At 43.2% G+C, this 60,948-nt stretch overlaps 2 protein-coding genes across 4 annotated transcripts in view; both read right to left on the bottom strand.

Annotated features, from left to right (window-relative positions):
- Nucleotides 1–1,588: 1,588 nt before the first annotated feature.
- On the bottom strand, nucleotides 1,589–35,019 carry msrab (methionine sulfoxide reductase Ab). Of its 3 annotated transcripts, none has more exons than XM_030392202.1 (6): nucleotides 34,814–35,019; nucleotides 28,408–28,476; nucleotides 27,796–27,915; nucleotides 23,389–23,493; nucleotides 12,617–12,723; nucleotides 1,589–2,317 (listed from the first exon to the last, which is right to left on the bottom strand). In XM_030392202.1, exons 1-6 carry the CDS (start codon nucleotides 34,995–34,997, stop codon nucleotides 2,144–2,146), a joined length of 759 nt encoding a protein of 252 aa, XP_030248062.1. In that variant the 5' UTR covers nucleotides 34,998–35,019; the 3' UTR covers nucleotides 1,589–2,143. The 3 variants fall into 3 exon arrangements, with proteins under 3 accessions (XP_030248062.1, XP_030248065.1, XP_030248064.1); XM_030392205.1 differs by lacking the exon at nucleotides 34,814–35,019 and adding an exon at nucleotides 34,746–34,764; XM_030392204.1 differs by lacking the exon at nucleotides 34,814–35,019 and adding an exon at nucleotides 31,095–31,335.
- A 20,447-nt stretch (nucleotides 35,020–55,466) lies between these two features.
- The window catches only part of ythdf2 (YTH N6-methyladenosine RNA binding protein F2), an 8,749-nt gene continuing 3,267 nt past the window's right edge, over nucleotides 55,467–60,948 (bottom strand). The window contains exons 4-6 of the mRNA XM_030391454.1: nucleotides 59,875–60,948; nucleotides 57,847–57,912; nucleotides 55,467–56,875 (exon numbers count right to left, since the gene is read on the bottom strand). The exon at nucleotides 59,875–60,948 is cut by the window's right edge and continues 618 nt beyond it. Coding sequence (XP_030247314.1) covers nucleotides 56,852–56,875; nucleotides 57,847–57,912; nucleotides 59,875–60,948 — 1,164 coding nt within the window. The 3' untranslated portion in view covers nucleotides 55,467–56,851. The remainder of the gene's footprint in view (nucleotides 56,876–57,846; nucleotides 57,913–59,874) is intronic.

Here is a 60,948-nt window from a genome sequence, read left to right as displayed (position 1 = left end):
GTTTCAGCCCACTCTTCCACGCGTTTTTTCGCAAACCTATTCTTCAGAAGACTGGGCGAGGATTTCTCTTCGTGAACTGTAGACAATTTGACGAAACGGGAAGGAAGCGACGCACGAAACAAGCTTTTAAGAGCATAATAGAATAACGCATCAAATGTATACACACACACACACACGGCGGTGTTGGTGTGCCTGTGGGCTGCCCCCTCTCTTCAGGGTGACTGAGTATAGGACAGTGAGAGGCATAGCAGCGAGCTGGAGCGGTATGCTCTTTGTGGCCAGCTGTGGGGCCATTAAAGGCCCATCTGCAGACAATAGGCTCTGTCTGAAGGGCACACACAGCCTGGTTCCTGTCCTGCCTCACTGTGTTTGTGTATGGATGCGTATATCAGAGTACCATGCATTTCCATGCCCCATTTTAATCTATTACAAAGGAATACACAGAAAACATACACTCACTCACGCAGCTTCTCCTAAATGTCACCCACATTAATGTGTCTGCATTAAACATGGTCATTTTCAGCAGCACATCTGAAGCTGTCCCTACATTAATATGGACTCGTACTCCTCACTTTACTTTTGCGTCTCCATAATGTGAGGGAAATAAACAGATAAAAGACGCGGATCACTGAGACAACTCGTGTTACAGTCAGACGTCATTTGCAGGCAGCAGAAAAACTGATTTCACCGTGCGATTAAAGCTATCGTGCCACACTCTCTTCAAAACCGAGGAAATGAAGATCACTATTAAAAGGTTATCTCCTATCACGCACTCGACAACACACAACAGCATGCAAAAAAAAAAAAAAAAAGATAGGCAGGCACTGGAAAACAGCTAGCTGGCCCAACCACATACCACTCAGCGCGGTTCGATCAAGCAAGCCACAGCTTCACATGCCCCGGCACAGACACACACACACACACACAATGCACATGCACACGCGCACGGCTGCTGCATGCAGACACATGCAAAAAATATCTGTCCCAATACTAAAATAGGCCCTGAGAGGTTGCACCTGCACCTGTGCCCTGGTCCACACCTACACACAGGTGTCAGGATGTGACACACACACACAGACAGAGAAAGAGAGATAGCAGAGAGGGAGGGGGAAAAACGAGAGTGGGGTGAATCACACAACTGCGGTCGACCAAAAAGCTTTTTCTAGATATCATCTCTCTGTTTTGGAGAGCAACGATGAGTGTGATTTTCATTTTTAAATAACATTCAGGTAAATCTGTTGGTGGTGAAACAAAAAGAAAAAAAAAGACAAGTACAGCACACAATGCTCATTCAGTAATAGCTCAGTTCTCTATGTTATGTGATTACATGTTGTATAATAAGACTATTACACATAATTATGTGTTGGCGGGGAGAGGAGTGAGTGTTTAAGCAAAGTGTGTATCATATTGCATACATGAGTGCCTCAAGTGTCACACTCTGTGATAAATGACTGTCACAGTGACTCACGCAGTTCTCCCTCGTTGGTATGTCCCCTCTCAAATGAGACAGGAAAGGGGCAAATAATCTAAACAGTGGTTTATCTTTTAAGATATATATAGCAGGCTGACACACAGACACGTACAAAAAAACAGATTGCAGGCGATATGTTTTATTATTTCCAGAGTGAAACGTTAAGAAAATAAAAGGCAGAGTTCAGCCTGTTTGACTGAGTAAATACATTCATATCAGTTATTTTAAGTAATGTGATTACATTAAAGTTGCTGGTATATTGTGTTATAAAGGGAAGACAAAGTTTTAAAGCTTTCATATGGTTTCTTAGCTAAAATATGTCACATCAAAAGGGTAAGCAATAAAAACCTTCTGCGGGAGCCTTTTCTTTTAGAAATACTGCCACCTTATGGAAGCTAACAGTCACTGCAGCCTAATAAACTGCTACAATTATACTACTAATCCAGTTTTATTTCTAATGTTCTCTTCAATTCTTCATTTTGATCTTTTAATGCTTTTTTTCTGCCTTATGTAAAGCACTTCTGAGTTTTTCAGTGAGAGACCAAACGTTCACTTAACTCCCCGAGGCATGAATAAAAGACAATAAAATGTTTAGGACGGAAAATGATAAGACAACAGCCTTCAGAGGTTCTCATCGGTAACCTCATCCATCTCTTTCTCACCACACATCATTCACAGCTCATCCTTCCCTGCTCCAATGGGACAAGAGACGCCGGTGCCTTTGAGGCCACAGTAGCCTTTCGGCACCTTCTTCAGGTACTGCTGGTGGTAGTCCTCAGCGTAGTAAAACTGCTGCCCCTCAAGGATCTCGGTAGTGATGATACCAAGGCCTTTTTTTTCCAGCTCCTAGAGACAAAACCAAACACAACTAACAATAGTTAGTGCACAGATGTGCTTATTCGTAAAGTTAAGACAAGCAGCAAGAAAAATAATCTTATTTCAACATTTTTAAACCTATATTTTCTGTTGATATAACACGCAATGACATTACTAGGTTATTAGTGTAGTTATGATACTGGATTTTCTAACTTCCATACATTTAATGCAGCATCTTCACGTGTTCAGATTGTGTCTCCACAAGAGTCACGTAAAAAAAATAAATAAAAAAAAAAAAATCAGCACTACTTTCTCCCTTTTTCTCCAACTCCCTCAAAAGAACACAACCCTTAAATAGTGATTTTATTCAGTAGTGTATTGGCTGTGAACTCTCAACACCTCTCGCTAATACAGTAAAGAGTTTCTGCTCCTCGATGAGAAAAGGCGGGGTGATTGAATGACAGAAGAAAGGAGCATCTTTCTTCTCTGTGTAGCGCAGCTTGCCTCTGTGGCTCTCTCTGTGGGACAGAGCATCAAAGAGTATCCGCTCTCTTTGAGAACTCCTTAAGACACTTTCATACTTACACTTTTCTAAACACCTTGAGAGACGGCTTCAAACGCACTAAAGAAGCACCCTCGTTCACATAGGCACACATACACACTAAAACACCGCTGACAGATCTATCAAATACCTGCTGTGCTGAGTGGTTTTCTCTATCTAATAATACAAGCACTCAGCCCTCTGTAGATCAGCGCTCCTGAGAGCTGACAAAACAACAAGTTCGAGGTGCGCCGGGCCTGTCTGTGGGCAACAAGTAGCTTTTGCATGTAGCACGCTACACCTCAGAACAGTGTGCAGCAACAAGGTTTGCTTTGCTTTACGGGGGCGTCAATTGGCAGCGTTCAGCAAGCGGCATGAATTTAAAAAAAAAAAAAAAAACAGCCACCGAATGCATGGAATCCTGACTCAAACTGTTCCGATCAGGTTCTTCACATGTCCCCGTCTCTCTGCATGATGCTGTCACGGATACCTGGAGAATTTAAAGGAGATTTCATCCTTCTTCAGGTGATAGAAGTTTAAAATTGTCCGTTTAAATTCATAGCTTGCTCCCTTTATGAAATGTGGTCAGATTGATTCATGGAGGTTATGAAACAAAAGAGGATAAAAATGCAATATTAAACAAAAAGTGGCTGCTTCACCTGCTTCTCCAAAATTGAAATGTAATACTCTTCATGTTCCTGAGACACAGCTATCATTCTAATCCTAGGACATGGCGATGTACATTCCCGAAGACACAAAGCTGCTATGATCAATACTTTTATGTATTCAAGAGCTTCAATTATATGTAATAAATTATCACCCACCACTTCAGGTATTTTCAGCAGGCTTGAGCTCACTGTTTTGGTTTTATGGACTGCATTGATAACATTTTGGTTCAGTCGGCCGGAGACGTGAATCCTTATTAATCCACATGTTCCCTGCTTTAACAAGCCATATACATACTAGAAATATTTTCATTACACTGTTACTAAGTTGAAAAAATAAATAAAAATACAGAAACTATTAGTTTGGCGATGACAGAACAAGTTCCAGTTGGTATTTTTAGGTCAACTGCAATCGTGAGGAGGAAGAAAACTGTTTGTGAAAAGAATCAGCCCCATGCCATCCATGAGAACATTAAACTAATCCTCAATACAGATATCCCATTCTCCCTGAGTTTATTCTTCACCACTTGAAGCCCTCACTGTGCCTCGGGCAGACTGCGTCCTCACATGCGTCCCGCTAAGAAGAAAAACTTGTAGTTAGGGAATGGAAGGCTGCCATTCTTAACACAAGCAGGCGTGTGGTTTACTCGTCTTGGTATGGCGTCAGCAGACGGAGGCCAGCACAGTGGCTCAAATCCCCACAAGTTCTGGAAGATACGTGACAGTAACCTGCCTGTTTGTCACACAGAACCACCTGTTTTTGATATTCATTCTGGTTTTGTTTCATTATGTTTGTCTATATTGGTTCCTGATAGTGATAAAGGTTTTCTAGGTTAACAGTTTTTCGCCAATGTCCATTTGTTGGTTAGTTTGTCAGCAGGATTCCACAAAAACTACAACATAGTTTAACACAAAACTTGGATGGAGAACAGGTCCAGAATAGACCCCACTGACGTTTGGTATGGAAAGGGATAAACAGACCATGTTTGTGTTTTCTCATTTTCCTTATCCTTGAGAAATAGGGCATGTTTTGGGCATTTTTGTTAATTTCTCGAGGAATAATGCATGGATTTTAATTCAGGTATATTTAGGGGGCTAGAATCCAAACATTGGTTGAGTCTTGATGGAATTAAAGGGCACTGTTGGGCCTTGGTGGCAGTATACACTACTGAGTCCCATTCCAGTTTTAATTTTCTATTCAAAATTTTTATATCAATGTTTTAATCCAAGTTCTTGTCCTGTTTATTCCCCTTGTGAGTATCAGCCGTCTTTCTGTTTTTGTCAAAAAAGAAACAAAAATGTCCCAAAAAAATTATTCATAAGAGGGAATAATGTCAGTGAAGAGCAACAGGGTAGTGTTTAACTTTGTCCACATGGAGGCAGTGTGGTACTGGCTGTGTGTGTGTGTGTGTGTGTGTGTGTGTGTGTGTGTGTGTGTGTGTGTTGGTGTGAGTGTGTGCTGGAGGTGATGCAGTGGAGTCAGTAAATCAAAGCTCTGCGCCCCACAGAGAGGCTGAGGCAGCAGCTGACCTCCAAGTCCTCGGTGGCTGCCGCTACAATGTGAGGGCTCCAATCTCCCTGCAGGAAGGACCCAACATCCACAAACCAACACTACGGCGCAACAGAACGCCAACCTCTTAAGCATGGGACAAATTTACCTTTTTAATGCACAGTGTGTGCTTGTCTGACACGGGAGAACCCATTCTTCCTATCCAACAGCATTGTAAATCAGCCGACACAAGCATGGAGCTTTGTACACCATGGCCTAATTAATCAGTCATCATCACGAACCACTGTAGTAGCAAAGCCTCCGGGGCAGAGGACGCTTCATGTGAGGAGAACACAATGTCCAAGAAAAGGTCTGCTATTCTGGGCAAACATACACCCCCGCCCTGACATCCCTGCATGACTACCTCGCTCTCCATCCAGCCCTCTACAGCAGTCACAACACGGCGGCCATTTTAGATCTATAAATCAGAATGCATGGCGTCACGCCACTGTGTATAACCTTACGTGGCTTCACTCTCTCTTTCTCTCTCTCTCTCTCTTTCTCTATCTCTCTCTCACACACACACACACACACACACACACACACACACACACACACACACACACACACACACACACACTGCAGCAGCAGCGGAGGAATGGAGGGAAGAATGTAGAAGGTAAAAACGCCAAAGATGGAGGAGGGAAAGAGAGAGAGTGAGAGAGAGATGCATTCATATGCTTTTGTGTATGCAAATTTGATGTATGTGTGAGCGTGTGCGGAGGACTGAAACACAGGAAATACATACAAGAGGTGTTTGCCCAGAAATGTGCGTGAGAACTGTATGATGGCGGGGGACGAAAATCAAAGTCACACAGCCACGTTATGGGGGCTCACATCCCATTTGACGAAGTGGGTTTGCAAAAGATAACGCTTTACATTTCAGTATTAGGACTTATTTTTTGGTGAGGGTGGGAAGGTGAGGCATGTCCCGCTTATGGTTAATGTTAGGTTGAATCGCCAGGGGGATGAATGCAAGTCAATGCAATGTCCTCATAAGTGACAAAACCATGGTCTCTGTGTGTGTGTGTCAAGGGCTGAGCTCACTCAGCCCAGTCAGCCCTTCCTTTCTTCACGCCTGTCGGAAAGACTCCCCTGTCAAAGACATGGCTGAACGGGTGCATCTCTCTCTCTCTCTCTCTCTCTCTCTTCTGACTCTCTCCATCTCCCTCCATGGCCGATTCTCTCTCTCTCTCTCTCTCTCTCTCTCTCTCTCTCTCTGTCTCTCTCTCCCATGTGAGCACAGACCACCGCTTCGTGCTACCAAGTCCTCCCTGCTCTCCAGCCAAGCGAGAGAGCCCCTCTCGCCATCACCATCGCCAGAGAGACGGCCCCGGGACACAAATAGGACGTGACACCCCGAGAGAGGGTGGAGGTGGAGGAGGAAAAAAGGGGAGGAGAGGGAGGAGGAAAATGTACTCGTTCCTCTCTTCCTACCCCACTGTCTTGTCTCTCGTTTTTTTTTTTTCCTCCCTCAGAAGGCCTACGGCTGCAGAGTGGTGGGGAAGAGGCGCGCCTTGACATAGAGTTTGTGACACCCGATGACTCATGGTGAAGACATTTGAAGAGGGATATGACCTCAATTCAGTGATTTATGTAACATCCCATAGTCCACTCCTGTTGATGGTGTGTCGTTGCCACTACTGACAATTTCCCTGACTACTCACTTCTATCGTTTTATTCATTTTTCCTCGGTGTCCACATCTCAGTCTTGATCTAAAAGATTTTATTCATTACACAATTAAATACAGCAGTGCCGACGCATGTTTTGGATTTTTTCATGAGTAATTAGCAATGATGCAATAAGTGTAGATTACATTTTATTTGACTTTTTCAAATTGCCTTAATGTAAATTTATTGCACTAGTGTTAAATCCTGCATTCATAATTGTTCTGGTTCAGAAGTACAAAAGTACTCTTCATCTAGAGTAAAAGCACTCGTTGGGCAGCTGAATGATGCCCGTAAAGGTGTTCTGTCACTGGATTATCATTATTCATGTGTAACTGTGTGAAACATCATTTAATGATAATGATAATTTACTATATAGCATAAGATCTAATAAGCTGCTCTCATGTTTTGCATGTAAAATATTGATTTTTAATTGATGACCACAGCTATCAAAAATGTGGTTAAATACAAGATTTCCTGTGAAATGTAGAATTCAAATTAAAAAATATTTACGCAAAGAACAGGTTCTCTTAAAGTTGCACTTAAAATGATCGATTTTCGACTACAGTGTTTCAAAAATTTTAAGGAAAAAGAGGAATATTTTGATGTCATTCACTGAGCTCACAAACCGACGCAACACTGACTGCAGTCATGCACCTCAACGCCGGAGCGCAAAAAAACATCTCAAAAATGTAAATACACTTTGAGGACTGCAGAAAGCAAAGCTGCTCTGCCGTGCCACGCTGGTAACAGATAGACTGCGACTCAGCCTGAAAAACACACAAAGTAGCCCAACATGATGCTTATCGACTAGTCCGCGGCACCACGCTTGCCCTCAATGACCTCAGGGAGAGAGACACCGAGCGGGAGTGAAGGAGAGAGATGGACAGGGACACGGAGACGGCGTGGAGACACGCACGGAGAGGTAGAGTGAAGGAAAGAAAGAGAGCAAGGGAGATTAAAAAAACAATAATGTGAAGGAAGAGTTGTAGGTTATGCTTCCTGTTTCTGTGATGATTTGTAAAATGCCATGTATGTTAAACATTCATGCACATCTCTGCGTCTATGTGTGTCTCCCTGCTGTGCGTGTGAGGATGAAGAGGATTTTTTTTTTTTCCCATCTGCCCTTCCCTGCCCCTGTTCATCTCTCTTTCTCTTCCTCAGTGCGGGTCAGGCATCCATTTTAGCTGGGCTCTAATCTTCAGCGAGCGCTCCTACATTTTGTGAGCGAGGAAGCCAACACTCCTACATTTTGAGAGGGAGAGAGGAGGCATACACTTCAGTCTCGGAGCGAGGCGGTGTGTGCTCCTACGTTGTTGTTGTTTTTTGTTTTTTTTTTTCCAGGGCAGACAACAAGTAGCTCAACATCTGAAGACCGAAAAAACGCACAAGATCATCCCCGCGCCCTTGTGAAAAGCGATCGCCTTTTAAACATTTCAGCTGCATCGCGCTCGACAAATGCCTCACCAAGGGATGTGCATTTACCTCCTGGCAATTAAAAGTTACTTGTGCACAATGAACAATTTTTCAACTGTTATATCTTAGCCAGTATTGTGTTGTGGCGACAGCACAAAACAAAAACACTGTAAGGTTTTCATGTAGAGCACAGTGAAATGTGAGGGCTGGGGGACAGTTGGAAGGGTAAATGTGACTTTTGAAGACTTTCCAAAATGAGAGATGTGAGCTCGTGTGACACGCTTTGCCCCGTTTTAACAACCCTCCAGCTTCTCCTCAAGACTTCTAGCCCCAAACGATCCTCCTCCTTCTTTTTTTTTTTTCCCCAACCATCATGCGAACCCCTGTGCACCCCCCCGCTTCCCCCTTTCAAGCTCATTAAGTTAGGATGCCTTATCAGAGGGCACACTCACCCCTCCAAGGCCCTACACACATGCATGTGCGCGTACACATGCAATATTCGAGCTGGCTTGATAAAACCTATTGTTCATACATGCGTGCACGCACACACACACACACACACACACACACACACACACACTCTCTCTCTCTATCTCTCTCTCTCTCTCACACACACACACACACACACACACACACACACACGTATATATATATAGAACCCTCGTTCTTCCATTTTTCTCTCCAAACCCTAACCCATGTCTAACCCACCCCCATCACCAACCAGCACTCTCCTCCTAATCAACTCTTCCCATCCCTTCTCTCTCTCACCCTCCACTCACCCCCCTCACCCAGCTCTGGGGAGACACATTTTAGCAGAGAGGGAGGGATAGAGAGAAAGAGAGAAGGGGAAAAAGGGAGAGAGAGAGAGACGGGGGGAGACAGAGGGAGAGAAAGAGATGCACTCCTCCTCTCTGCTCTGCTGCCACAGCGGCTTGGCTACAGAAGCCTTTGATGTTCTGCAAATTTCAAATTTCATTATAGAGAACCCCCTTCTCCTCTCCCCTCTGCCTTCCCCCTCCCTCTCCTCCCCCTCTTTGCTCTCGCGCTTAAACAAGCTTTTCTGCCTCACTCTCCTCACCCCCCAACCCACCCACCTCCCTCCCCCCAATGCTGAAGTTAAGAAACTGAAAGCCCTGCAGAAGAGACTCTTCGTATGGGTTAATTATTCATTGGGCTGTGCGTGTATGAGCCAAATGTATGTCTGTGTGTGTGTGTGTGTGTGTGTGTGTGTGCGCGTGTGCGTCTGTACGTACATGCAAGTATGTGTGAGTCATGGGCTGGCAGTGGGGTGGAATCTGGATTTTGTGATGCCTGTCTTATCTCTGATCGTCTTAGATCGCCTCCACCCACTCCCTCTTGTCACTCTACCGTACATGCAGCCACTTCCCCCCGATAGAGAGCGTTGGCCTTTTAGGATAAAACACGTGCTCAAACACAACCTTGCGCGCACGGACGGACACACGCAGCCAGCCCCGTCCTCTGTAGAGATGCCATTTTCAAGCCACGCGTTCTTGAGACTCAGCATCAATGCGGCAAGGCATCCATTTCAGGGGCAGGAAGCTGCCATTTTGGTTCAGAGCATGTCAGCTGCTTTGAGAAGCTGCATGTCCCAGTGGCCCTCAGATGAAACTGGGGTGCCACTGAAGTGGTTGACAGATCGGTAGTGTCAGCAGCGTTGGTGGGGAGAGAGAAGGGGTGAACCAGAAAGCGGCGGAGTGCTGTTTCTCCTCTGAATGTTGGTAAATGGGTGTGTTTTGTGAGTGCCTGCTGTAAACTGGGTTAGGATTTGAGCCTTTCCCCTGTATGAGGTGACAAGAAGGTAATTCTTGATATAATGGCTGTTTCTGCACTGTAATATTAACCCATTGAACCTTTGGCTATGTTTGCTTTGTTTTCCCCCAGTTTATTCACAGGTTTGTGGAAAGTAGTCATCACATGTCTCAGTTAGGCACACCATGACTAGCTCAGTTCTCATTCTCTCAAGAGATGTCTGTCTAATATTACATAATTTAGTTTGTTTTAAGGGTTCTTGGATATCACAATCATTCTTGATATAAAATTATTAAACAGAGCAGGGCCTGCTTTGGTTATTTGATAAAATACAGATTGAATGTTTAATTTTATATTTCAAGTCATACTGCAATCTATTTTACAGGAAACAAAAATATATGATTTAATAGATTTCCAATATCATGGGGCCCTTCCATATTCTGTTATTTTCAGGAAAGGTCTTCTTATAGACGCTACCACTTGGAATGTCAGCTGTAACATGCATATTCTAGGACACTTGTGTTTCAAAACTTCTCACAAAATTGCATTTTCAGGTGGTTTTGCTTGAATGTCCAAATATTTTTAACACAAAGCATACATCTGTGTACCGCAAGAACTGAGAGACAGAAAAAAAAATTGTACCCAAGATTTCAGAACCATGTAGAAAGGACCTTGTTAGCCTTATTATGCCAAAAGAGTTGTTGCAAACACAACAGCAAGCCAATACTCATTGATGGTGTTGCTACTACTGTATTCTTGTTTCATACAAATTTCAGCAGAAAGATCAGAAGTTGGAGTTTCTGCAGCTGTCAGCAATTATAAATGTCATATTGGCTTAAAAGTTGAGTTTCAAAGTTTCATTAAAAGATTGATACTATATCAATATTTAACGATTAACAATAATAACTATTATATATCCGAGCCCAACTGATAAATTGGCCAATAGCGGCCTCTTAAAGATATACTGGTATTGGCATATATATAGTCAGATATGCGCTGATATGAAAACTTATTTTTTACAAAACTTAATGCAGTAAAAGATGCTTGGGGTAATTTATAATTACTCCCAGTGAGGTTTACTGTTTCAGTGCACTCATTTTCTAATTTACATTTGTATAAATATAAATATATACATACAGTATCAACATATCCTGGCCTACATTTTTCATCAAGCTTTGGGTGATGCAAGTTGGAGGTCTGCGTGTTCCTCTCCCTATTTCTTTAATTCGCAAACCTTATATGTTGAACTCCTCATCCCACTTTCCCGTTTAGCTTATAAACCTGTGGTGTGTATGTGTGTGTGTGTGAGTGTGTGTATGTGTGTGTGTGTGTGATTGTGTGGGGTCACTGTCAGTTGATAGCCTGTCACGACCCTGTGATCTGATTGCCTGCCTCTTGTTCTTTTCCTGCCTTCCCTCCACCCCACCCATTCCCCATCTTCCTGGTCCCAGCTGTTACTCCACTCTGACCTCTGACCCCAGCCCAAGGCCAAGGTTGGGAGGTTGTTGCCGTGGCAACAGGGCATCCCCCGTGGCCCTTGACTGCTGACCCCAGGAGCCCCAAGTAACCATGACGATCGTAATTTGCTCCCCTCTGCCCCCTGCCAGCTCGTCCATGAATACCATGAATTTAAGAAAAGGGCCGAACGGATGTAGGGATCGACGGATAGATGGACTAATGGATGGACGGACGGATGGACAGATGGATGGAAGAACAAAAGGGCAACGCGTGTGCCCCTGAAAGGACGGGCTTTAGAAATTAGTTTTGATGACCTATCGACCCCCGAGAGGGTGTCACCGATTGGATGTAGATGAGGATCAACTTAACAGTGGTAGCTTTGCTTAACTAAAGAGCATCAAACTCTTCACGAGAGGTCACCACTCCAGAGACTGGCTTTTAATTGTCAGTCAAATAACTGGGACCACTCCAAGCTACAGCTCAACTCCAACGGCCAAAAACGCTATTTGGAATGAAGACAAAATTGAGATTTATTTTTATTCTCATCATTTTGACATGATACAATGATAAAAAAAAAAAAAAAAAAAAAGAACATATAACTGAAAGTTGCGGCAAAACTGTATTCTTTTACCAGGAATGATGTGTCTGAAGTTGTGGCAATGCGTCATATGTTACGCTTTGACAATGAACAGTACATTTTAAGAAATGGTAATCGTTATTTGCATCATTTAAAATGTTTTCCTCAGATAGGACTGTGACTGTGACTACCTTACCTCACACTAGAAGATGGGAAAAGAGTGACTCCTAGATGCATCACAATCTCTCTGGAAAGATTATCATTTTTATAAAAAAAAAACAATTCTTCACATAATGATCCTGTAACAATTTTGTATGTTCCTTACAGTTGAACCACTTGGATGGTTTAAGAGTGACGGACATAAACATGTGTGTCATGTTTACATTCTAGGCTAGGCTGCATCTTGAATTTAGGTGAGTCTGAGCAAAGACAATCGAAGCAAATTCATTAAATCATCATTTAATGATCATTAAAAATATGCAATGTTTGTGTATAAAAATCTAAATTTTGATGCATCAAGATGCATCGATAATAGTTTTACAATTGCATCATAGCCTTCTGAATCAGAATCAAACTGAATCCTAGTAATTCCCACCCCTACTTCATACATAGTTTGGTTATATATAACGTTATGCTAGATTAAATGACATATTGAAACCTTGTCGTGTGTGTGCTGGTATAATACCTGCTGGTAGACCACTTTGCTCTTCAATGCCACCTCCTGCTGAGTGGGGCTGGATGTGTAAATGGCTGAGCGATACTGAGTACCGTGGTCATTGTGCTGCTTCATACCTGCATAAACACACACAAAAAGGGAAAATAAGACGCCCCACAAACAAGCGCAAGTACCACAATTGCCCCAGACATCATTTACATGTAAAAAGGTTCTCACAATTATGTCATCATCCCGCATCTTGAATCCATGAAGCCAAATGAATTCAAAGATCACAGTAGATTTGGGCTTTCATTAGGGAGGCCTGCGGTGCGTAGGTGTACAGGCTCATGTAGATGGGGGCGTTTTCTTCATCTTTGTCCTCTACGTGGCACTGTCGGAATTTTCATCAGCTTTACATCAGTGTGTTTGGAGGAGGCCCAGAACTACTGTACCTTGATTAGGAGGCTAAACAGCTGCCATCATTTCTATGCTTTTTAGAGGCTACGTATCATGAGCAGCTCTGGCATCCATGGACCACGCCATCGCTGTTTTTTTGTCTTACTCTCTCTCCCACTCAGCTATTGTTTCTTCTTTTTACTGAGGAGAGTCATTCTTCTCATCTATTGTTCAAAATCCTTGTCTTTCTTAATCTTTGCCCTTCTGCTATGGGCTGGGGCGACTGGCATGTGTGCGTTTTTCTCTATGGCTGTCGCAGCTTTGCCTTTAAGCCTGCAGACAGCGACAGTGGCTTAATTCATTTGAACAACAGATTACTCGTCGGCAATGTGCTGATCAAAATGAAGGAGCAAAGGCGATATTGATGGATGAGCTGACTCTGCTTTAAGTACTGTTGGATGCAGAGTCTTGCTCATGTAACAGTTTTGCTTTATTTGTATTTTGTTGCGTCTCCATTTCTTCCCCTTTTTTTGATTAATGCGTTAACAGTTGCCTGTATCACTCACTCTCCCTTTAACTTTTAGCTCTGTGTTGCTCTCCATCTGGGAAATATCTGGCTCTCAATCATCTAAATTCTCCACTTTATCCACCAGGTTGTTGCTTACTTTGTCTGTCTGCTGTTTTCTGCTCAGGTGATCACAACACATGGTTAACTGATCCATTGTGAAAATGAAATGTGGATTAGAGCAGCATGAAATGAGTAAAACAGTGCATACTCTTACTTGCAATGTGTGGTAAAAAGGTAAATGACAATACCCAATGTTTTATATCATGTCAAACATCATTCTATGCTGTGCACCTGTTAATATCTCAAAAACTGCTTTCTATTTATATTGAGGAAGAGAACAGATTTTAACATAAATATGCAGACAGAACCACAAGTTGCGAGCATCTCCCTGACACAGTGATCTGCATAACGTGTTCTCTTTAGATTAAATGTTACCTTACATCATAAAGTGTCACAACCTATCTGCGACACAGTCTGTTTAGACATAATGGCTATAAGTATTCATCTGGTCCTCATTCAAATCAGAGCAGACAAGCAGACGTTGGCTGCTCTCCGACACACACTTGAATGCCTCTGAGCATTTGCTTCACTAAAATTTTCATCAACAACATGAAATGCTTGAGTTGTTCAAATATGAAAAAAAATCAGCCTGTTGTGGACACACTGCTGAACATTAGTCTCTGTTCAGTGCAGAGCTTATGACCTTTAATATCTTTTCTATCAAAACTGCAATACATTTTAATATTAAAATCTTCCACAGCAGCCAAAATTAAAGCCAATGTATATGTCTGTCAACTTAAAGTGACTGGCACATTTAGCCTCAGAGAGAAAACAAAAAGTGTGTCCCTTCTTGTAGATAAATGTAAGTACCTTACACAGTGCAATCTCTGTCAGTCCCTCCATTTTTAGCCTCTCATACAACTTTTCCACCACCATTGGCGGTCCTTCAACAGATCTTAACGTGAATACAAACAAGACTGGATCTACAGCCATGCTAGTGGCTCTGCGAAGCCGCACTTAAACACAGCGGCGCCTGGCGCTAAATGTCAACATGCTCACGAATGAGACAATCACAAGTTGTCACTTGTCCTTTTAGATTTGGTTGCCAGGATTAAAGAAAGCGGATAGTCTTCAATATGAGACCCTCAGAGGTGAGAGTAAAAAAGGCCAGAGGAGAGTGTTGTGCTGCTGATAACCACAACTCATGTTGAGACCTTGATGGGCCCCCTTATCTACACCAAGGAGGTTCTGTTTCCCTGTGTCTGTTTATTTGTTGTTTGCTGGTATGGTTTATGGTAATCCACCCACTAGCTTTTAAAATATTTCAGTATGGACCAAACCATTCCCATTCCTGAAGCCATGTCGCGAGAGTAGCGAAAAACAATGAAGATTTCATATTCGGCTACATCATCAACATTTATTTCCTAATTCCACTTCCAGTTCCATCTATTTTGTCTTTATTGTACCAAACCACAATCAAATCCACTCTCTCATTTGTCTCCCTGTGCCTCTGCATCCACCTCTACCCTCACCCTCTTTCTCTCCATCTCTGCAGTGTTGGATGTCGGCCATCTTGCCCCCAGCGCTGTTGTTCAGTGACGAGGCTAATGGTGGACCCTCCATCAAAGGCCACCAAGCCACTCTGCCATTGGCTGTCCACCAGAGCCTTTACTCTGATTGGCTGGCTGGCAGGGGTCTTGTAGCTTTGCCGTTTCCTCTGACCTTCCCTTCTGACCCCGAGGTCCTGACCAGCCCAACCATACAGACACAGCTATGCTTGCATATACATGACAAGCTCATGTATGGATAAAATATGCACATGAATTATGAAAGGAATTAATAAAACATATATGACATAAAAATAATATAATGTGACTTTTCTGGCGGTAATTTGATTAAAGCCAAGAATCAGTTTTCTTTTATTTATTTTCTACCTTACCACAAAAGGAGATGTTTAATATGTCATATAAAAAAGAAAAGACAAGGACAAAGGCTTTTCATCACAAAGAAACAGTTGATGATAAGGAATATCAGAGAAAAGTCAAGAGACAAAAAACCCTTGAGTGGTACTCGCCGCTTCCAACACAAAGACAATTAAGATTCATCACATCTTCAGAGATCCCTCCACCATCTGAAGAGGAGCTACTCCCCAATCAAAATACTAACGCCATCCAAAACATCGGCCTCGGTTTCAACTATATCGAGTCCAAATCCATCCCCATAAGCATTCAATCCTCAAAGAACTACAACAGCAACAAATACCACCCAAAAAACTTAAATTCCCCCCTCCCGCCTCCACCGTCTCTCTCTTGCTCTCTCCATTTTTAACAGCCCCCTTCGTTATTTTCTCCATCCATCAAAGGCGGCAGTAATTATTAATGAGAGCCTCCCTGTTCTCTCTGCATTATGCATGAGAGCCTTGCCTCTGAAAGCAGAGGGTAATGGGGGGTGGACAGAAGGGGAGGGGCCACGGGTCATACACGTGCACACACACACATACACACACCGCCTTCTCAGAGTCACTGACCTACGCCCACGAAGCCACAAATATCAATTAATTGCTCCCCCCCTGTATCAGTAAATTTAAAAGTAGCCCTTTAAAAACAAATGGGAGACAAAATCAGACAAAGTGGAAGGGTGGTGGGGTTTGTCAGGTCTCAGAGGGAGTAGCTACTTTCTTCTGCACACTTTCTTGCACAAACCTCCGTAAACAAACGTACATGCATACACTTTTCGGGCTTGTTGAGCTGAAACCCGCTGAGATTTCTTGCAAGTCAGTGAAATCTCTTCTAGCATTTACCCTTGCACGAAAATAAAAAAATAAAAAAATGGCACCACTCAGCTTGTCCCTGCTGGCTGTTGGGGATAAAAGCCTGCCATTTCTCCCACTTCCAACTTCACCTTCAGTCCTTCCTTCTGCAAGTTGTGCTCATTCACCTTTTGTCTTTTGCTGTTCCCTTATTCCCCTCACTCACTTGTTTCCTTCCAACTTCCATTGCTTGTTCTCTCTAACCACGTGAGCACATGCTTCATGTATGTGTGCATACGTATGGTTGATGGGTAGTGATGTACAAAGTAAGAGTTAAAGAACTGTACTGATGCATGTTCCACTTTAAACGTGTCCTTTTATTCCTGCTCCTCTACAGAACCTGTGGCCTGACCTGAGCTTATCCCTCCCTGGCATCTTTTTACAAAACAATCCTTCATCCGTTAACATCCATAAGAGCTGAGATTAGACTCACCTCTCCACCTCTTCATGTACTGTCCTTGCTCTATATCAGCTCTCTCACTCCCTCTGCGTTTGAGGAAGGCACTCAGAAATGATGTAAAACTGGGGAAAATTTCAAATGATGCTCTAAAAAACACAACCATTTAATTGCAGAGACGAAAGAACAAACATTTCAGCAGTCAAGCTATTGTCAGTGTCCGCAATCAAGAAATGTTTTTGCATAATTGGTGACTTTTTGCATTCTTCTGAACGCGGAGGAAAAGCAACTGAAGTGAATTCAGAATTATTGCACTTGGCAGTGCGTACCAATTAGACTGCAGCAGAGTGAGCGCTAATGAACAATCTAATGTAGCTTAGTTTTTCTCCTTCTTTCACTTCTTTAGTCATACTCCCTATGTGCATTCCCCCCCCCCCCGCCCCCCCGACACTGCCACACAATGCAATACTTGTTTCACCCACTTTGGGTTTACAGAGAGAACCCTAAATCTCTCCCCGAGCTGAAACCTCAGCTGGGATTATTTGGTGTTTTTCACTCTGATGTAGTCTGACCAACTATCGTTATTTTCTACTATTCTGTCAAAAAGAGTACACTGCAAATAAAAAAAAGAAGTGTAATGCCAGATAACTGCAGTCTTTCCTCTGTGTGTGTGTGTGTGTGTGTGTGAGAGAGAGATAGTACTCAGGGTTGTGCCGTGCCCCGCGGTCCCGTTACGACTGCGTGCGTGCCAGCAGAGCCCTCTCCTCCTCTCCCCTCTCAGCTGCTATTTTTGCCCTGTTCTTATGTAAGCCGCTCCTGACGCGCTGGAGACAGAGGCAGAGTACAGAGTTGGGATGGTGAGAGCATCCCCGGCGGACACACATACACTCGCCTGCACGTGCAAACACACACACACACACACACAGAATATATAGGGGGGTGAATGTGACATATGCAAACATACAGAGCAGAAGAGAAAGTGATGCTCTGCTTGCTGTATGATGGTGACACTACACATACAGAGGCAAACCTTAAACCAACAGCAGAGCTATGGCAACAGCACTGTTGTCAGGGCACATGTGCATGTGTGTATGTATACAGTATATACGCATCTGTGACTCTAAGGTGTACAGGCACATCACGTAGGTTTTCTGCAGTAACTATCATCATCTCTTTTAAAAATCTGTTTTATCTCCCCCCTTAGCTTCTATTTTATCTTCTCGTTTGGAGCAGTGCTCTCTAACATGATCACTTCATGGTTCTGGGCATGCTGTCAGAGCACTGTGATTCTGGCCCTTGCGCTGTTTATTTTTAGCTGCGTCTAAATCTAACAAGTAGAGCTTGTTCTCCTGTTGTACTCAAAAACAGGCCGGATGAGAGCTTAAGTTAAATTCCACGTATTTAAATCAGTGATATCATCTGATGATGTTTGTTCATGGCAGTACAAAAAAGCCACCGCTTCAACTCTATTTCAGTTAGTGTGCAGGTCAGCAGTTTCAACAAACGATGGAAATACATTTTGACAATTTTTAATCATAACCTTCCCCAACTAACACACAGCTTCGGGAACAGAGACATTTCTATCAAATTTACTTGCAACAATCATTTTAATTATAACCTCTTAACTTTAAATCCAGAGTCAGTTCCCAGTAGAAACGTGTATTTACAAGAAAGTATCAATTTATTATATTTTTAGGAATCTTCTAGGATGAAATCATGGCTAAGATCGACCCAATCATGTACTGATCAATCATAAATGCAAACACTTAATCTCATGAACTCTGGTTGTTATTGTTGTGCTGTTTTCATGTTCTGAAATCTTGGTTGCGCCGTTGGGGTTGCTGATGTTGATGTATAAGCGATTATGATTTTTCTTACAAATGTTCTGTGTTCATTTTCTTAACACGGTTCTGTTCTTTCTCGACAGAGATGCTCTCTCTGTCTTCAGACCAGGGACTACAGATGTAAATGAGCTGATAGCCAACTCTGGTACAGAGAAGAAGCTGTGCACTGTCTCTGTGAAATAAACAAATATATAAATAAATACACTTTTCAAAGGTTGCTTCATCTCATTTCAAAGCAAAAATCATTTAATATAGCTCATATGAGTTTGTGTGATGTCAACTCAATATTCTAACACTCAAATGACAATTTGACAACCTCAAATTAACGGCGCAGATATCAAGGCTCTGTGTGCATTTTAGTGTCTGTGTGTGTTATTTGATGTCATTATTATGCAAACACTGATGCTGAGGTGTCTGTCTCTAATCAACAATCAAAGCTCAGACTGGAATCTAATGTTTTTTGTTTTGTTTTTCGTTTGTCTCTTTCCTTCTCACGACCTCTTCCACTCCTCCTTTTCCATTTTATATATCCATTACTGTTTCAATGATGTTTCTGATCCACAGGAGCATATTTGGTGTACTAGTGCACAAAAGTGACAAAAAATGCAGAGAATATTGCAAACAAACCAAAGACTTTTAAGTTATAAAACATATCTTCATCATCTTCAAATGGACAAATAACTCAACCCCCACAGTGTGCACACACGTGCCGCAATCTCCATAAATTAGGACCGTCACTCAGTGTGAGGGTGTAATAACTGACACCTGGTAATGAGAACGCCATTCTCAGCCAACCGGTAGAGAGGGAAGGGGTAGGGTTAGAAGTGTGGGGGTGGCAGAGGTCACAGGTCAGGGGTCAAGGTCACCTCCTGTGGGGTTTGCCTTTAGATGGCTGGGGCATCTCTAAATTGAGGGATGTGGTGACACAGGAGGACATGGGGGTACCCCAACGGGGAATTGGCGTGTGTCGCAGCCAGCTGGGGTGAAGATATTATATAAAAGGAATATTCATGCTCATCTTAATTGTCAGAACGTAACTGCCACCAGCGTGACTTGGCAGATGGAAGACAGCTTGATTTATATCTAGTTTTTGATCTGACCCTATCCATGTGTGTGTGATACGTGATAAGCTGTTTTTATTCTCTATGTGACAACACATTTTGGAGTATATGCAGCAACTACACATTGCAAATTATAAAAATGACAAATTGCATTTACCTATTTATTGGACCTGTAATGTATCCCTTTTCTACCGTGACTCCACCAGTGTCTACCTTGAGGGGTAAGTGTACGTGTACGTGCAGGCGTTATCAAATGAGGACAGCCGCCTCGGCCATCTTAGCTGTGCATTGGTGTTTTTGTGTCTATCGACGTACGCCTGCGATGCGTGTTCATTGACACAGCATCAGCAGCCCACACCATAAATACTGCATGGCCTAAAAAAAAAAAAATAGAATGGAGGGAACAAGGGAAGAGGAAGGAAAGGAGGGGAAAAGAGATGAGGAGGAAACAAAGAGGAGGGGAAAAGCCTCGGTTGTTAAGATGAAGGGCGGCGGAGGGGGGGTGGAGGAGGGGAATGGAGGAAGAGATGGGAGAATGGTGAAGGGGGTGGGGGAGGATGAGGAGCAGGGAGGAGAGAGTGACTAAGAGATAAAAGTGGAGTGAATGGATGCAAGTGTGTTTGTGTGATGAGCGGATGGCCTCGGGGAGCGGTCGACTCACTGCGCTGCTCTGCGGATGTGCTGACGGGCTCCAGGCCGTTTGCTCACTCACTCGCCCCTCCACTCTGTGCGCTGCAAAGAGGACAGGGGCGGGGGTGCAGGTGAGACGAATGAGGTGGGTGAGGGGGGTACAGGCAGAGAGCGGGAAACTGGGAGAAGATGTGGAAAAATGGATTGTGGGAAAGAACTGAAGGGTGGAAGAGAAGGGAGGCATAACAAAGAAAGAGGAAGAAGAGGAACAGACCTGACCTAATGCTTAAAAAGGTTAAGGTGCAAAAAGTGTGGTAATGGTGGCGAGTACGGGAGTAGTGGCAGGGTAAAATGGAGGGATGAGTTTACAGGTCGGCAGGGTGGCCAGAAAAGTTGCTTCGATCCTCAACTGGGAGCTATGGGAACAAGGGGTACAGGGAGTGAAACAGGGCCTATGTTCAGTAACAAGGATGTACCCAATAAACCAACTGCAATGCCATTGGTGCAGCTGTGTGCACAGTACGTTTGTGGTTTGTGTGTATTCGTGTGTACGCACAAATGGAGTAAAGCTGTCTATGAGTAGGCATAATGAGCACTTGTGCATAATGTGAAGTGAACAGTATGCTTGTGTATGGAAATGTGTGCACAATTGATGTGCACTGTGTGAAAGAACAGCGAGATGTGTGTGATCATTCCAAATACATCAAATCATGTTTTCAACCTCGATGATGAAGCAGAACTGCTGTTGCCCCCCGACGTGCGGATATCACTTTGACTGTTGAGCGTTCATGTGTGCTCGAGTGGGTTTCCACGCACACACAAATGTGAAGGTATGTTACAACGCAGACATAAGAAACTTATAATTTGGGTGCATGTTGAATGGGGGGGTCTTTATGCAACATCCCAGGGAAGCCGGCAGATTGAGACTAGTGTTGCTGAATATGGAAAGAGGGCACACAGCAAAGGCTGCTGGGAGTTTCTGATTGGCTGCTAATGTTGCTATCCAGGCTGGGATTGGTGGAGCTGACGCAGCCCGACATCACGTTGTCAGGACTAAACCCTTTTGAACTGAGGCAAAGCAGAGAGGCACAGATCTCAAAACACACACACACACACACACACACACACACACGTGCATACACACTTGCAGATACACACCCACATACACGCATTAAAAGGAAGCATTGCATGCAGCTGAATATGCATCTGCACATGATACTTCCACATGCACTCCAACATAAGAGTGTGTATATAAACCAGGATCCACTCTGTGTTGATCGTGTCAGGAAAAAACGGAATTCATAATGTTCCTGGGCTCGTCTCCATATATGATGATCTCTAGTGAATCTTTGCAGTTGAAAGGGAAAAGAGCGAACTTCCTTAATTTCTCCATTCTCTTTTAAGTTCAGCTCTAAGGTGGACAGAATAAATTGGAGCTTAAGCATGCGTGAAGGCACAGCCAGCGGGCCCCTTTCCACCACTCCACGCCACATTTGTCAAATCAGAGGAATTTCTTCTACACGTGAACCCGGAATCAAGAGAAGAGAGAGAAGCGATAGGGCTTCACTTTTAAGTCATGCACAACGTGCATCACTCCAAGGCAAACAAAATGTATATTGGAGTTTGTGATTATTTTGGAATATGTCGCCTGGTCTTAACTGTGACAAAAAGTAAAAAAACAAATAGCGGAGTGCATAGTCAATAAGCTGCATGCTATTAATAAAACATGAGATGAGACAAGGCAGTGAGTCAGGGGAAATGCATGACTACTCTTTTGGCCTCACTGCCTTCGCCCCGTGGCGTGTCGGCGTGGCTCCGCTTGTGCCTTTGCCCATAGTAAGACGTGTCTCCGCCATTGGCTACGATGAACAGGAGAGGAATCTCATCTGATTGGGATGACGTGGTTCTCAGATGAACCTCTATGCACACAGTTTCTTCCTCCGCTGCCTCTTCTTTGTCAACCCACCTCTAGTCGAGCAGGTGAAGCGGGATGTGAAGAACATGAACACACAGCTGATGTGTCAGCACATGTATGCATTTAGCCGGACAAACATGACTGACACTTGAGTGTATTTAGGTCGCACAGTGTACGGTGAAAACAAACATGATGACAGACGCAACAGAGATGACAGAACTGATATGGGCAATGTCACAGAGTGTGCGGAGCGTGTGTGTGTGCGTTTAAAGCTGAAGGTCGGACCTATGAATCTTTGATCCATCTCTTACCAACTTGTCATGCCCCTCCCTACATTCAATATGAGTGAGCAGAGTACCTCTTTGCCCGTCCTTTCTCTCTCACACACATACAGTACATGCACGCACGCATGCACACACACCCTCCTGGTGCATTAATGTTCTTACATCACCTCCTCCAGTGAGCAGAGAAAACAAGAGAGCAAGAGACTCGAAGAGATGGAGAGATGGGTTTTTGGGGGGATGGTGTTCTTGTCGCAGTTGGGGTGGGGGGCGTTGTGAGGTGGATGGGGAAGAGATGTGTGTCATGAAAAGAGGAGTGTTGAGGAGGCCGGGATTCTAATGCTATGAAGTTAAAATCATGCAACGCGCTGTATAGAGCATTTAGTGTAGGGATACGGATCAGAATCAAGAGTTATTTGGGGGAAATGTTGCACCATTACAGCAAAGTTTCACCAGTTTCCTAAGATAAAGAACTTAACACATACCATGCATAATAAAACAAAACATTCACAGACATTATTCAACCTAGAATGACCAAATTTAGAATCGTCATTGCACCAGTCTGAGGCCCATATGCGAAGTGAATTATAAATTGCTGGTTTACATCCGATAAAGTGGATACCACGTACATGCTCTAACACAGAGAGAGGTTTTTTTTTTATGCAGTTAGGGCTTGAACATGCCCCACACTGGTGTGTCTCTCCATGGATGGCTGGGTCTCAGACACATTAACACTGTCTGGCGTTGACTTACACCCATGAGACCTCCCCCCCTACCACAACGCACACGCAGGCACACGTCTGGGCATCATCCTTCTGCTCTAATACACCCCGTGCCCCTCGGGACGGGTCTTATTTGAGGGCGACTTTTGGGTTTTTTGTGTGTAAGTGCATGTTGCTACCTTGTGTAGGATCGTGGCTCTCCCAGAAGTGTCTGAGCAGATCCTTGAAGCTGATGTCTTTGGGGGAGAAGACCACCCTCACCACCTCAGTGTGACCCGTCAGACCTGAAGGAGAATCACAAAGTTGCAATCATTCAAATCAAGTTGAGTGACATTATCGTCGCATCCTCTTCATCGTGCTCTTTCCCCTTAAATACTGAAATGCAAATGAATAAAAACAAAATCATGATGTCTACATGTCTTTTCTGCCTGTTGAAAATAGCAAAGGGGAGATTATGAATAGCATCCTTGTACATGTCATTGAGTGCATGTGCCATGTGGAGAGGACTCTCAGGTTGAATCCGCACAGAGCTATGTTATTGCTTATGGCACAATGGGAGAGAAGGAGAGAGTGGCAGAGAGAGAAAGACAGATAGAGAGAGAGAGAGTGAGAGAGAGAAGGCACAATAAAGGTTGGAGCTTATGGTGAAAGTTGCCAAAAGCACACAGACTATCTCTCCTGTCTGCAGCTGCCAGGACCCCAAAGCTTCAACAAGCCGCCTGCAGGCATTCTCAAACTGGGGGATACTTTAGGTCTAACATGCAAGTACATGCACACACACGCACACACACACACACACACACACACACACACACACACACACACACACACACACACAGTAGAAAAAGGTATACACACACATACAAACACACATACCTCAAAGCTAACATATAGTGGTGCTAAATGTAAATGTAGAGGTGTTAACTTAGGATTGTATCAATAGTAGCCATTCTCTTCTCTTTTTCACACGTTAAATAGACACATGCACAGGTGTACACACATTCAGTATAGACACACATATAGACACGCACACCACATTCATGCTCACACAGAAAGATGCATCAAGTGCTTCCCAGACAATAGGAGAGGGGCTGCCAAATACATACATCTGGCCTGACACCCAACGGCTCATCTCATGCCAAATGAAGACTTCACCTGTTTAAACAGATGTTACCTAAATCAACAATGTGCACACTTTTCAGAGGATACCAACAGTCTATTATGAGCATCTGACAATGAATTGCCAATTTCGCTTCATAATGAAATAGCAAAATATAATTAGAATACATTATACTCAATTTAAGTTTACTTTTTTTGTTATGTACATGCTGCCACAAATCGGCTCAAAGAATGTGAAAGGAAGAGGGCCCATGCAAGATTAAAGAAAATAGGCAATTTGTTCTAGAAAGTCTGTGATGTCAGCCATGAAAGCAATTCATGGATATGTGGCACGTGTGCTGTGGAGGTGTTGAATGTGCAAAAGCATTAGAGGAGGCTGCAGGGTGGACATCAGCTGTGGCAAGGGAGAGGCAGGAGGAAGCACGTGGGCCAGCTTATATAGCCAAAAGCCCAGGTGAGCTTGATCAGCTGTCGACCCTTCACTGTCAGCCTTTCAGACAGTGGGAAGGGCTTTACACGAAACTCTCACCATATGCATGGCATGCATGCATGGAGTTGGGTTGTAGGTTAGAAGTCATGGTTAGCAGTCATGAAAGTAGAACAAAAATAGGAGAAAGGAGAAACAAGCCAAAATCCTGCAAAACTAACTGTCAAGACTTGTTAAAAAAAAGAAAAAAGAAGGTAAATATGCAATGTGACTTTCCATGCTGAAGGGGGTGAAAGGCTGAGAAGTGATGCAGACCAGCACCACTAGAGCTGCTACAGATTCAATGTTTTGTTCAAGGACACTTCAGCAGGGTGAATAAAATCACCTCCAAAATCATCATGCCATGCTGTTGCCCTTCTTTGTTTAATTGTTCTCCGCTGCTGGATATAGTTAAACTTGACTTCATGAAGAGAACGTCCACCAGATAAACAACAGCACTGGTGTCTTTTTTCAAACATTTAAAATTACCTATAGCCCTTTGCCATACACATGTCCAGGCTTGGCTTGTCATAGTGCACCAGCCCAGAGTGGTACAAGAGTGCTACAGTACCCACTTGAAGGAGTGACTTTAAGTGCTTGTTTTGACATGACAACATTTTAAAGCAGCAGCCATTTTAGGGCTGTTTACTATTTCTCTGTGCAACAGTTTTTGGTATCATGGATTTTAGGGCTGCTGTTTTGATTTGCTTGGCATCCATAACTTGAGACTGACAATGGAATGAGGAAATGGATCTAGAAGGGGAAGCAGAAGCTACCATTCAATCCTAAATAATGTCAAAGCCCATTTTACGTCATCGCAACTCACTTTGAAGCGGAGGGGCATGATTTAACCATACTCTAGAGATGGTCCATCTCGGTCATGACTAGGCACAACTAAGCTTGTACCCGCGAACAGAAGTCACGGTCTGTTTGCGGTCACAGTTTGGTACAACGGGAGAAAAGCAACAAAAAATCCAAAATGCATGAGCTACGTTTCCTTTCATTAACTGTCACAGTTTGTTCCTACTCAGAGTCCCGGAGCTCTGGTGTCTTAGTGTCTTCTTCTTTTGCTTTTGGTTGTTTAATGGAGCTTTTAGGTGCACCCACTACCACTTAACAGATTGAAGTATAGGTCTGACTGGTTTGACATTCGCCTATAGACGTATGGTCTTGCCACTGTGTGACAGTCAGACATATTATTCCTAAAACTGCATGCACTTAACTGGGATGTCTGTACCATGACAGTTAAGGCCAAAATTCATGTACCGTAACACTCCTAGGCAAAACTTGGCACATTGACTTGACGTGATCAAAAATACCAATGGAAGCATCCCGTATGTTTTATGTTTTTCTTGCAAGTTTCTGTAATGGTTGTGAGAGTAATGTTGTAAGTAGGGAAAAAAGAAGCAGCATGGTATTGTTATTCTAATGTCTCAGGGAGGACGTCACAGCGGATGGCTTACCAAACCTTAACATGTAGTTTTAGCTGCCTAAACTTTGGCAGAGCAAAATAAAACACTGATATGACTCCTTGACACTGACAAGCCCAGCAATCAGTTTTGTCAATTAAGTGTGAGGAGTGTTGGATTTAACCCTTGTGCAACTCTGTCATGCAAACATGCTGCAACATGGAATATTGCAGAATTGTAATTAGTCAAGATAAAATATGCTGATTGGTAATAACATCCCCTTCTTTCCGTCTCTCGACTGTCTATATCGTCTGTCTTCCTAAGACAAATTTGATTGCATCTCAACCTCCTATTTCTGTCTGTCAGACCTTCCACCATCCACCTATCTTCCTGTCCTTCCATCCTTCCCTGGCTCTGCTGACAGTTCCATCAGCCCCTTCTTTCTGTCCGTCTGTCTTGTCTGTCCAGCTGTCTGTCCTGCCCCGGCTGTGTTGACAGCTCCTCGGTCTCATGCCGTCGCAGTGTTCTGCTCCGTCATGGCCACTGGAGCGACGCTTGCACTCTCTCAGCCGATGGACAGGCAACTGCTCTTTCTCACACTGTTTTTTCCTCAAATTCTCTCTCCCCTCAAAAGTTTATTTTACCCATTTTCCCTAACTTGTGGCAGCTCTCAATCTCTCTTTTTCTGTCATCTGTCTCCATCTCCACCCCCCTTCCTAGCTGACCATCTTGTTGCTGGGAAGCTGACAGAGAAAGAGAGAGACTGGGAGAGGCAGAAAGATAGGAAACATACAATCCCTTGAAGGGCTGCGCTCAGAAAGTCTGCCAGCCAAGCCCAGAGCATCTTTTCCCCTCCTCTCATGTCCCCCATGCTGCGCCCGCACCTAGACTCCATGCCTGCCTGCAATGATGTGCCCTCTTAAATGCAGAAGCCCCAAACTAGTAGCTCACGACTCCTAAAACACAAGAGAAGCAAGCAGAACAAGACAGAGGTAGACATTTTAATTATGCATCGACGCCCTACATGAATCTATTTGATTCTCACGCAGAGGAAAACAGAAAGAAACCATTTCGGACGTAGAGAGGTAGCCAAACATTTTTAAGGGCTTTGATAGCAAATACACACAATTTAAGCTTGATTCTCTGGCAACATGTTCGCCAAATCATAGTCTCAGTGAAAGGAAGCCCATCTATGGCGCTTTATACACAGTAAACTATGTTGGCAAAAACGCTGCAGTACAGCACAGTACAGAGCCCAATCCTTACAAGTAGGTCATGGGGGGGTGGGGACGGGGGGTACAGCCCATCTGGAGCAGTGCATTCTGAGTAGTTGACTGCAGATGAAGGGAAGGCGGCAAGAGGATGAGAGCGCTGTACTTAAAACACCCTTTCCGACTCCGTATCTTTTTATTTTTCCTTTGCATTTTCTTGGGTCTCTTGAACCCTGAATGATCTCATGGAGAAATGTTCCGCCAATCTCACTCCACCTCCTGACAGGGTAGGGAGCATGATCAGGTATCCTATATCAAAGTGTGGAGGGCATGCATATGTAAAAATGTGCAAATAAACGCATGTGGTGCAGCGTGTATTACCTGTGCAAACTTCTGGGTAATTCGGGTTTGGTGTGAAGCCGCCGGCATAGCCCACCTGTGTGGAGAAAACCCCTGGCAGCTGCCAAAACTTTTTCTCGGCTCCCCAGAAACAGCCCATACCTGAACCAAAGACAGCATTCAAACACACATGAACACAGAAAGAAGGGTTGCATGATAATGTCGGCACATCATCGGTATCCGCTATAAGGCTTTAAAAAGTATCTACATCAGCCCAAATTAACATATCTTCCAATACGACAGACTGATAAGATTTAATTGTGTATGAGTCGAACCACTGACTGAGTAGTTTTCTTATTTTGCCAAGTGAATGTGTTCATTTTCAAAAGGCATAATAATATTTCGATTCCACTATAGGAGAGACTTTATAAGTGAATATATCGGTATTAGCATCCTCAACAGGCCAAAAAGAGGTTGAAAATATCAGTGGGTAGGATATTTACAAAAATCTAATATTATGCATTCCTGTATTACCATATTATCCACTGAGAGGCCACTATTTCACCAAAATGTGTCAATAACCACAGATTGGTCACCAAGGATTCCATATTGGGTTGAGTCTGATTAGAGAAATGTGTGATTGTGCAGTCTCACCAAACATGATGGTCTCCATGCCTTCTGGGAAAGGCTCCACAGTGGGATTCCCATTGACAGCATGCTTGGCTGTGAAGGGAAACAGTGTGAAATCAGATCATAACCCTGTTTCAGCAGTACAAATTACAGTATGCGAGCAAAGAGGCCCATTAGTGAACTCAACTAGGCCTCATAGGTCTGCACTTCGTTACAGGCTGACCCAGGCCAGCGGATCAGAGGCAGAGGCTTCTGTGCTGGAAGACATTTAAGAGATTACACGGCTTTGACCGCCATTCTATCCCCGCCGTCCTCGCCTCAATACCCACAATTAAACACAATCACGCAGTTATTTTCGGATCTCTCTCTTACTCTACTGTATCTTTTGAAATTGGAGTGTATCAAGTGCAAGGCTTTGCACCATTGGGTGTCCAGGAAGCAAACCAATGACAACTCTTGAGGGGCACGCTCTCATTTAACCTAAAGAGCAGGGAAGGGCCTTGCGAGTAGACCCGATGCTGCTCTAATCTTCTGCTATGTTAAAAATACCTCATAAGTAAAACAAACTGGAGTGCTGAGGGGGGTGGTGGAGGGGTGGCACTCTACTGCCAACTGTGCTGCGTGGAATTAGAGCGCTAAAAAGGAAGTGTGTGTGTGTGTATGTGTAGCCCACAGATGTGTGAGGAGGATTAGGGTTTAAGAAGACTGAGGTGATTTAGCGTGCAAATCTCCACTAAGCAAGGCTGGTTTGTACTGCAACCACTAATATTAGTCGACAGATAAACAGGCCACAGGGTACACTAAGAGCTTAGGCACATACCAATAATGGATGCTTGCTCTAAGTTCAATGTGTGATTGCTCTCTGGCCGCTCGGGGATGTGATGTGTGACATTGACCTGAATATAAAGAATCTTTAATCTGATAGAGACATAATGGGTCATTTCCTTCGTAGGACTGAGATGATCGCTTACTGTCACAAAGGGCCAAAGACCAGTTAGTTAATTTCAGACTGTAAAGCCAGAAGCAATGACGAAAAAGAACACCGTGCCTGGACTTGAAAGATTAACAAGTAGTCTTTGAAGAATATAAGATGCAAAAGAGGCACCGCAGCACTTGTGCTGATACCACCTGTCTTGGCATGTCACCTTAAGGGCACTTTTTGAGATCAGACAAACTTGTTTGGTTTTTCTGTGCAGTAACAGATTGCAGTAGCATGAAGGACTCCGGAAATGTCATGTCACAGAGGCCTGACTGCCTTCAGGCAGTCCCTTCCTGCCCTCCTATTGCGCGACAGTTCTGTCTTTTAGCAGCAGGTTGTTTGGCACTGCCAGGTCATGTTCACGGGCACAGTCAGCTGCAATCAAAGTATATCTTTGTCAGTGACTCTACCAGCTAAATACTCTCAGTCCATGGAGGTGACTTAAGGTGGTGGGAGGACAGGAAAAATCTTCATCCTCCTCCTGGGAATTTGTTTTGTCTCCATCCTCTGCTCCCTCTCACCATCCTGTCCGGCTTTTCTGGCCACAAAGATAAAAAGTACTGAAGTTGCCAAATGACAGCGAGAGAAAAAGAGAGTGAGAGGGAGACAAGTGTGCGATAGAGGAGGAGGAGTGGGAGGAGGAGAGTTCAGCCTGCCAAAACAATAAAAGGAGTAAATAGCCAGTGAGAAGCAACAGATGAGGGTAGCAGAAAGGCAGTGAAGGATTCTTTTGGCTTTCAGACCACCATGCCTTTGGGCGCTATATAAAAAGACCAAGCACTTCATCCAAGAGAGAACACAGGGAAAACAAACAAGCAAACAAATAAACAAACAAAAAAAGAGAGGTAGAAATGAAGACAGCCAAGAACACGCCGACACAGCTCTGTCCAGAGAAGCCAAAATCGGAGCCAAGCCTCCCCGCCCTCTCGTCTCTCTCAGCTGCTCTCCATCTTTACTTCACACTCTCTTCCTCACACCACCTTCCCATCATCCCTCACTCTCCTCTTACAAACACGTGCACACATGCCTGCACGCACGCAATCAGCCGCACAATCACTCGCACACCAACCTCTGCTGCGGGTATTTCTCCCATGGCGCGAGCTGGCAGAGGTCCAGGTGGTGCCAGGCTGGCTCCTTTCACTGAGCCTAGCCCAGCATTCCCCCCTGCCAGCCCCAGCGCCCACACCCCATTCTGCCAGAATTACCCCACCTTAACACACACAGGCACAGAGAAAGAACTGGCTGAATACCCTCACTACGCTGCCTCACTACGCCAGCAAAAGAAAGAACAGAGGACGACAAAAAACAAGCGGGGAGGGTGACTGACTGAGCTTACAAAAGAAGAAAAACAGGCTGAATATGGGGGAAGGACTCATGAAAAGGATTTTTTGCCCAACTTGAATGAGATATGGGCGTAATTTCTTTTGTGCGCCTTTGTTTTTGAGGATATCTGAAAAAGCGCAGTGCAGGCTATACAGTACAACTGGACTAAAGCGGAATACTTTGGTCACCTTTTGTTGCTTTTAGCTTGGTGGCGGTAGGCGGCTGGACAAGAACCAAAACATCGGACCCGATACGCCCCGCCACTTTTGCCGGTATCATGGTTACCATCATTCAAGGGCAGGACGATCTATCTGTTGCTTAGTGGATAATAACGTCCAGTTCGACTTATTTCGGTGGGTATTTAGTCTTTGTTACCCTTGGATTCAACCCATGGTCCCGTGTTTCTCACCCGTTAAACTGGAGTCCAAGCGCTGCTGCCCCCTCATGCAGAGAAACGGGCGAGGTACTATCCCGGGATGCCAAAAGTGGGAACGGAAAGGTCGATTTCCAGGCTGCTCTGTTTATTTCCTTCCAAAAATCCATTCTCTCTCTCTCTTTCTCTCTCTCTCTCTCTCTCTCTCTCTCTCTTCCTCTTCCCTCCCTCTCGCAATTCCTCTTTCTAGCTTCACACAGGTTGGCAGAGAGTCAGGCACGAGTCGTCGGAGGAGGGTGATGCTTTATACCGGTGCCAACTACCCTCTGCTGTATGGGAGGATGGGTAGGGGGCGAAAAAGAGTGGGGCAAAGAAGGGGAGGGGAGAGGAGGAAAAGAGGCAAGACTGGTGGGAGGTGGTAGATTTTTAAAAACAGTGCGAGGTAAGTATAGGAAATGACTATGCTGTGGCCTCAAAACAATCAACCCAACTTGCTGTTGTGACACATGCATTTAAAGCTGCCTCTGTTCAGAGTGGGAAAACTGTCTAGACTCTGAAGAGTGCGCAACTTTGAAGCCATCCACGCATTCCATACATACTGTATCCTAGCAACGGAAACAGTTGCTATGGAGAAGACTCCCTACTATAGCTCCATTATGTCCTTCCAACAAGATGGAGGCACATCCTGTTGGGGCCTGCTCAAATATTTTTAGGCAAATACCAGTCTGAAAGGAGAGGATGGCATCCACCTGGTCAGCAAAAATTAATAAATGCATGTTTTTAACTACACCGTACATTTTACCTTTAAACGCTTCCTATGCAGATATACAACCGCAAATCCATTTATTTTCTAGTCACAGGAGGCCAGTCAATAACAACATACATTGGGCAAGATGTATGATACACTATTTAGGGTCTCCGATACATTGACAGGAGCACCTGAAGGAAACCCACACAGACATGAGGTAACATGCAAAGTTCACATTTCAGGTGAACAGACAGAAAGTTCCTGTGCGCAGGCAACAGCCCTAATCAGTGAGCCACAGTGCTGCCTTTGAGCAAAACCCATCATTTATTTATCTGTTTGTATACTTAATTTGCATGCTTTCCCATTCACTTACATATTTTTTCTTCCCCTTTGAGCTTACTGCTAAAGCCAAAAAAGCAAGGGCATCTGGCTACAGCAGAGATGAGAAAACAAGCGAGAAATAATGCCAGAAATATATCTTCGCCATGAACCTGCTTTAAAGAGTTATAGTGAAGCATGTAACAGAGATTGATTTTGGTCAGCTGACCTCCCCCATCCTGTTTGGGAAGAAATATTGGCAGTCTATCCAGCACTGACTCAAAATAATAGCTACTGTGCCCCTACCATGTAGCAATCTGCCACTGGATCATTCTCGCCAAGGTCACAGAGTACATTATACAGACTGGAGCGAGGGAGGGAACGCAGGATGTCTGAACAAGGAGCTTCTTTAAAGAGGCTGGAAGGGTGGAGACAACTTCAAAATTAGTGATCTTCATTGGAGAGAGGGGACAAATGTGTTCACTCTCTCTCTCTCTCTCAGACACACACACACACACACACACACACACACACACACACACACAAGGCTGGGACTGCACTGGACATATGTGGAGACAGTCCTTGCAAACCCTAAATCACTCATGCTTGCTGGCCCAAACACGACAAACACAGAAGCGTGCTATTGCAACACACACACACACACACATACACACACTAGAACAACCCTGTCTCCACCTAAGCTGCCCCCCACGGTGAAAGGGGAGGAACAGATTTCTGCCATGCGGTGTCTCCGAGCTGCTTCGACAGACGGAGCAGGAACTTACGACGGGGCGGAGCCTTCATGCGCATAATGCCCAGATGGGCCCCTGGACGCTCCGGCACCACTTCCTCCTATGCACTCACATCCAGCTCCCACAATGCACTTTGTGGACATCTCGGCCTGAGTAGGCGAAGACAGAAACTGGGTTCAAATTGCACCATTTCGCCTTTGTCGCACACTCCTACAAGCCCTCCTGTCCCATAAGAGTATGATGAAAGCTGAATGAACGGATGAAACGGGCGGAGATGAGATGTAGAGGTTTGGCCTCCTCTTCCACATTGTCAGAAAAGGATGAAATCATAAACGCAAAAACAGTCTGGTTTATTTGAGTTCTCTGGTAGTTTTGAGAACTTGATCCATATGGATTTGTTTTATCTTGATTTCATCATCAACAATTTGTAACACAAGCCCACCATACACCCCAACAGGCTTTTCTGCCACGTTGTATTTTGTGGTTTGTCTGAAAGAATGACTATCCAAAACCCACGCAAAACACCAAACAGTCTAAAGAGTACTGCAGCAAATGCACCCAGGGCATACTTGCTTTAAAAGGCCATGTATGAGATTAAGTTCCCATGGCCATAACTCAAAGGCAGAAATCACTCTGAAACTGTATGAAATCGTGAAAAGCAAAAAAGTGTATGCAGTACGTAGACCAAAGTCTGGTAATACTTTCAACTTCTTTCATATTTTAAAACAGCAGAATAAAGAATATGTTAAGTGCAAATCCGAGTAAGGCCGAGAGTCAGCGTAGCTCATCCAGAAACTGTTGCTTAAAGTGACGTTTACACAAGGAGTTAGAAAACCTCTCAAATCGGAAAACATCATGCTCTGTACACCTACAATTGGTTTGTTAACTTTCATAAATTCATATCTCCTTCTAAAAGCATTCTGGTGATATCCGCCACACGTTTGACACACTCTGTGCTCTGCATTTCAACATGAAATAATGTCTTTGTTGTTTTATCTCTCAGTCCCTGACATTTCCAACATCCAGGTAGCGTAACCCACACGCTAGGACTGATCTCAGGAATAATCTTCTGAGCAGGCTTGCCAGGTCTGTGGTTCGTCAGGGAAATTCTGCTTCTTTTGTGTTGCCTGAGGTTGAATACTCTGATCACAAGTTAGGAAGAACTGTTTTTCACAACAAAAAAAAAGGATGGCACATCTTGTCCACATATGTAAACAAAGAGACACACGGACACACATTCTCGTTTCCTCTATAATTGTTCAGGGAAAACTAGGCCAATAGCAATACTGTTGTACAGTTGGACAGGGCTGCGTATTTTGAGTTCCAGTACTGAGCTGGTTTTGTCGTACGGACCTGGCAACCCTGCGAGAGCTGTGTAAGCATTATTGTCAGGCACAGAGTCTCAAATTTCCTGGAGTCAGGGTCTCCCTCTTGGACATACGCTTGAAAAAAAGTTTTGACCCTGAAATTTCTTCTAATCCAGTTCTGTCGAACGTCTTTTTCTGCAGAATCTGAATACACAAAAGTTAAAACCTTGCAGATAAGCCCATGACATCATGCTGAATCTGTTAAGGCCTAACTACTGCTGACAGACGTTTAAAATAAAGTGCGTCATCTGCACTAGCTTCAGCCTCGTCGAGGTGTATCAGCTTACCTACAAATAATTCTCTCCTAAACTCTTATAAGTTGATAATTTTGCACAAGCTGCAGCTAATTATTGATATACGCCAGTTTTTATTACATCAAAGTTGTTATATTCCTTTAAAAACCTGTAAGCTTCTCTGACACTACTTTCTACATGGACGTTACTGGGTCACTCGCGTGCGTCAGTGGCGGGTAACACGACGCACGTACACGTATCATGGTCACCTGTGTCAGCTCGCGCATGCCACCTCCACCGTGGCGGATACAACTTCGTGTCCCCGTGTGTTGTTTACCTGCCACGACCACCTTCTCCTCTCTTCCTTTCAGAGCGCGGTCTTTGCGCGGCAGCTGCGTCTTACCATCGGCCATTGAGTCGGAGGCAGCGAGCAAGACGGAAACTAGAAGGAGCCAAACGGTGTGTGCTTGTGTTTGGGAGAACAACCGCGAAGACGACACCGTCTTCCGGGATGCCTCCATAGTAGCGCCCGTACGGCAGAGAGGGAGGGGTGGAGGGATGTGTAAGGGAGGGGTGGAGACACGGCGGCGAAAAACGCCATCAATATGAATATTCATCGCGCGTGGGCAACGTCGTGCACTGCATATTAACTAATCAAGGGGTTAATATGACTTTGGCACAAAAGCCTACAGTGCACCGTGTGCGGGAACGAAATTAAATTTAAATAAATATCCACGCCGTTCCGCATGCAAATGAGCTCCCGCCAATTATCAGCTCTCATTCCGTGGGAGGTGCTCCTGGTAGGACGAGGCTGGAGGATGGATGTATAGATCCATATATATAGAGTAGCTTTTTTCTCTTTGTGGTTCATTTTGCATGCGTGTCCTGGATTTCATCCTGATGACTAACAACTTCAAGGGCCCCACTGGAAATAGTCTACAAAAGAGTATCAATCCATGCATGTGTTGTGCATTTTGCACATCGCAGCATCGGTATCTGCGGCGACCTTGCACAATCCAGGTCAAACTTTTTGCACTGCTGGATAAATCTGGACAGTCTTCACCTGCTTTAAAAGCAGTCACACCCTAATTATATCATCATTCACACTCTATTTATAATTTCATCATGTTTTTTTTAAAGTCTTTTAATGAAAGCAATTCTGATTCTGATTCTACAGACGAAGCATCTGTGAAGAAGACTAGCCTTCACTCACCGCTATACCATATGATGTTTCTTTAAGGGCACCGCTACTATTCCTTCAGAAAGAGAGATGTCCACTGAAAAATCACCATCATATAAGTCAGGGCTGCTCAATTACACATTCATTGAAAATGGTAAGGTAAGCCTGCAGACGTCATCAGCAGTCCAATTCAAAACCTTTTTTTATAAGCTTTTGGTAATTACATTTTGGTAACAGACACAAATGAATATAATATATATATATATTTTTTTAAATACGATACATCTCAATGTGGTGCCTGAATATCTTCTTCAAGCATCACAACACACTCATTAAACACATTGGTTTGGCATTTGGAGGTGGCATTAAAAGAAACAAGTACATGCTCGTCAGCGACTTCCATCATCAGCCCTGGAAAAATGTTCTAATTCAGAATGTGATTAATGTTTTGTTTCTTCTTTCTTTTGGATGCAATCTGATTAGTTATATAATATGAGTATATGGGGACAATACGCACATTTCATCTCTTAGCAATTGTGTGAGACATACACATATACACTTTATATGTAGTTTACGTGTTTTATCATATATCAGATGTATGTATGCTGGTCCACTCGGTGGTTGCTTCTGGTCCGGTTGAACAGACCAGCCATAGGTGATTTAAGTCTCTTTTATCTTTTGTTGTTTTGTAACTATACAATACTAAAACTGATATTCTTGCGAAATGTGATTTAATATGTAGCTACGCCAGGCTCACATCTGTTGACAGCTTTGATGAATAACATATTTACCTTCAGGTTACCTGTTCAGTCGATGGTATTTTCAAGGCCTAACAACAACACCGAGGTCAACAGTACATGCTGTGTTATCTTTGCTGCAGTTTATACCGGCAGAAAGTTTTTAAATTGCAGTCCAAAGACTTTTAACAAGTCAATCAGATGGAAGAAATGCAGTGCTCAATGTTGATGTCAAAGGATGTGGCTCAGTCATCAAAAGCTGTGATTTACCTTGTCATAGATAGAAAATCAATGGACAAAAAAAAAGCACAAAAAAATAGAAAAAGGACAAGTGTCAAGCTGAAATGATTATTCTATCGACAGATAGTCATTCAGCAGGAATCCATCAACAAACATTCTCTGCATATTCCACCTTCTCCAGTGTGAGGATTTGCTGCTTTTGACGTATATTTGGGTTCATGACTGTTGGTTTGAAAAACAAGGCCAACAACACTGTGGAGTCTGGAAAACTGATTAATTTCTGATTAGATAAATCGTTGGATGCAGCCCTACAAGAGTCACCAAGAGCCTGGTATCATGGTGGCCTAGAGGCTGAGGATGCACACCACGTAATTGCAACATCTGATTCGCCCTACCCTCACGTTTACTCTAATAAAGGCAAAATGCCCTGTCAAAAAAATTCTCAAAGGGTCACAGGCCTGCACTGGTCAGCTCACTCTCTCAGATGTGATTTTATCTCCACCAAGGCCAGACCAGCAATGTGATAGTAATGAGGATGATTAGTTACGTGCGATAACTTAAAGCATTCATGTGCATGCTCTGAACCAGCCAATTTACCAGTAACAAAGAATCCAGGCCATTGTTCCCATATCCTGCAAGCCAGAATAACATCACACCCTGCTGCAATCCCCCTTTCCTCTCTCCCTCTCTTCCCCTTTCTCTCTCTCTTATCTGCCGGGGAAATGAAGCTCAATCACCTGCGGAGGAGCTGAGGGCGGCACAGGGGACTTTGCAATGCAAATGCCAGGTAATTACCCGAAAGCTAGGAGAGTGGAAGCACACAGGATGAAAATAGAGCAGGCAGAGAGAGGGAGAGAGAGAGAAAGAGATAACCGAACACCGGGTTCACATGCCTGTTGATGCAGGATGATTGGGGTGTTTTGGGGGTGTGTGGGGATGTAGGAAGAAGAGCGAGGAGAGGGGAGGGAGGGGACAAAAAGGTGACGAGAAGCACGGGGGATGGATGGGAGCCACAGGCGTACAGTGTGTGTTAATTTCCTCCCTGTGTGTGTGTATGTGCGCGCATCCCTTTAACAAATGATCAATAAATTTAGTGTTTTCCAGAGTTTCTGCCGTGTGCTATGATGGAGGAAGGATCTGCTTTTAATTCAGAAGAATATCTGCGGTGTATAAAACCATTTTTTTGCACGAGTGCGCTAGCAGTTTGAGTAGATGTGTGTGTGTGTGTGTGTGTGTGTGTATGCACGCTTGCATGCATAAGTGTTTGCGCCTGGGTGCACCGTTGTGTGCGGGCTCTCTAATGGGCACTTGTGTATGTAGTGTATGTGCGTGCATGTGGTGGGTGATTGCATATGCTCATGTGTGTGGTTTGTGTGTTGTACCGGAGGATTTAGTGAGTATGCCAGCTTGCAGCTGTTTGATTGTCAGTGAGTGAGAGTGGAGAGATGTGCAGATGTGAGTGAGTATCAAAGAGATTATGAAATGACCTGGAATTAAACAACGCAGTAGGTTTTAACCGGGTATAGCGGCATGTTAAGCCCGCTGTTTGACTGGGAGGTGGTTGGAAAGCCGTGTGTGTATGTTTACCTGGTTTAGACAGTTAGATGTAATTTTATTTAATAAGGCAAAACGCCTATTTGTAATTCCATCCAGGACTCTAGTGTTTGATTGTTTGTGTGTTTGTGGAAGATATTACCAAGCCAATAGTGTGACTCACAAGCGGTTTGCACCTTGACTCAACAGCTACCTCTGATTAACATCTGAACAGAACAGGAGCCAGCCGAAGAGAAAAACTGTTTCGGCGATTTAGTATAATTGTGGCTTTGCTAAAGTCTCACTTCGCCTAATTAGAATAATAAATCATGCCGCCTCGTTGTTTTCAAAGGGCCCTCCATCGTCTCGCCGAAGCAGGTGGGATGGTGGGATGGTGTGAAAAACAAAGGCTTTGATTGCCCTGCTCGAGCTACAGTCAGTTAAAAGCAACATGGCGCTCCCTCAGGGATTGATATTCAAAACTAAGCCGTATCAGTTTATAGACCTGAATGGGAAAAGCCAACTTGACAAATTTTGATTCATACGCTGGCTCATGCTTGACTTCACTTGACATAAATCACTTGGCTCATTGGAAAAATGGAGAGAAGAGATGGGGGGGTTTGTTTGAATGACATGAAACACTGGGGGGAGATTGCATAGCAGTAACTTTCCAGGATGGGCTGTTGTGTCTTTCACTTACTTTCTCCAGGGAAGTAAATACACTCTGCTTAGGCCATAATATGTCATACCAGGTGACCTTGCAATGTGACATCCTCTCTTACACTTTCCCTGTATATGAACTTCAGTGACAAGAAGTACAAAATCACAGCACAGCAGTGACGAGTAGGGCTGCTACTAATGATGATTTTCATTATCCATTCATCTGCAGATAACTCTCTACATTAATCAGTGGAATTTGCCAACTATTAGTCAAAAAATAGTGAAAAATGGGGTGCTCCTGTAGCTCAGTTGGAAAAGAGCATGTGTCCCATATACAGAGGCCCTCACCTCGCTGCAGCGGCGCATGGTTTGAGTCTGACCTGTGGTCCTTTGCATGTCACCCCCCCACCCCTCATCCTATTTCCTGTCATCTCTACAAGCTGTCCTGTCCTGTCCTATATAAAGGCCCAAATTATTATCTGAGAAAACTAAAGATTCAACAATTGTTTACGAGGAAGAAGCTGGAACTGATTACATTTATTTTATTTCTTAAACGTACTACAAGGAACATTTGACTGTTGATGACTTTAACATCTTTTCAAAAATCAGTTTGGGATCCCGGGGCTACTGGAGACTTCGATTACAGCAGATAAGCTATATGGAATTTTTTTTTTTACATTTTAAAACAAGTCCCCATCTTCTTCTGTTATTAAGGAGGATGCTGTGACTCTATCAGCTGTGAAGCTCCAGAAATGTTTTGTTGACTTTCCATCGACATTGAGGTTGAGTGAATAATGACTGAGTTTTCATTTTAGGGTGAACTTATTCTTTAACCTTTTCTGTTGGCCTTACTACCAGGCTGTATCTCACTTTTGGCATATTAACACAAAGATGCAACATTATCAAACACTTTTACAGCATGCTGATGTATCATATATGTACAACTGTCTTCTTCTTCCTAAGTATTCTTAGTCGTGTAGTGAGTTTGTGTAAATTATGTTCTCTTAATAACATTCCACGGTAAAGGAGGAAATGAATCTCTGTGTCATCCTTTCCTGATTACAAACTGTGCACACTCCCACTTAGGCAGCCATGTCTTTTTTCGTGTATTCTTCTCATTTGATGGGCACTGAGTCTATGCTCAGTCGGGCTACTTCTGAACAGATCGGCTGCCAATTTGTAGTCTCTCTTCAGAGCCGTGTAGCATATCGTTTTATTGTGGGTTTGGATTTGTTATTTCAGTGGCTCAAATAATTAGATTTAATTTGTTTGGTGATTTTGTTTCACCATAAGAAGTTTGCGGTGTGAGTGGTGCTCACATTGTAAATCTGTAGAGCTCCTGTGTCTGAAGGGCTTTGCACAGTGTTGGAAGAGACTAGATTTTAAGTTTAATAGCTCTTATTCCATATTGATCATGAGAGGGAAGAGAAGCTCTGTTCTACAAGGACTGTTTGGGATGCTTTCTCATGAACCTTCAGACTTTATTATATTGGATCTCTGTTGGCTGTTTGTCCCTGTAATAAAATGTAATAAGATGGTTCAGCCCTACACTTTTCACGTTGGGGAAATTATATGCTAATACCCAATTTTGTCTAATTTAGTCAAATGTCTCACATGGGTTTCTTTTGGGCTCATTCGTGTTGAGACCAAACTTTTCTACAGAACTTCTGATAATGTTGTAAACAGTAACAGCAGGCAGAGGTGTAGGAAGTATTGAGAGCATTATGTGTGGTAAAAGCATTAATGCCACACTGAAAATACTGCATCTACAGGTATATGGCAACAAAATACTAAAGTAAAAAACACATTTTTTGACATGTTGATAATTTTTAGTTACTTTTTGAATGTCTTAAACAAAGTTTCATACATATTGCACCTTTAATTTGCATTCAGGTGTCTAGGATGTGGCTAGGATATACAAGGGTCCAGTTTCTGATACATAAAAATCATGTGGTTTTGGATCTGTGCATACACTTGTGTACTGATATCGATTCAAGCATTTTAGGCAGTACTGGACGCATTTCCGCTGCTGGTATCAGTATCAAAAGAACCCTTTGTAGATTTCCGACTTTTCCATGAACATTAGTTGTTGCATTTTCATACACTTCAAAATGTCAGGTGGAACTACGGATACAAGTAGAGGGAGAGGGCGGCGATAGAAAAATTGAGAAAACAAGAGCTGATTGGAGCGAGCTGAGTGCAGCTACATAACACCAGTCCACTTCCTCTCCCTCTCGCTCTGGCGCTCCACCCGTGCTAAGAGTGGCTGGGCTAAGCCACTCTTGCCCTACATACAGCCTAAACAGCAGATTACTGACTGTCCCTCTAATCCCATGCACCAGGGCATGTGCCACTGTCACCATGCACCAACCGCCCAATCACCCTGCAGCCACCGTCACAGTGCCTGCTGTTCTGCTAGCTGTGCATCCCCCCCCACTCCACCTCTATCCCCTAGCATCCTCTCTGTTTCTGCGTTTGGTCAGTCGTTTTTGAATTTTTCGGGTTCATTTCTATGTGAATGAAGCGCCCGGGAAGATGAGATTTCGACATACTTCATTCCACCGGAATGTCTCTCGCTGCTGTCTTCCCTAGCAACACCCTGCCCCATCCTCATCCTCCCGGTGCCCCCCCACCCGCTCCCAGTTTTAACCTCCTCATGGCCACCTGGCATGGGATAGCTTCCTACAGTCCTGCAGCCTCACCTAAACCACCAGGCCTGAGATTAGGGTTAATCTGGACCTAGTGTCATCCTGTATCTATCCACCACCCCCACAGCCCCATTCTTTCCTCTCTCCCTCCCTCCCTTCCTCCTCTTTACCAAAGAGGCTTTGGTTTAAAATCCTTTATTGTGAACCCCCGCTCCCCTTGCAGTGTCTTTCTGCCTGCTGCCAACTGCAACTTTTCCTCCCGCACCACATCCTCAGCCAATCCTGAACAGATACTGGTGGAACCTGTCCCCAAGCTATGTTGGTTAAAAGATGTGCGCAAAGGATTTTTTGCATTGTCGGTCTCTTTAGAATAATTTTGGAATTAGACGAGCGCATGCACTACGAAATAAAATGAAATGCTCGCCTGTATATGTGTGCACATGAGCATGCGCTAATACGTGACTATACTTAGCAAGTGTGCATACAGTGCAAGGACTTGTAGTGTAATGGTGTATGTATGCATCTTTGTCCATGATTGTTTGCGAGCGCTTGCACAATTCATACGTACATGGGATTTAGATGAGAGCCTGGAGAATTCATCCTGCACTCTGCCGTCCCAATCACCCAACCCCCAGTGCATTTAGCCAGCCGAGCTCCCCCGGTCGTCTCACCCCGAGGACAGACTGACAGCACAGAGGCCTGACTTTTGGATGAAGAGGCTCCACAATGGTGCAGACAGAGAGCAAAGATGCGTAGAGAATGAAGACAAAAAGGGGAGAAAGATACAAAGTGCTAAAGCCCCTTTTCATTTTTTTGTCTCCGGAAATAAATGGCAAATTCTCCCTCAAGCAAAGTCTCCTTTCTTGAGTTGAAAAGCCAAGCAAAAAGCACTTGGCAGACGGGACCCAGTAGAATGGGGAGCGTGAGGTACGGAAGTGGCGAGAGATGTAGGCCAGCTATAAAGTGTCTTATCGTAAGGGGGCAGAGAGAAAGACCCTTGAGCATGAGAACCTGCATGAGTTTTGACTCTTTAATGAGAAAGCGGCATGGAGGATCTGTTGAAATGATCACAAGATGCTGAGCTTATAATGGTGATGTCAAATTCCACGTGTAATCATAATCAGCCAGTTTGTTAAGCACTGTTTAATTTGTTCCAATTACACAGATAGCCTGTTCGCTTATTAAAAGTCTGAGTACATATAACATAATGATTATTTATAGCCTTCATTATTATTATTGTTATTATTATAATTATTATAATTATTATAATTATTATTATTTCATGATTCTCAGCCAGCCAGAGGTTCCTTTAGCCTCACACAAAACACCCGTACATGTAACACAAACCCAATGACATTATCATTTATGTAGCAGACGTTAATGGAGGAAGGTAGGCCGAGATGCTAAAGGTCTTCTAAATGGATTAGGTGTATGGAATCCCAGTACCTTGAGCAGGAAAAAATCCAGTAGCGTGATGTGGGAGTGACTGGCAGAGCAAGAGTGACTGATTAAAGGGGAGAGAGCGACAGAACATGCTGAGATGGGAAAAAAGTGGGAGAGTGAGGGGCGAAGAACGAAGAATGTTCAAAGTGATTGTGCAAGAGTGCAAAACGTCCACAGAGAGCACGAAAGGAAAGAGCGAGCGGTGTAGTTAATGGATGTAAATTAATTGCTGTCATGTGGATTCTGATCCCAATAAATCAGGGTCAGTGTGGTCTCCGGTGCCATCTTTGCATGGCTGGGAAAAGACACAAATTAATATTTTTTTTATATACACTTGCAGTTATTTAAATGTAACACAGCATGAAATTTTAAACCAAAAAAATATGAGAAACCAGTCGGAACTTGTGTGCATGAATATGCACAAGTGTAGTGTATCTAATGCATTTATGACAAAACAATACGAGCTGAAATAAAATCTGCGCAGCCACAAAAGTCAAGTAAAACATGAAGAATAAAGAAATGTAAAACAAAAGTCTCTGCAGCCCTCCTAACACTTGCCGCTGCAATAATCTGCCTATATATGATATTTGGGATCTGGGGTGCCGTGCCACGAGAACCCCTCCATCACGGGGAGCTTTTTGAGCATGCACCTCGAGTCCAAACAGAATACTGGATGCCAACTAGTGCAGACCTAACTAGGTTATAAATGCAATGTGGTCCAATGAATTAGCCATGCTTATTATTGAAAATTACCACTGCGCTTTCTGCTTAACTAGGCTGCAAAATTGATTTACCTTATTTCCCCAGTCTATGACCAACACAAAGACATCCTGTTATTATGAGGGCTATGAGTATTATTGTATGTCTTAATCAGAAAAATACGTGAAGCATGTATTTTAATTACAAATCATACAAGGGCAATTTTAAAAACAAAAGCCTTTATGGAAAAAAATAAATAAATAAAAAATGAACGGTGCCCACACATTAAAAAGAAGCTGCCACACTGCGACAACACTGAATCGTAATTCAGAGAAAAGAGACAGTTAATGCTGATGTTAACGTTTCCACATTTAAAAAAAAAAGAACGCATTTCATCCATTACGCTTTACAGTACAGTATGCCCCATATTATATACACCGTGTTTTCTTTGATACTGTATGCCCCAAAGCAAATCACTCATGTTCAAACAGTAATATCTGAACATGACAGAAATGGTGCAAAATGGGAAGTAGGTCACATAGCAATTTATTTGACAAAAAGGGATGGGGGTGGGGAACTGGGGCATGGTGTATGCAGAGGCAGCAGTGAAAAGGGAAGGTTTTTGGGAACACAGATCAGATAGTGTGTGTTTGCGTGAGTGTGTGTGTCGTGACTGTTCGCGTTCGACCTGGAAGTGCAGCTGTTATGGCTCCTTCAGGAACTGCTTGGTCAGTGTGAAAATTGAAAAAAAGGAAAAGAGAAAAAAAAAAAGTCTACTTGCTGACACATGAACATGTACACCGTTTGGTATATAGTAAATATCCAAGCCACACACACACACACGCACACATCAGAGGCTCCATTGCCCACTCCAGAGAAATTGAAACTGATATTGCGGTCACTGGACCATATCAGCGCATCTGACACAGAATGTGTCAGCAGCATTGATCAGTTGTCAATGAGCTGCACAGCTACCCCCCGACCCCTGACACGACTAAACACACACACGCACACACACACGCACGTAGCTGTGGGTGGTGCGTGTCACCACTGATGTTTAAAGAGAAAATACCCAAAATCCACATAACGTACTGTAAATACATGTATTCCCTCGCACAGACACCCACACACACTCGTAAGCTCTCTGGCTTCCTCCTGATCCCGTTTAAATCCCGTCATCACAGCTCTATGATTTGCAAGTGCACAAGGGTCACGTACATCGGTATTCTCCCCTGACCTACAGCGCTAAATGCTACAGCGAGCCGCACAGTCAGAGACAGTGCTCATGCGTTTGCTCATAGACTTCTTGATTTGTCTTCAGGTTCACCGGCCAGCGTCGTCGCTGAAAACTGGGGCGAGGAAATAAACATGCCAAGTAGTGTTTTAGATTTTTTTTAAATTTTAAAATAAAAATAAATCATTGCTTTCTTCCTAGTATTAACACTAAATTGGGATACAAGTAATGCAAAAATAAAAATTGGTTATTTAAGTTGATTGGTTTCATTAATATTTCTATGTGACACGCAAAAAAAATTTAATTCAGCAGTAACTCTCCTCTTTGTTGTTGGAAAATAACTAAAAGAATTAAAAGAAATAGTTCTAAAGATTAGTGCATCTCTCGATAACACACTTATACAAACAAACAAATCAATCTGTGGGGGCATTAGGTTCATGCGGCCCTATTTACATATTGAAAGACTATCTCCTGTATATACTCTCAACACAATCTAGACAATCTGCGCAGACTGCACTGAGGATCTGTAAAGCCACATTAACACATGAGAGAGGCTCTGGAGCACCAGTCTTTTCTAATGACTCGATAATCCGACCCAAATGCTGCCTGCTTGCTAATCTCTCCATCGGATTACCAAACTAGGGACCAGCACTGTCTATTTGTCCTGTCTCCCTGTCCTCCTGCCTGTCTGTCTCTCCCCGGCTTGTCTCTTTGTATAACCGCTTTGCTCTTGCATTTCTCTGTATGATAAAAAATTCTTTGCTCGCCCCTCTGTGATCCTCCCTGGCTGTCTGCTGGTAGGGGTTGCACGCCTGTTTCGCCCCGCTCTCATCCTTACATGTACAGGCTTTCTTTTTTAAAAATGGAGAACGGGGTAGCAGGACATCAAAATGCAGTCACAAAATCTCCTTTCCCCTCTCTTCATGCCAACGCGCACGAGGCTAAACACGTCTAACCTAAACACATAAGCGTATACAGCGGAAAGCGTGTTGAATTTATGGCATGTAATTTATGCCCATAAATAATAAGGTCGCAGCTTTCTCGAAAGAAATAGACAAAAAAAAAAAAATTGGGGAAGAGTAGACAAGGAAAAGGTGATTTTTTTTCTTTTTGTTGCTTCCATCCAAGTGCACGTTCACTCTTAAAATGGAAGGCCCAAAGCCCCGCTGCAGTGTTATTATGGCATTTCATGTAAACAGATCTAAACTAATGTCTTATTTGTCACAGATCAACCATGTCTGATTTTATATATTTACTATAAAACACTGCTGCTGTTTTGTGCCTGCACGGCCCCTACAAAATGTCTCTTTGATTTTACAGAAATCAGTCTACGTCTGCTTCTATGCGTGTGTGTGTGTGTGTGTGTGTGTGTGTGCATCTGTGGCGTGTTTGCCTGTGTATGCTCGAGCTTGTGTGTGTGTGTGTGTTTGGACTGAGCCGCGTTTCTGTCTCATGTACTGTAGCTCAAACTGCTGTTGACAGTCTGCAAAAACTTTCTGACATTTAGCTTTTCGCAAAAAATAACACTTGACGCAGCTAATGCTAACTGAACATGTGAATTATCCCCCCTGCACCTGGCAGTTGTTGCAGATTTTGGTCACAGACGGGAGACAGATCGTGTTTTCCATGAAAAAATAATACATCAAATAGTGGGGTTTTTTATCCCATCGTGGTATTTATTTCTGCACGATATTGAAATAGATTTTTTTTTTTTTAACGCTTTCACTTAATAGGAGATCAAAGAGGGTGAAGCAAATGTGTGTCAAATCGCTACTGGAAAAGACGTGCAGCCGTTTAGCCTGCGTGGTTTTGCGACCAGCAGGGACGGGAGCAGGCGGCTCAAACTTCCAACACTGCTGTGCAACTGTATTTTTAAAGGGGCACTATGTAGTTTGGGAGAAGAAATTCAAACTCAGAGTATTAATATTTACAAAATTAATGAAGTGATAATACAAAATATAAATTTTTTCCATAACTGAATAAACAAGCCTTTCACAGAGGGAAAATAAGGTCCCCCAGAACACTGTTTTAAAGGTGGCAGGGTCTGCCAAATATCCACAAAGTAAAACAGGATGAAAATGTGTTGTCCTTTAAGATCAGTTTGTGTATTCAGTCATGGAAATGAAGAGTTTGTTTATTTAGTTTGATTAGACATAAATAAATGTTTAAAAAAATCAGTCAATGAAGATATTTGTCCTCTGATTAGAATTTCCTCCCCAAAATCACATACTGCCCCTTCAAAGAAGAACCGGACATAGAAATATACCAGCCTGTTTGACATGACTATAAAAGTGGTTGTTACCGTATATCCTCAGCTGGTATGTTTACCCTAAAATATGCTTTGAGAGTTAATGCGCATAAAGCAATAACTGCACTATTTCTTTCTGCTGCTTCAAGCGCACGGATGCATTTGAAATATTGATGAAGGGAGTGTTTCATTTGATTTTATTCCTTAAAATGTCATTTGCTATAACTACCACATGTAAGACTGCAGATGTGATATGAGAGCGCCGAGGCGTAGGTCTAAACAGTGCAAGAAAAAAAAATGGGGAAAACTGTGACTGACAACCAGTATAGGCAAAACTTGTGGAATACAGTGGGATCAGTCAAAACATGAACCCTGTGAAAAAAAAAAATATATATATATATATATATATATATATATATATATATATATACATACATATATATATATATATATATATATATATACTCATGCAGAATGGATATCTTCCTGCATAGATATGACAGTTGTAGATGTCGACACATTTCAAAATAATGAGAAAGGTTAGGAGCAGGGGTATCGGGATGAGCTAAGTGGTGAAGTGAGGCATGAGACGGTGGAAGAGCGATGGAGGGCTGGAGGGAGCGAGAGATGGAAAAGGATTGGTGAAAAATAAGAGGTGAGGTGGGCCCTGCTACATTCAGCGCTGTTTGAGTGGACGAGTGTGTGTGTGTGTGTGTGTGTCTGTGTGTGTGTGTGCGCGCATGTATGTGTGTTTGTATTAGAGGTAAAAAAAGAGAAGAGAAGAGAGGACGGGAGGGGGGGTGTTGCTGCGGCTGTCCATTTCCCGGGATCAGCTGATGGCCGCGGATGATGGAGAGGAGAGGGGTCAAGGGTCAAAGCCTTTGCATTGTCAGCCTAGCCCCCACTCTCCCATGGGGTTCCTTTCCTCTCTCGGCCCCCCCACCCCACCCTTCCTCCTTCATCTACCATCCCTCCATCCCTCCTGCACATTTACATACATTTATCAACAGTGCGCGTTGCCGTGGCGGATGCACTGCATGCATTACTGGCTGGCTACCCCTGCAGTCTGCGCCCGCCGCTGCTGCTCGCGTGTTCGCCGCCAACGCCATATCTGTAAGCATTTTATATTGTGTTCAGGCGCTGGTGCATGATCCTTAAGTGCATGTGCATGAAATGTGTGTGTGACGTGCATGAGTGTCTACATGCACATCTGTGTGTGTGTGTGTGTGTGTGTGTGTGTGTGTGTGCGTGCGTGCGGGACTAGACACGGCCTCCCATCCTCCACCCCCCCACCCCCCCAACACCAGTATTAGGACTCCCCTCCTCACCCCTTGTCCCCCCTCCCATTCCCACCCACCCACCCCCCCCCACACACACACACCTCCCCCCACTTTGCCTGTGTAATCCCTGCCAGCTGGCCCCGTTGGCTAATCCCTCTGCACTGATCAGCTGGGCCACGCATCCAGTACGGGACAGGACAGGGACAGGGGCAGATAGGGGCGGGACGCTCTGTTGTGTGTGTGTGTGTGTGTGTGTGTGTCTGTATGAGTGTGTGCGTGCGTGTGAGGTGGGGGGTGGTGTCGACCAGAAAGCATAAATTGAAGCCCGTGCCTTCGCCTCGGCGCAGTGTGTCTGTGTGTGAGCCAGTTGCCTGTTCCTCCTCGTCCGTCCATCCCTTATCTCTGTCCTTCTCCTCCTTCTCCCTTGGATCCTCATACATATATACCTACCTGGCGTATATATGTATATTTTACATCTTGGGCTTTTTTTGTCTTCCTTTTTGGTTTTGTCTTGAGCAGATCCAAATGGATTTTTTTTTACTCTGATGGTGGTGACCGGGTAGAATTTAGTTCCTTTTTAAAAAATTTTTTTTTCCTGCTACCCTCTCTCCTCTTTTCCCCTGACTGCATGCGTGACACCTGCCTGCCTGCCTCCCGTCCCTCCAGCACCCCTTGTCCGCCATCCCCACCTCACCCCCTCTCCCGTGTGTGCCTGCTCCCCTTGCTCATCTTCCCAACCCCACAAGGACCTTCACAGGATGGAGCTGCGCAGTCACAGCTACAACTACAGCAACAACAACAACAAAACCAGGACCCCGGGACCTCGAGGAGGAAATACTCTGCAGCCCCTCTGCTGTTTTTCGCCTCATCTTTAGAGAGGAAGGATGTATATTTGACCCGAGCAAAACCCCTATTTCTGCTTGTGCTATAGGCAAATGTAGAGAAGGAATTGAGGCGCACTGGTCAAGGGTTTTAAAAAAGAAAAGGGATTTTAAATGTAACATTTTTTTTTCTGGATGTGAGAGCAAAATAAGCTAAATTCTGTGTGTTGGTGTTGTTTTATTTTGTTAAAAACATCTGCTAAATTATTCATTTGTGTAAGTAGTTATTAATCAGGGGATGGAGACTGTTGTTATTTAGATCCTGTTTTCCAGGCTGTACATGGCTATAGTTACATGCGCAGAGTGCACAGAGAAAGAGAGAGAGAGAGAGAGAGAGAGAGAGAGAGAGAGGAGAGGAGAGTAGGAGGGAGGGAGAGAGGGGAGGGTAAAGGGGGAGATAACGACACAGCTTTACCAACTGTAATGAAGAACTGCTTGGTCTGATTAAAACCGTACCAAGCTCTTAACCAGGAAACAGAGGAGGCAGTGCTATCTATGGTGAGGACAAGGCATAGCGGCACATCGCCGTGTGTACTCATAAATACCTAGTCGTCATCCTTTGTTTTGCTCTGAGAGGGAAGATGGTCTGCAGGAATGGTAGCGATCAGGTAGCTGGGGCTGCTGCTCTCTTTCTGGTGCAACAAAGGTAGCTTCTTTTTTTTTTTTGCTCGCTCGCTCGCTCTATCTCTGTGCTCCCCTCTCTCTCTCTCTGTGGTGCTTTTTAATGATGTGCTGTAGTAACCTGCATACGGAGAACGCCTCGATGCTGCAACCACTGCTTTGAGGATCACTAGATGTATATATGTATATATATATATATATATATATATATATATATATATATATATGTATATTTCATTTTTTTGTTAACATTTTTATCTTCTCTTTTCACATTCACAAACGCCTGCATGCATTCACGCACTCCGGGCTGCTCAGTCTGAGGGGAATCACAATGTCATCGCTTTGTATCATGTATGTTTTTTTCCCCCTGTATTGTCTGTATAGAAAATCTGCAATGCATGTCGGTGTGGGATTAGCATGTGATGTACTTTGACGTGTGAAAGGACCGCATAGCCGCCTCTGAGCCCACAGGGAGGAGAGATCACAGGTGAGGAGAGGAGGAAGGAGAAAGTCAAACCACTGACGGACAGACAAAATGCAACATTAGGATGCACTTTTGAGATTAAGTTAGGCAAACAGCGCTCGCATTGAGATAAAAAAAATCGCTGCACAGCATGAATACAAAGAAGGGGGCAAAGTGTTTGCTAAAAGCAGGGTAAGTGACGAGAGAGGAAGAACAGGATGTGAGGCTGCGGACAGTGTTTTCTGTGGAAGTTTTTGGGTTTGAGCTCTTTGTGTTCACAGTGGACCTTGATTTAATTTCAATACAATTAAGGCACGCGGTGAATGCCAAGAGAGAAGCCACAGTCTTCGCTCACCTGAGAGAATCCGGCGTGAAGCCACGACAGGAACCGGTAAAGTGCGCAGATGGATGCTCGCTACAATCCTACCAGATTAACAAGCAATGACATTAACGGGAGCTGGAGGGGGAAGCATTACGCAGGGAGGTTACAGAGCAGTGACCTAAGACAGGTGCACAGATCAGTTAGGAGATACATTACTGAGGAAGGAAGCGAAGAGGGGAACCAGTGGAGGTAATATACCGGTTTCCATAATGACAGAACAGACAGAACCGTAGGCAGCCTACCAGTGTCGGTCCTGTGGCCAAATGGACAGAGGGATCACACCAGGGGGATTCGCCATGTGGTGACAGAGGGCCACTTCAAAGGTCTGTGTGTTTACGCATGAGTGTGCACTCGCCCTGTCTGAGAGGAAGACGGAAAGAACAGGGTGAGAATCCCGAAAGAGCATCATGTGCTGCTGTAGGAGGAATCAGTGTTTGTGAATCACTCCCATGCATGCTGATTTATTTTACTCCACCACGAAACCATCCACACTCCGAAAAAACAACGGCTCTGCGCTTTTATTTTGAAATAAATGTTAAATTAAAGCTTCCTTTTTTTTCGTTTCTGTGTTTGTGAGTTTCAGTATCACGCCTTTTGTTTGTGTTTTTGTTGCTGCAAAAAAAAAGTCTCAATAAAGAAGTCATTTCATGAACAACATTTCTATTTTGTTCTATCTAGTATTTCTTTACAGAGAAAGAAAAAAAAATGGGGGGGAAAAAAAAAGCCGAAAGCACATCAGCTAATTTAAATAATGAGCTTCATTTCAACTCCTATAATAACACAATACTTTGTGGAGCTGCAAATCGCTGTAGGCGATAGAGATGTGAGTTGACCTACATCTCAGATGATGGAGGCGGAATAAGCCAAAAAAAAAGGAGAAAAAAAGGAAATTGTGGATTTTTGTGTAGATTCCTCTCAATAGTATTTCTCTCACTGCTGCAGCTTTAATTCCATATTCTTTTTTTTTTTTAAATGGCTAGTTTATTCAAAATCTGACTCAGGGTGGATCACAGTAAGTTTGGGCCAGAGAGATTTTTAAATAATCGTAAAAAAGCCATCTTTCCCCCCAGAATACATCCTGCATCTATATCCGGCCTGTGCGCTTCTTTATGTTTCCATACACCAGTGGATGACATTTCATTATTGCCTGTCACCTCGGCACAATTAGAGCGTGAATAGGGCAAGCGTGCCACATATGTTGAGACAGAGGTCATCAACTGTTTTCGGGGCCCCCTTCCCTTCGCCTGTCTACACATTATGCGTTTTGCAAAAAAAACCTCTCAATAGAAATCGAGACACCAGGAGAAATGAGGGGGTAACATTCAATATGTCAACAGTGCGGGACCCCTGGCGATGGTGAGCAGGTGACCGCATGCAGACCCCCCCGACCCACCCCCATCGCACGTGCTCAAGAACATTCATCATCATGACATATTCTTATTTCTAAATCGAGATTTTTTTTTTTTTTTTTTTAGCCCCTGCTGCTTTTAGTGATGACGCAAAAAATAATGCTGATATATCGGTGACAGGGGCGGAATTACCGACCTACAGTCAGCGGTGAAAAGGGAAAAAAATATAATAAAATCACTTTACATTTTGTATTGTAGAAAAAAATATGACAAACAGGGATCTTATAACAGACTTAATTTGTGAAGCACAAGTGAAATCGTCTACTATGGTTTTCTATTAAAAATAAAAAAAAAGTTATTGTCACATATTGCTGTTTTTTCTTCTTCTCTCTTTTGATTATCAGAGGCAGCCTCTTTTGAAACCGAGCGCACGAAAAAAGAGAGAAGAAATCTAATTTAGTCATGTAAATAGAGGTTGGGTCGGCGACATGGTGAAGCGTCACTAATGGAAGAAAGAGATGGATGCCTTATGATAATGAGGGGAAAATAAAGCAGAACCATGACCTTGCAGAGCAATATGAACCTGCAGACACGGCGCACCTAATGCGCGGCACTGCTGACTGAACAGTGTGATGAAACACAACAGAGGAATGATTTACGGATGCAGAAATACAGAGTAATATTCAAGACGTTAAACAAGTAAAGTAGTCAATGCAAAAAAAAAAATAAAAAATTGTTAGAGGCCATTTTAGATTGTTTTCATGACTGTTTTTGGTTTAAAATGAGTTCAGATTGAGGGATGGTTATTCCAGTGCCTATAATTTAAAAAAAGGAAAGCAAGAAGTCCTCCACCAACACACACACACACACACACGCACACACACACACACACACACACAATAGTGAGGAATCTCTCCCTCCACCACTGCAGGGCAACTCATTCTCTTCCCTCCATCTTCTCTGTGCATTTAGCTTGATGTGTGCTCTGAGATGTGAGTGCTGCTGACCTCCGCCCCTCCTCCTTCGACCCCCCTGCCCTCTCCATCCTCCTCCTCCACCACCACTTTCTCCCCATGGTCCCATTTCCCTTTCTTCTCCTCCTCCATCGTCTCGGTGGCTGTCGCTTGCCTTCTCTTTTATGGTCGTTCATTTGCATCCCAGGAGGGGCTAACAGGCGTCCCCGGAGACGGGCGCAGATAAGGGTCACGGGAGATTCCCCTCGAGGCGGCGTGTTTGCCACGCACCCTCAGCGCAGACACGACACGTGCCGTCGACCCCCCCCAACCCAACCCAACCCAACCTCACCCCACCCCCACGACACCCGGCGCATGCACACACAGTTGTTCTATAGCATGCAGCCAAAGTTTCGCAGATATGGTCTTTTTTTTTTAAAAGAGGCCTTTATGTTGGATTGTGTCATGAGAGGTCACGGCTGTGCAGGCTGCGGGTGAACGACTCCATCAGCGTTTAGAGCTAGAAGTAAGGCCTACACCAGGAAGTGCACAGAGCTGGAAGACAAACACCTAAATAAAATCACCCCATGAAACCACTTTCTGGGGAAGTGCTCCATCATTGACATATTGTGTGATTAAAAGCAACCAGATTTAAATCATATTTAAATTATAGAGGCTACAAAATAATAACAATAATAATAATAACAACAACAATAATAATAATAATAATAATAATGATTATAAGTTGATGTGAAATATGTACTGTAATCTACCGTATATCCTACGATTTCACCAAAACACTGTGCATTCAATCAAAAATTAAAGCAAACCAAAATGTACTGGGAAAATTAGTGATCAGGTCGCTTCTGCAAAATATCACAGAAGTTATGTCCTGTGCAAAATCACAACTGCAGCACTATTCTGTAAAATATTGTCGTAACTTGTAAAGTACTTAAAGTTACCAGCACTGTACCCTAACCAAGTTTTTGACAAGAAGATTTAAAGGACTGTTTTTTGTTTTGTAGGTCATTGGGATTTCGAAGGTTCCTATAACCTCTAGTGATTTTTAATGTTTGCTATCATAGTAGTGTAGGCTAGACAAACAAAACCTAGCAAAGCTTTGCTTACATTACAGTCATGTTAAGTTTATGTGCAAAAAAAATAAAAAATAAAATAAAAATAAATCTTGTGGTTTTCTTTGGAAATTACCAGCATATTAGTGGGTTATGTTTTTCACAGCCCAGGTAAATCTGAAATGTATTAAATTTATTCTGTCCTGCTGTTGGTGGTGTTTTAATATGCTGCTGTCTGCTCTTGTAGGCCACATTAGCACATGGAAATCTCAAAATAAACTATAAAACAAAACTGCATTGATTATTTAATAGGTTTTCTAGCCTACTAGTCCTGTATTTTTTATTTGACAGTTTAACTGTTGGTCATAAGACAGAACTAAAACTGCTCAAAGAAAAGAGACTAATAACCGAGTGCACTTAAACATGGCCTTGATGCTGGGACCTGCTTTTAGAGCCAGCTCTGTGGTCAGGAGAGAAGATCAGCTGCAGTAAGTGATGCTGTGTCTCCCTCTTGTGGACGCCACGCGCATTACAACCTCACCGGTGAGGACAGAAAATGGCGGATAGCAGATGATTTCTCCCCCAACTGTCATTTCTACACACGCAGGTTTACAATATATTTTCAGTAGTTTAAGGATTAGCTATGGCTTCTATATAAAGGTCAAAATGCAAATATGGCCTCTTGTGTAAAAAATTCAGAGGGCTGCATTAACACTGTTCAATAAAACACATTAATCAGGCCCATAGCATGATAAACAGGTTCAACTCGTCCAAACTACTACCCTGCCTATGGAAGCCTTTATAGTCCAGGTAAAAAAAAAAAAAAATAGGGATGAAAATGTAGCTTTGTGATTAAAAAAAAAAAAGCCAATGCACGTCATAAATGTGACATAAAAATTCATAATTATGAGTTTTAAGTCAAAATTGTGTGGTAAAAAAAAAGTTGAAACTATGATTAATAAAAGTCTATATAAAACAAATTTAATCAAATTGAGATTAACAAGTTAAAAACATCTTTTATCATAATGCTTTCTAATATTAATATAAAGTCATTATATTAATATATCAGAAAGCATTAAGATGAGTCAAAATTAAGAGATAACTTTTACCTCAAATTGATGCATCATGGGAATATTCATATATTTTTTATCAAGGCTAAGTTTTCATCAATTCTTTTTCTTTAACTGGCAGAAATGAGCTTCCATACAGGTACGATGTCCTGTCTGCTGTAAGGAAAAAGCATACAATATAAGTAGAGGTACAAACAGACCACCCTTGTGACGAAACAAATAAATAAAACAGGAAGAAACCCACACACCACTTTGTGGAGCATCTTTATTATGCCACAAATAAAAGCCAGTAGTTCTGAAAGAGGACCTTGCGTTTTTTTTTTTTTGTTTTTTTTTTTAACTCACCAACAATGACATTCTGAAAATGGTGAAAGCTGATTGTGATATTATATTATGTATAGTTGGCTGAGCTGTCAGAAATGGGAGCGTGGAGGACAAGGCGGGTTTGGAAAGTTGAGGTCAGAAATGCAGGGTACAGTGGCGAAAGTGGAAGTCGGGACAGAAAGTGGACGGGCTGAGTATGAAGGTTAGCAGAAAAAAAACATTCATTTACCCATCGGGAAAAAGTAAAACAGATGAAGAGAGTGCACAGACAAGCTGCATGACAAAATTGCTTTACACAGTCAAACAAGGGGAATGCACACCAGTTCTGCTGAATATACCACATTTATTACTTTTGAACTGATTAATAGAAAGAGTGGGGGCAAGGCCACTCGCATCACTGTCTTTAGAAAACTGAGGAAGGAGGAAAAAAACAAACAAAAAAAAAAATAAACAGAAAGCAGCCCATAGCAACAATGAATCAACTTGTCCAAGAGAAGGATAAAGAGGGTAAATAAAGTCCAATGAAGACTGTTAACAGAGGGCCTCATTTTTTTTTAGACCATAAAATTATACACTCAGCAAGGCTCATTAACTTAACATTTCTTCTGCTTTCAAACTCTCGACCCCCCTCTCTTCTCTACTATCCCTCTCGAGAGCCTCCAGACCCAACCTTCCCCACACACTCCGTCCAACACATGCGAAAACAAAATCGAATATCTGAACATCTGCAGTCCTCTCAAACAAAAACATGGCAAGCATGTACGAAACAGATTCTGGAGTGAGCGCAGTTGACACCCGTCTACGATGAAAATCCACTGAGGAGGAAACTCCACTGGGTCCTGGTTGAAGATGTGGGCATCCTCAGAAGACAGGGGGGGAGTGAGGGGGGTTTTACAAAGAAAATGAGACAAACTGCCCATTCTTGACTTTGGGACACTATTATAAGCAAACACTACAAATTTCTATTGGATTTGTGTGTTTGTGTGAGAATTACAGACTTGCTTTTGGACCATAAAAACAGAGGATAATCCTTTCATTTAGAAAAGGAAAAAGCAGCATACAAGGGGAGGGAAAGCATATGTAGTGGAATGGGGTGGGGCAAAAAAAGATTTCACCTAAGGATGCTATGCATTTAGTTGTAGTCCTATGAATAATCGTTTCCTTTTCTTTTTACTACAAGTTCGAAGTAAGTCTTTAAAGTCGAAAGAAATCAAGAAAGTCTTCATTTAGTTTTTTTTGTCCTTGGTTAATTCTTCACCCCTATTAGGATTTCTTAGAGATCTGGATGTAATGATGTAATGGGGTGGACAGGGCTTTAGGGGGGGCCATTGCAGTCTTTTGACCAAAGCACCAACTGTTACTTGACTCGTCCTTGGCGCTCCTGGAACAAAAGGCAAACAGAAAACAGGTTACACACAGTAATTGACATGATATTTCTATTTTTAAATCACATTTGATCCCTACAACTTTTTCCAAGTCAGTGGTTACTTTAACCTCAAGTTAAGCCATCTGTTCATCAGGAAGAAAAACATTAGAGATGATTCAGGCAGAGCAGCCGGAGGACATTAGTTCAAAAACTCTATATAATATGATTCTGTTTCACCAAATCAGTGAATAAAGTTTTAAATTGGTGTTTTTGTACAGCAATCAAGTCAGCCCCTAGAAAGACTCTGAAAGAGTGATACAGAGCTATCCAGTTTGATACTGGATTAGGCTTGAGTGAATTAAAGGGGACTGTTGGGCCTTGGAAGAGGCATGTGCTCTATACTATAGACCAAACCACCTTAAGATTAGACTAACAACAGGTCACTTAATGGCTGATTTGCATTGTCATTTTCAATCATAACAGTAAGCTTTGATGATGTAGAATAAAACATGGCGGTCCAACTGGACGTTTCTACTGTGCTTATAAGTGTGCTGCTTTGCTGGCGTCATTGACATCTGCCCAACAGCTGCATCTCGGACTAACTGCTTCTTTGGGGTTAACCCATGCCATAATTTCTTTAGTCTGTGGCCCGACGGTGCAAGTGTTTTAAGTAATGATATATGAAATAATCAACCAAGCACTTTAGATTAATGAGTACATATGGATACACGTTTAAATAACATTGTGAAACAAGACAATTTAGTTGTAGGTAAGCTCGCGTGATGCAGAGGCTTTCTACCTGGATGTTATTGTTAACAAACATTGTGGTGGGTGCTATAAAAAAGAACAGTTCAGACACCAACACATTTTTTAGATGCTTGATTTTTGACCGATTATTACATAAAATAACATTTCTGTGAAACAGTTACAAGAAGTATCCTTCATGTACATTGCTTCTGCATATGGTGACAGATGACGCCAGTTACCTGAAGCCTGTAATGACTCCTGTTGCTTGGGTTGCTGGGATATGGCTCACTGCCTTGGACCTCCACCTGTCACACAGAGGAGTGAGAACTGAGCATGACCGGAAGAGACACAGACACTTTACACACAATTTACCTAGCTCAGACATTTGTTTAAAATCTGAACCGATTTTCATATGAGTATTAAGGTTGCTGCATTTACCCACCAGTTCTTCAGCAGAAACTTAAATGTGTATGATACAACTTTGCCTACAGACATCATACAGGCATTAGATTTAGGTACAGATGTCTGAAGAGTAATATAAATGCTGCTACATTAAAACTAAAGAGTATAACTTGAACAAACACCGAGTGCTCTGGAGAGTTATTTAACCCTCTCGTATATTGGCAGTGCTCATCCCTGGCATCATCACTATGTGGTCAATAACATGAAAATAAGGTACTTTAGATCTCAAGACAGGGTGTTTCTATGTTAATAGCTTCCACAGGTTTGGAAAACTGCTGGTCAGACTATGATGTATGACATACATACATAAGCCCCTAAAATATGACAATCACAGGATTTAAAATATCATAAACTAACACCTGAAAAGAGCACCAAGTTATACAACTGTAAATAAATTATATATATATATATATATATATATATATATATATATATATATATATATATATATATATATATATATATATATATATATATATATATATATATATATATATATATATATATATATATATATATATATATATATATATGATGTCAATGTTGCTACATTCATTTAGGTACAGATGTCTTGCTTACTGTCAAGTTTGCCAAAGCAAGCAGCCGATAAACACATTAGTTGCTCCTAACAAAATATCAAATATAAAATGTAATGTTTAAGATAAGGATTCTGACTGACACTTGTTTCTAGAGCTAGTGTATCCTGGCTTTAAAGCACTCGGTTGCCTTTAAGCAACACAATTTTGTGGGTTAAACAAGCTAGACATTACGCTCCTCAAGCATACATCAAATGTACAAGGATACAGAAGTAAACAAACTAAGTGTAGAGATCAATCTCAGCCCATTTTTTTTTTTTTTAGCATGAACCAACTAAACTCACAACACACTGGAAGAGAAATGTTTCTGTAGCCACAGAATAAAAGAAGCATACCCACGCCCACTAGCAAGTAGGCACATAATGGAAATTTACAAAAGGTTAACAAGCCTCTGTGTTAAGGAAGGTAAGCTATTATTAGCTCATCATCTTAGCAAACTTTTCCCTTCATTTGTCCCTCTGTTGGATAAAAGGGTTACAGATTGTATAATACAGCTGTGCAGGATATCAGAACCCCAGTTGTTTTTTTCCCCCCACAACTATCAGACATATAAACGAGCATCAATAAATTGTGTGAGCTGTGATATACATTAGCATCTATATTTTGTTTAAGTTGTTTTACCAGTTCAACAAAAAAATATGCTAAACAGATTTCACCCAATACCAAAATGTGTTCAAACATAAGAGGCATAAAAGAAATACACTTCACATATCTTCAGGAAGCAGTACAACCCTGGTAAGAGTTTCAAATTGGAACAGCTAAAGCAAAATATAAAACCGATCACTTCAATCTTCAGATGCGTTCATGTTACCGACTGAATCTTTCCATTTCATAACATTAGCTTTGAATGATTATCACCATGGAAAATTTTTTTCTGGTGTTCATTTTGTGTCTGTTATTCTGTTTTAAAGCTGAGAAATACACACGAGTGATTATACACGTAGGACACATAACACCACAGTGAAAACTGAAGAGAAAGAAAAACCATAATAAGCTCCCATGTTCAATCACTGAACTCTGACAAAGATCTCAATCCAACTGTAAAATCCTCAAGATGTTCCTGTATTCCTTTAATGTAAAAAGGCAGAACATGCACACACACACATCCAAATGGCTTCATATACACCACCTTTTTCAACATAAGTTAAAGCAGAGCACTTTTCATTCATCCATTTTATCATTCACTTTATTCAGCAGTGACTTTGTTACCTTTTTCACACATTCTTCCTCCTCCTGACGCTTCTCGTAGTGAGAAAAGTCATCGAAGATGGAAGTGGTGTGTTTATATCCAGCGATGATCTTAAGCACCTGCCTGGCCTTGTCCAGTGGTACCTCCTGTGTGTCCCGAGAGTTGGTCACTGGCTTGTTTTCGTTGTTCTCCAGTCGAATGTGCCTTAGCTGACTGTTGGGAACGTCCTTAACAAAGATCCAGCGCACATCAAAACGACCCTTCCACTTGTCCTGTGACCACACGCCAGCAGACGTGTTGTAGTCCACGGGTGAGCGCATCTCTGCTACGCCACAGAAGTGACCACTCCCATTGACACTGAACAGAAGATAAAGCGGCCCTTTGCCACCCAACGAACGGTAAGCCGCATCGAGCCTCTTGTTGCCATGCTCCGTGCTGCACCAGATGTTATACTTGATGGAGCGGTGGATGTCATCCTCCGAGTAGCTCTTGATGATAAACACCCTGCCCTGCTTGGGATTCCAGTCAAAGTCCTTGGGGTTATAATTGTTGACCATGCGCAACTTCTCTAAAACTGGGTGCGGCTCAGAGGGGACCCCAGGAACCACACCCACCCCAGAAGAGGTGGGAGGCGACTGGCCTGTTCCACCCCCACTGCCATCCCCAAATCCATTGGCCCGGTTCCTGGGAGGGACCCAGCGAGTAGGTTGAGAAGGTTGCTGTTGTTGGCTTGGGGGAGGAGGACCCTGGGAGAGGGAAGGTTGGGGCATTTGAGCCATACCTGGTTGCCCAGGTGGAAGCTGATGTTGCCCCATCTGGGAAACAGGTGGTACCATCTGTCCATTGCTGAGGGGCATTTGTGGGTTCCCCGCAGCAGTAGCTCCGGGCTGTGGGGAAGCCTGGTTGGGTGGCTGCCCATTGCTGGGAATAGGGGGCACCTGCTGAGGGGTGGCAGCTTTAGGCATGGTGCCCTTGTTGTCCCAAGTGCCTATGTCCATGTTGTGTTTAATGGGCGGAGGAGGCAAATTGGCACCGGCCATGCCACCCTTGGTTTTCAGCTTGGGTTGAGGCTTGGCTGGCTTGCTGGCAATATC

This window comes from Sparus aurata, chromosome 16, assembly GCF_900880675.1.
Source record: "Sparus aurata chromosome 16, fSpaAur1.1, whole genome shotgun sequence".
NCBI classification, from domain to species: domain Eukaryota; kingdom Metazoa; phylum Chordata; class Actinopteri; order Spariformes; family Sparidae; genus Sparus; species Sparus aurata.
This window is presented reverse-complemented; position numbering and strand designations above follow the sequence as displayed.

Bases quoted from the DNA above. Each gene is read 5' to 3' on its own strand.
- msrab (XM_030392202.1), bottom strand. From the start codon at position 34,997: ATGGAGGCATCCCGGAAGACGGTGTCGTCTTCGCGGTTGTTCTCCCAA. The intron at 27,916-28,407 runs GTGAGACTGCAC...TCTTTGGTTCAG, and splicing joins CATGGAGACCATCATGTTTG to GTATGGGCTGTTTCTGGGGA. The intron at 12,724-23,388 runs GTAGCAACATGC...GTGTTTATGCAG, and splicing joins GAGCCACGATCCTACACAAG to GTATGAAGCAGCACAATGAC.